At 47.7% G+C, this 65,216-nt stretch overlaps 1 protein-coding gene and 3 long non-coding RNA genes across 4 annotated transcripts; 2 read left to right on the top strand and 2 right to left on the bottom strand.

The window, feature by feature from the left end:
- Positions 1 to 17,320: 17,320 nt before the first annotated feature.
- LOC143289490 (uncharacterized) lies at positions 17,321 to 34,651 on the top strand. Its single transcript, XM_076598475.1, has 7 exons — positions 17,321 to 17,467; positions 23,482 to 23,581; positions 23,689 to 23,813; positions 27,230 to 27,349; positions 28,411 to 28,612; positions 32,882 to 33,011; positions 34,275 to 34,651. Exons 2-7 carry the CDS (start codon positions 23,524 to 23,526, stop codon positions 34,498 to 34,500), a joined length of 861 nt encoding a protein of 286 aa, XP_076454590.1. The 5' UTR covers positions 17,321 to 17,467; positions 23,482 to 23,523; the 3' UTR covers positions 34,501 to 34,651.
- A 116-nt stretch (positions 34,652 to 34,767) lies between these two features.
- Positions 34,768 to 35,283, bottom strand: LOC143289834 (uncharacterized). The gene is made up of 2 exons (XR_013056280.1): positions 35,174 to 35,283; positions 34,768 to 35,105 (listed from the first exon to the last, which is right to left on the bottom strand). It is a non-coding gene; the product is annotated as an uncharacterized LOC143289834 (long non-coding RNA).
- A 730-nt stretch (positions 35,284 to 36,013) lies between these two features.
- Positions 36,014 to 38,070, top strand: LOC143289832 (uncharacterized). Its single transcript, XR_013056278.1, has 2 exons — positions 36,014 to 36,517; positions 36,555 to 38,070. It is a non-coding gene; the product is annotated as an uncharacterized LOC143289832 (long non-coding RNA).
- On the bottom strand, positions 36,311 to 36,705 carry LOC143289833 (uncharacterized). Its single transcript, XR_013056279.1, has 2 exons — positions 36,599 to 36,705; positions 36,311 to 36,563 (listed from the first exon to the last, which is right to left on the bottom strand). It is a non-coding gene; the product is annotated as an uncharacterized LOC143289833 (long non-coding RNA).
- Positions 38,071 to 65,216: the final 27,146 nt, after the last annotated feature.

Raw genomic sequence — 65,216 nt, 5'->3', positions numbered from 1 at the left:
TCATGTTCACACCTGGATGATCTCAATAATCCACAGCAAAGCTGTCGCACTGCGGGGTATTCCAGTCAGTCTAGGTGTCCATAGAGCACAGGTGGAATAAAGGGACCGTGCTATCTCCACGTGCTGTGTGGCGTTGAACAGACCTCAGACACCAATGATACAACAACAACAACAACAACAATAATAATAATAATGTACATTTATATAGCGCCCTTTCTCTCTAAGAGCTCAGGGCGCTTTACATGAACGAAACATACTACAAGCTACATAAATAGTTCATGACTACTCTTTCTCCAGGAAGAAGGTTCGAGTCCCCGATTGGGCATGGTGTGTCCTTGGGAAAGGCAGCATGTTTGATTGATTGATTGATATGGATACTTATATAGCGCCTATCCTCGGTCGGATGCCAAGCTCTAAGCGCTTTACAAACACGGGGTCATTTCCACAACAGACTGCCTACCTGGGTAGAGCCGACTGACGGCTGCCACTGGGCGCTCATCATTCGTTTCCTGTGTTGTTCAGTCATATTTCAGGCACGCACACATACACACTCAAACATGTAACATTTAACATTTTACGTGTATGACCGTGCATGTTCCCTCACTCCAGTCAGCTGTGCTGGGGAGGTTCAAACAGTGACAGGAAAAGATCCGACCCTGGAGCCAGTTGCATCGCTCGGACAGAAGAGCCCAGTATGGTCGTAACCCGCTACTAACTGTGTGTAGTATGGAACTGACCAATGGCGTAGTTCGGTCAACGTAGGCATTTAGTCACGTGTAACTGTCAAAAAGTTAGAACCAAGCAATGCAACTGGCTTTTGCCCTTCCTCTGTTACCTTTTGAACCTTCCTCGTGTCAATACAAGAACCTATGGTGAACGTTCTTTCTTCTTTGCTGCTCCTCACATCTGGAACAACCTTCCTCATTATATCCGTGCATCTGTTTTTATCTCTACTTTTCGCTCATCACTAAAACTTCATCCTTTTAAAACCTATCTATTAGCATTTCTCAGCTTCCTTGTTCTCCAACAGCACCCATGTCAGCTCACTTTGTATGTGTGGTTCGTCCGTCGGGATCGACGAGGACCATCTAGTCATCCTGGGGGTGGGTGGGTTGGGCTCTGTGGGTGCGCAGATGACTGGTCAGGCCAATCCGCGCCTGGAAGGTTCTGACGCAGTGTGGACAGGGGATGGTGGCGGCTGTCGGGGACTTGCTGGCACTGCTTTTCCTGGCCTGTCTGCATTGCTATGCTGCAGCGATTCTGTTGGCCTCACAGGATTTGGCACCTTTGTGGACAGCTGAACGCCACTTAGGTCTGTCCATTGCATTCAGCTCCCATGTGTCATGGCTGATGTTGAAGGCCTTCAGAGAAGCTTTCAGAGTGTCTTTGAAGCGCTTCTTTTGGCCTCCATGGGAGCGCTTGCCATGTTGGAGTTCGCCGTACAGCAGTTTCTTGGGGAGCCGGTGGTCTGGCATGCGAACTACATGGCATGCCCAGCGCAGCTGGGCCTGCATCAAGATGGTGTAGATGCTGGGCAAGTTTGCACGAGTGAGCACCTCTGTGTCAGGGATCTTCTCTTGCCACTTTATGCCGAGAAGTTTTCTAAGGCTGGTGGTGTGGAAGTGGTTCAGCTTTTTGGCGTGGCGTTTGTAGACCGTCCATGATTCACATCCATAGAGCAGTGTGGTGAGAACTATGGCCTTGTATACTTTGAGCTTCGTCTCCAGGGTGATGCCTCTCCTGTTCCAAACGTTCTTATGGAGTCTGCTGAAGGCAGCGCTGACTTTGGCGAGTCTGGCATTCACCTCGTCGTCGATGACAACTGTGTGAGAGAGTGTACTGCCCAGGTATGTGAACTTGTCCACCGCGTTCAGTCGTTGCCCGTTGATGAAGATGTTTGGTTCAACGTAAGGCTTTCCTGGAGCTGGCTGGTGCATCACCTCAGTCTTCTTTGTGCTGATTGTGAGGCCAAAGTTGTCACAGGCAGCAGAGAACTTGTCGACGCTGTGTTGCATGTCAGCTTCGGAGGCAGCGTTGAGAGCGCAGTCATCAGCAAACAGGAAGTCGTTGACGGTGTCTGTCCTCACCTTGGTTTTTGCTTGATGCCTCCTGAGGTTAAAGAGTGAGCCATCTGTGCGGTACCTGATGCCAATGCATACGTCAGCGTTTCTGAAGGCATCTGTCAGCATGGCTGAAAACATGAGACTGAACAGGGTGGGGGCAAGAACACACCCTTGCTTGACTCCGTTGGAGACAGGGAATGGTTTTGAAGTCTCTCTGTTGTCTTGGACTCGGGCCAGCATCCCATCGTGTAGTTGCCGTATGATGGTGATGAACTTTCTGGGACATCCGTACTTCGCCATGATTCTCCAAAGGCCATCTCTGCTAACAGCATCGAAGGCCTTGGTCAGATCGACATAGGTGCAGTAAAGGTCGGCGTTCTGTTCCTGACACTTCTCCTGGAGCTGCCTGGCAGCAAACACCATGTCAATAGTCCCGCATTCTTTCCGGAAGCCACACTGGCTCTCTGGTAGGAGACCTTGCTCAAGGTGCGCTATGAGACGGTTGAGTAGCACTCTAGCCAGAGTCTTGCCTGCGACGGACAGTAGGGATATTCCACGATGGTTGTCATAGGCCTGACGATTTCCTTTGCGCTTGTACAGGTGTATGATGGAAGCGTCTTTGAAGTTCTGTGGAACTGCCTCATGCTGCCAGATGAGCTGGAACAGCTGATGAAGCTTCTCATTCAGCGCCATACCACCTTCTTTGTAGACCTCAGCTGGAATGGAGTCTGAGCCAAGGGCTTTGCCATTGGATAGCAGACAGATAGCTTTCTGGGTCTCCTCCAAAGTTGGAATGGCATCCAACGACTCACTGACTGGCACCTGGGGGAGTCGGTCGATGGCTTCATCATTGATGGTGGAGGGGCGGTTCAGTACGCTGTCAAAGTGTTCAGCCCATCTCTCAAGGATCCCGTCCTTGTCAGTGATCAGGGTAGAACCATCAGCACTGAGGAGTGGAGCAGATCTGGAGGTGGTGGGAGCGTAGACTTCTTTCAGGCCGTTATAGAAGTTCTTCATGTCGTTCCTGTCTGCAAAGCCCTGGATCTCATCAGCTTTGTTGCTCAACCAGGAATCCTGCATCTGCCGCAGCTTCAGCTGGATGGTGCTGCGTGCGCTCTTCAGTGTGTCTTTCTTTGACTGGCCATTGCTGTTACAGTTACCAACCCCATGCTTCCCAATCACGCCTTCCCAGGAGGTGCTGTCACAACCAACTCTCGCGTTAAAGTCACCAAGAATGATGAGCTTGTCTGCGTTGGGAACAGTGGTGATGACAGCTTTCAGGTCCTCGTAGAACTTGTCCTTGATCTCATCCAGGTTGGTCATGGTGGGCGCGTAGGCGCTGACAATGGTGGTAAACTTCTTCCCGTTGCATATAGGGAGTTTCATCGTCATCACTCCTTTCGGGGGGCCAGCCAGCTTGCCAACGAGGGTTGTCTTCACTGCAAAGCCAACTCCAGCCTCACGTCTCTCTTCAGGTCCGCGACCACTCCAAAAGAAGAGTTCTCCTTCTTCTGCCAGTCTGGTCTCACTTAAGGCAGCGATGTCGATGTTGTACCTGGCTAGTTCACTCGCAATGAGTGCTGTGCGTCTCTGTGGTCTGGCTGAGTCGCCTCTGTCCAGAAGCGTACGCACGTTCCATGTGGCAATGGTCAGTGGGGTGCTCCTTGTTTTCTTCTTTCTTTCCTTTGTGTGTCGAGTAGGGTCCCCGTCAGCCGCGGTATGCTGACTAGGGTGGTGTGGAGCAGGCAATGTTTAGGGCACCTTTTCTAGCCCCTTCCTCATGCCATGGAGATGAGCAGTGCTGTCCTGAAGAGGGCTGCTCAGTCGCTCAGGGAGCTGCCGATCTCCACTGCTGCTCCAGTCTGTGAAAAACGACCTTATGGCCTGAGCCGCCTGTGTGCAGATCCGCGGCTGCCAGTGTACCCACACCTGTCGCTTCGTCGCTCGCCTGTCGCCACAGGGCTTGGGGAAAATGATGGTATGGGATGAAGGATGACTGATGACTTGCACGATGACTTTGTTTATAGTGAGGAGGAGTTGCACACCGTCGACCTCACTCTCTTGTCCGAGACCGTCTGTATCCAGTGGCAAGACAAGGTCAAGACGACTGGAGATGGAAACGGATGCAGTGGATGACCAGGATGTCCTATGTGCCTCATCCTGCCCTCAGCACTCCACAGTGCTCTGCCGCAACCGCCTTCCTCTCCATTGAACCATGAAGGTTTCTTCCTCAGAGTCCGCCGGATCCAGTCTTCACATGCTTGGGTAGACAAGTCCTAACTCACCGAGGGTTTAAGACCCGTCGGCTACCCTCACCTAGTTTAGCCAACCTGTCAAAGCCGTTGCCCGGGGGTTGGGCGCTGCCGCATGCTAGCAGCTTCTAGGACCCATAGGTGAGAGCTGGGTGCCGGTGGGGACCAACAGAGGACGAACCACTCCCGGAAGAGCGTGAAAAGCCCCCCCTCTAGAGGTACTACCCCCCACTTTGGATGTATGTAGAGTGGGAAAGGGAGAGTGTGTGTGTGGAGGGGTTTTGAGAAAGAGTGGTCATGAATGTTTTGTAATTTGTAATATTTCTTATTACACGTAAAGCGCCCTGAGCTCTTGGAGAGAAAGGGCGCTATATAAATGTTCATTATTATCATTTTCACGAGATGAGCACAATTTTTTTCTTTGCTTTTTTCCAGTGCACAAAATAGAGGGGAGGGGATCTCCAGGTATCTGGAAGTCCCTTGGTAAACTCTTCAGGGGCATACAGCATGCAACAGAAAAATAGAATGCCTTGTTGTTTTCAGCCAAGACTGCGCGTCCCCGAAAACGAAGCACGGCCGCCTAAATGGTGGAGTAAAAAAGAGACATACATGTCAAAACCCACTGGCACTCAGCTGTTAGGAGTGACTGTGGGAGCTGATAGTCATAATTTTATGTCCATAATTATTTATCCGTCCATCTGTCTGTCCGTCTGCCTGTCTGTCAGTGTCTGTGTATCCGTCTTTCTGTTTATCAGTCTGCCTGCCTGACTGTCTGTCTGCTGTACACGCCTATTACTGGAGTGATGGCCTAGAGGTAACGCGTCCGCTTAGGAAACGAGAGAATCTGAGCGCGCTGGTTCAAATCACGGCTCAGCCGCCGATATTTTCTCCCCCTCCAGTAGACCTTGAGCGGTGGTCTGGAGGCTAGTCATTCGGATGAGACTATAAACCGAGGTCCCGTGTGCAGCATGTACTTAGCGCACGTAAAAGAACCCATGGCAACAAAAGAGTTGTTCCTGGCAAAATTCTGTAGAAAAATCCACTTCGATAGGAAAAACAAATAATTTTTTTTTAAACTGCACGCAGGAAAAAATACAAAAAATGGATGGCGCTGTAGTGCAGCGACGCGCTCTCCCTGGGGAGAGCAGCCCTAATTTCACACAGAGAAATGTGTTGTGATAAAAAGAAATACAAATACAAATACTATGAAACCCACATCTCTTGATTCAAAGCGCACTGTTACTAGTGAATTTTTTTGTTTTTGTTTTTTGTTGTTGTTGTTTTACACTGACAAGATATGTACCTCAAGAAGCTGTAAAAATGATATATTTCTCCTTCACTAACACGCACACACACACACGCACGCACGCTCGCGCGCGCACGCGCGTACGTGAAAATGTGTTCTCACACACACACACACACACACACACACACACACACATACACACACACATAAAAACGCGGCAATAAAAATTAATAAATGCATAATTAACGACCAGCATCAGGCGACACATGATCTGTGTGCGTGCTCAGAGAATTCCTCACACATGTGCTCAGTCCTTAATGCTCCACCATCACACCTAGTGCAATCAAGTGTGTGGAAAGTGTCACAATACGAGTTTAGTGAACCAAAAACCCTGCCATGCCAGTCGAGAAAATATACATAATCGATGGAAACAACGTCACGCTATAATGACTTGGATGTCGCATGTGGCTGCAATGGAGTCTATGTCAATTCGTGTTGTGTTAATGTGTGCATCCATGCTTGCGCCATTAAAACCAAATTCTAGTGGGCCACTTACGTCCCTCAGTCTCTGTCTCTCTGTCTCTGTCTCTGCCAGCTTCACCCCTTCTGCAGACCCAGCTGACTGTTCCCAATGCATGTTTTGACTGGAACGTTTCACAAGTGTCTCTGCCGATTCAGGCAGCCTCGTTTCCCTGGGCCGATATTAAATACATTTCACTGCAGTTCTAGGGAAGAGAAAATGTCTGCCTGTCTCCTCATGCAAAGACTTATTTGAGGAGTGCATTGGCACATTCAGAAATTGTTTAATCGATGATGTAAGCACCTTTCAACCTGGGTAATGTGTCATGGTTCTAAACCCCTAATTTTAGAAGCATACATAAGTGAGGTTTCAATTGAACTGTCAAAGTGAGGGTTCTATTGAACTGTCAAATTATCTGTGGAGGAGCGCAGTATTCATAGAACCGAAGCATTTCATAGCGATCAGGATTTCCATTACTGCTCTTTTACCATTTCTGCATGGCCCACTGAAGCAGGCACTGAGGCAAAGGTCGTCCCAGAATACTGTGATTGTAATCGTCACTTCTGATCACCACTTTTCACTCGTCGACAAACATCAACCAATGCGAAACACAACATCCACTTTATCAAAACTAGCATGACCGACCAGCTTCATGTGTGGAAACACTCAACTGAGTCTGCAGTCAGGCAGGGGTTCGGACACCGATATAGCATCATCTGCAGACAGGCAGGGGTTCGGACACCGATATAGCATCATCTGCAGACAGGCAGGGGTTCGGACACCGATATAGCATCATCTGCAGACAGGCAGGGGTTCGGACACCGATATAGCATCATCTGCAGACAGGCAGGGGTTCGGACACCGATATAGCATCATCTGCAGACAGGCAGGGGTTCGGACACCGATACAGCATCATCTGCAGACAGGCAGGGGTTCGGACACCGATATAGCATCATCTGCAGACAGGCAGGGGTTCGGACACCGATACAGCATCATCTGCAGACAGGCAGGGGTTCGGACACCGATATAGCATCATCTGCAGACAGGCAGGGGTTCGGACACCGATACAGCATCATCTGCAGACAGGCAGGGGTTCGGACACCGATATAGCATCATCTGCAGACAGGCAGGGGTTCGGACACCGATATAGCATCATCTGCAGACAGGCAGGGGTTCGGACACCGATATAGCATCATCTGCAGACAGGCAGGGGTTCGGACACCGATATAGCATCATCTGCAGACAGGCAGGGGTTCGGACACCGATATAGCATCATCTGCAGACAGGCAGGGGTTCGGACACCGATACAGCATCATCTGCAGACAGGCAGGGGTTCGGACACCGATATAGCATCATCTGCAGACAGGCAGGGGTTCGGACACCGATACAGCATCATCTGCAGACAGGCAGGGGTTCGGACACCGATACAGCATCATCTGCAGACAGGCAGGGGTTCGGACACCGATACAGCATCATCTGCAGACAGGCAGGGGTTCGGACACCGATATAGCATCATCTGCAGACAGGCAGGGGTTCGGACACCGATACAGCATCATCTGCAGACAGGCAGGGGTTCGGACACCGATACAGCATCATCTGCAGACAGGCAGGGGTTCGGACACCGATACAGCATCATCTGCAGACAGGCAGGGGTTCGGACACCGATACAGCATCATCTGCAGACAGGCAGGGGTTCGGACACCGATATAGCATCATCTGCAGACAGGCAGGGGTTCGGACACCGATATAGCATCATCTGCAGACAGGCAGGGGTTCGGACACCGATATAGCATCATCTGCAGACAGGCAGGGGTTCGGACACCGATATAGCATCATCTGCAAAAAGTCAGGAGAAAATTTCAGTTTGTATCCCTGTTTGCCGGTTGCTTTTTTCTTTCTTTCTTTTCTTGTTGTTTTTGTTGTTGTTGTTCTTGTCTTTTTTCAAATATTAAAACACTGCCATTTCAATTTAATCGTAAGAAAAGAAAATAGCATGCCACTTTGTAAGACTATGTGTGACTTCTTGTGGACAAGAATACAAACATCTCTCTCTCGTTCGCACACACACACACACACACACACACACACACACACACACACACACACACACATGCATGCTAGTACAGATGCATGCATTCCTTTCACAGCCCTATTCTGATTTCCTTTTATATATGATATCCTCAAAACATCACACAATATATTTCTGTCTACCGAATCAAAAGCCTTTTTGAAGTCAACAAATTGAACCTGACGCTTAGTATTCTTTTGAAGATATTTCTGTACAATTCTATATACTGTGAGGCCTAGCAGTCAATGGGACCTAGCAGTCAATGGGACCTAGCAGTCCATACAGTGTGGGACACACACACACACACACACACACACACACACACACACACACACACACACACACACACAACACACACATATAACACACACACAAACACACACACACATACACACACACATATATATATATGTATCACACACACACACACACACACACACACACACACACACACACATATATATATATATATATATATATATCACACACACACACACACACACACACACACACATATATATATATATATTTATATATATATGTGGGGGGGGCGGGGGGGGGGGGGTGTGTGTGTGTGTGTATGTGTGTTGTGTGTGTGTGTGTGTGTGTGTGTGTGTGTGTGTGTGTGTGTGTGTGTGTGAAGCGACTCGTCAAAAAGTCGTAAGAAACAAGAAAAGAAGAGAGATCACAGAGAGAAGTAAAAAGAGAACAGAGATCACAGAGACAGGCACAGAGAGAAAAACATACGTATGTCCACGACTTAAGGACGTACGCACGGATGCACACAACAACACCTCACACGAAAACACACAGACCTAGTTACAACCTTGTGCGTCATGGAAGTTAATTTGGCGTGATGTTTTCGTCAACTGTGTCGGGTTATATTTTCTGAACTGATCTCAGACCAGCGATGTTGTCCCAAGGCAGATATTAAGTTCGTAATATTTTACATGTCGGGCAAACATTGTTTTCTGCTTACTTATGTTTGTTTTTGACAAGGTTTATCAGATCACATGCAGAATGGAAGTTATGATAAGAACCCCTCTATCAATAATGTATAGTTTTTCAATCATTTTAGCTATAGTCAGGAATTGATGATTACCTTAACAGACGTGATTATTTCAATATCTTAGAAAAATGATTCAATTAATTTTTTGCAAGATAGCCTACCCATTTTGCAAATCAACAAGAGAGACGGATAAGAGAGGAATGATAATATCAATATTTCTTTAAGTCATATATGGGGTGTCCCAAAAAAGTGAACCGCTTTTTGACAAGTATTTTCTCAGTGATAGATGAATCGAATTCACTGACTATTTTCACACAGTAACCTTAGGGTATCATCAACAAGTCTGCAAAATATCTAAACGTTCAGACGCAAATTATTTGAGTATTGTCAAATTCAAAACAGCATGTCAAAAGAAAAAAAATCAGAGGAAAACTTACTTATTTCAGTTTATGCTCAATGTGGCCTCCATCTTCCTCCACGACTAAACGAAGCCGTTTCTTCCAAGCAGAAATGCTTTTACGTATTTCTTCCACCAATATCTCCTCCCATGAAATAATTATCCTGTCCTTTAACGCCTGCTCGGTCAATTTGTCTCTCACTCCCCGGTAAACTTTCTCCTTCAGAGAGTCCCTATGGCATAATCCATTGGGTTACAGTCAGGACTTTGTGGAGGCCATTCATCCTTATTGATGAATTCTGGTATAGTCTCCTCCAGATGGGCCAGGGTTACCCTACTTGTGTGTGAAGGAGCCCCATCTTACTGAACACGTAATTGTTTCTGGGATAAAGACGCCTACAATCCAGGAGAAGATTGTCATCCAATAACTGAATGTAGCTTTCACTATTAACCTTAGCTCTATCAGTGTCAATAAAATGAATGTATGTTTTCCTTTCCAGGATGCTCCAGCTGAAAACATTATCTTTTTTGAAAATCTAGAAGTCTCATGATAGAGGCGAGATGGAGATGAATTTCTCGTTTCCGTTTCCCATAAACGCGATCGTTTTGGCGATTTTAGCTATCTCTATCGTAAAGTCTTCCTCGTCTGTGAAAATGATCCTTTTCACATCAGCGGCCAAGTAGCGGTCATTCAAGTTACGGCAGCGAGTTTTTCTTTTCCCTCCAACATTTTGGTTCCTCTTTGATACCCGTTTCCTCTTGAAGGGCTTCAGCTCCAGTTCTTTCGCCATTCTTTGCACAGAAGACTTGCTCACTTGTAAATCGCTTGCAGTTTCTCTAAGAGGTTTGTGGTTCCCTGGGTTCTCCTCCTGGGATTGAATCAGTTCCTCAACACGGTCCTTGTTCTCCTCCTGGGATTGAATCAGTTCCTCAACACGGTCCTTGTTCTCCTCCTGGGATTGAATCAGTTCCTCAACACGGTCCTTGTTCTCCTCCTGGGATTGAATCAGTTCCTCAACACGGTCCTTGTTCTCCTCCTGGGATTGAATCAGTTCCTCAACACGGTCCTTGTTCTCCTCCTGGGATTGAATCAGTTCCTCAAAACGGTCCTTGTTCTCCTCCGAACATAAGTCTTGTGTCTCCCACTGCCAATTTTATGTGCTACTGACCCTGGAGTGCGTATTTTAGCGATAAGTCTATTCACAGTGACATGACTCCACCCCTTGCCTGGAAATTCCTTTACGATCCTTCTTCCACCCCATGGGCCCAGCCTCTCTCCTTGAAACAGTTTTCAATGGTAACCTTATCACTTTCACTCAAAGGCATGGTTTATCCTTCCAAACTGAAACTTTGGACAGAACTGATTTTGGATACAGACGAAAAAAAAACACCAACAAAAAAACAAAAACAACAACAACAAAAAAAACACCAATAGACTTGACACCCAGACAGGCTATTTTTAGACTGACACTGATTGACAGATGCCAACACCTGGCAGCTGGCATCAACATGATAAGGTCACATTGCACAGCTCTGATATTGGATTTTTTGACATGTTGTTTTCAATTTGACAATACTCACATAATTTGCGTCCGAACTTTTAGATATTTTGCTGACTTGTTGATGATACCCTAAGGTTACTGTGTGAAAATTTTCCATGAATTTGGTTTCTGTATCACTGAGAATGTACTGGTCAAAAAGCGGTTCACTTTTTGGGGACACCCGATACATCCTCATCAAAATGTGTGTGTGTGGCAATTTTGTTTTACAATAATTTCAGTTTTGAATTTAAAAACGCAATTAAGGACTGTCATGGAAACTAATCAACGCAATTAAGGACTGTCATGGAAACTAATCAACGCAATTAAGGACTGTCATGGAAACTAATCAACGCAATTAAGGACTGTCATGGAAACTAATGACATTAATTCAAACCATAGAGAACTGTACAGCACTGACAAAGATAATCAAAGGTTGTCTGCCCATGCATACAGAATGCTGTGTAATTCAGATTGTACAGGTAAACGAACATGGCGCGCACATGTGTGTGTGTGTGTGTGTGTGTCCGTCCGTCTGTCTGTCTGTCTCTGTGTGTCTGTGTCTGTGAGTGTGTCAGCGCGCGCGCGCGCGCGCGCGCGTGTGTGTGTGTGTGTGTGTGTGTGTGTATGTGTGTGTGTCCTTCTCACTCCATCTCACTCACACACAGACACAGACACACACACACACACACACACACACACACACACACACACACATACACACACGCAAACACACACACACACGCACGCACGCATGCACGCGCGCGCGCACACACACACACACACACACACACACACACACACACAAAATGAAAATCTGCAGCAAAATATTAGCAGAGGAGAGAGAACCCCCCCATAAAATAAAAATAAAAGTATTAGTCATAAGGTGTCGACAGATGTTCAAGGCATTTGAGCATGGATTTTTCATTATATTTTTCTGAACGTTTCATCAATTTTCCATAAAAATTTTTTTTAAAAACAAACAAACCTGTCTGCTAAAAATGAATTACCTGTGTGAAAATTCACTGTTTTGTAGTGTCGTGAAAGTCTGTGAGCAACAAAAATGGTCCGTTGTTATCAGTGGTGTACTATTTGACAAAGATTAAACATTACTTACCCTTCTGCTGTCAGACTGACATGTTCAAAGGTACCCGATCATCACAGACTTTCTTTTACTGACCCAAACTCCAGACTTTTCAAGTATTGCTTCCCGTGATTTACAGCATTTCATTTGGTAACCAAAACCTCTTCAAAAACGATTCATGCATCCATACATCCTACTTGCATCAGCAGCGGGTTTTTTCACTATATCTGCTATATAGTTTGGTCAGCGTTTCTGTCCATAATTACCTGTTTATCATTATCTGTTCATAATTACCTGTTATCATTATCTGTTCATAATTACCTGTTTATCATTATCTGTCCTACACAACATCAGGTGCGACTTGATGATTCCAGACAATATTACGAAAGAGAAGGCCGCCCCCACCCCCTCCCCCTTCCTCCCCCATCCTACGCATATGCGAAAGGTGTGGCCAACACAAATAGCACGTGTGTGCTGTCTTCTTCTTCTTCTACCCGGCAGCGGTCTCCGTCCAGGGGGTGGAGGCACCACTGATGACCTGGCAGCAGTCTCCGTCAGACCACTGATGACCTGGCAGCTGTCTCCGTCAGGGGGCACCACTGATGACCTGGCAGCTGTCTCCGTCAGGGGGCACCACTGATGGCCTGGCAGCTGTCTCCGTCAGGGGGCACCACTGATGACCTGGCAGCAGTCTCCGTCAGGGGGCACCACTGATGACCTGGCAGCAGTCTCCGTCAGGGGGCACCACTGATGGCCTGGCAGCTGTCTCCGTCAGGGGGCACCACTGATGGCCTGGCAGCAGTCTCCGTCAGGGGGCACCACTGATGACCTGGCAGCAGTCTCCGTCAGGGGGCACCACTGATGGCCTGGCAGCTGTCTCCGTCAGGGGGCACCACTGATGACCTGGCAGCTGTCTCCGTCAGGGGGCACCACTGATGGCCTGGCAGCTGTCTCCGTCAGGGGGCACCACTGATGACCTGGCAGCTGTCTCCGTCAGACCACTGATGACCTGGCAGCTGTCTCCGTCAGGGGGCACCACTGATGGCCTGGCAGCAGTCTCCGTCAGGGGGCACCACTGATGACCTGGCAGTCAGTTCTCTCCCTCTCTTCCTGGTCCTCCACTCTCTCAGGGCGTGGCTCAGTCTGAGGCCTGGACAATGTTGTGTCCACACCCATGGAAGGCTGGCGAGGCCTGACCGGTGGGCCACGTTGGCTTTATGCGTAGGTCAGACATAGGTCTGCTCCCCCCCCCTTCCTCCACCGTCCCCCCCCCCCCTTTTTTTTTAAACGCCCCCCGCACCCCCCCCCCTTTTTTTAACAGATGTGTTGAAGTGAATATCAATTATGGACCAGTCCACAAGCTGACACCATCTTGAAACAAACATTGAATCTCTCTCTCTCCCCTCGTCTCTCTCTCGAAAGACTCATTCGACCTAAATACTACCAACAACCCATGAGGCCCAGTGTTTTTAAGTTAAGTTTATTGTTGTTAAGCACTGGTGTCACTGTTGTTCGTAATTTATCTCTGTACCTGTACAAGGCTTTTAAGTTTTGAGAAATAGCTAGACCTACTTACTAATCTGTTCTGTTACTGTTAATTAATGCTTAGTTTTGGTTCTTGGTTTGATTATCATATGTTGTGAAAATTATTAATTGTTCGCACACCCCTTCATTAGGGGCCATGGCCTGTACAAGAAATTAGAAAAGAATTTATACTCAAAATTCAAAGATATATTCCAAATACTATTAAACCCAGTCAGCAGATACTGGAAGACAAATTTGTAGGAATGTTTTGAAAATATGTCTGTAACTGCTGCCAAAAACACCATAACATGGAGAACTAACTCAATTTCTTGTTTAATGTTTCATTTCATCTTGCATGCGTATATTATAAACCTTGTTTAGGATTAATTGACAATTAGAATTGCTCCTGCTTCTGCTTCACACACACACACACACATGCACACACACACACACACACACACACACACACACACACACACACACACACACACACACACACACCCCTATTTCGTGGAATAGCCGTACGCTGACCTTGTTGTTGAGCATATCATTGTGGACCCACTGACATAGTTCATTAGATTTGACAACCTTTCAGTGTATGGTTTGTAGTCAAAAGCCTGCTTGTACTCACATTTAACTATACTTATCCTTCTACGTCAGATACGAGCGAGACATTCCCAAACAGATCTCAGCCATTCCCCCCACCGCACCTCACCATCACTCTCCACAAGTCCCATGACATTTTCTACAACCTATATAAGCCTACAGTTCAACGTTGAAAACACGCTTTTGTGTGTGCAACTGAAGACGCATACACGTACACTCCGGCGCACAGTTTGCTGGGAGAGGGGACATGAATGTCACAGCTGCGCCCAAAGGCTACAAGACCTGAAGCGCCGAAAAGGGAAAAGGGCTTTGTGACGAATGGACAGACTTGTGAGGTCTTCATTGTCAGGACTGAATGCCAGACAGTAGGCGGTCCCCGAGGCTGGTTGTGTTTAAAAGATCATTGATCAAGTCAAGTCAAGTCAACTTTATTATCTCTCAAGAGAAACCAACATGTGGTGGCGGAGCTCACCAAATTACCATACACATATACACTTCACAGACATGTACGTGCTTAGTTTTCGTGGTCACAAAAAATGCATTGACACGCCTAAGAATATTTCACATACGATCAATCAATATGTAAAAACAAAACTCCTAAAAACAGTTAGATTAAACTGTATTAAAATAATCCTCTCTGTCACGGTTTCTCTGCTTTTGTCTGTCTCCCTATCTCTGTGTCTGTCTGTCTCTGTCTCTCTCTTTCTGTGTCTGTCTGTCTCTGTCTCCCTGTCTCTGTGTCTGTCTGTCTGTCTGTCTGTCTCTCTCTCTCTCCCTCTCTCTCTGTCTCGATCTCCCCTCTTTCCATCTTCAGTCAGATTTCCATATTTCCTTCTCACATCTTCAATTGTTCCACCTTGAGTTGAGGACAAAGCTCTTTCCATTCCTGGCGGCTTTCTGTTTGAATGTAGCATCTTCCAGAAAGACAAAGCTCACGTGATTTCCAAGGGCATGAGTTCCTTCACACACAGTCCTCCTGCCCTGACACACAGCACGGCTGACATGACGGCATGCTCCTGACACTGCTCTACAACATCAGTGCTGTCTTGAGGATTGGTCCTGTCCATGGTGTCTGGAAAGACTCTACCTTTTTCCAACCCCCCAAAAAAACACGCAGGTACACTAATGAATACCGACATGTCGCCTGGACTTTGGATGTAATGAAATGCTTCTTTGTGTGTGAGAGTGTGTGCGTGTACTCACACCCGTGTGTGTGTGTGTGTGTGTGTGTGTGTGTGTGTGTGTGTGTGTGTGTGTGTGTGTGTGTGTGTGTGTGAGCGCACTCTCGGTTGCCTGGTTCCATTGTTTTAATGTGTTGCCTTTTATGTACTATATTGTGTACATGTTTACGATGTGGATGTCTCATTTTTGTGATCTTGTATGCGTATGCATAGCGTGTACACACACGCACACACACACGTACAGACACACACACGCACACACACACACGCACACAGACACACACACACACACACACACACGCACACACACACAGACACGCACACACACACACACACACACACACACACACACACACACCACAAAAGAAAAATACGCATATATATATATATATATATACATATATACGTGTGTGTGTGTGTGATATGTGTGTGTGTGCGTGTGCGTGCGTGTGCGTGTGTGTGCACGCGCACGTCTGTTGGTGCGGGTGCACGTAGTTGGCGTGCAGTGGACAGGCATTCAGGATGTGTTGTGTTGTCCTTCTCTGACCGCCCACCCCTCCACCCACCCCCCCCACACACAGCGCTGGCGGTGAGAACAAGTTCAGGTGGTTTGGACATCGGATTCGGTCTTCTCTCGTTTTGTCCCAGTGGTCCAGGGCCAGCTGCACTGCTCGGACGGAAGAGCCAAGTATGGTTGTAACCCTCTACTGTATGGAAACAATGGCTTAGTTCGGTCAACGTAGGCATTTAGTCACGTGTAACTGTCAAAAAGTTAGAAGCAAGCGACTGGCACCTGGCAGACTGCACAGTGCTGAGTGACGGGAGTTGGCCCCGTGTGGACCTCTTTTCACCGTCATCAGCGTCTGCTTCTGTCCAGACTGTCAACTCTAAATGGTGCATTTTGTCTTGCCCAATAAATTAGTAAACCAACAAAATAAATAAAGGAATAAATAACAAAATAAATAAACAAATCAATCACTCAATAAATAAATATATAAACAAGAGTTTATATCAAAACTGTCAAAACACGACGAAACCGTATAGGAAACAGCTGTCCATGATCAATACAGTCCACACACACACACACACACACACACACACACACACACACACACACACACACACACACACACACACACACATTTCATTTCTTTTCTTTTCTTTTGCGGGGTGGGGGAGGGCTAGGGGTGGGAGGGGTAGTGGTGGTGGGCACTGAGAAAAAAGAAGGGGTGGGGGTGGGGCTACACTGGTTGGGTGTGTCTCGAAATGAGAGGCACAGCTTCAGGTCACCATGTTGGACGAAACTGATTGGTGCATTCGGTGAGAGGTGTGCTGATTGGTGCATTCGGTGAGGAGAGGTGTGCTGATTGGTGTATTCATTCGGTGAGGAGAGGTGTGCCGATTGGTGTATTCATTCGGTGAGAGGTGTGCTGATTGGTGCATTCATTCGGTGAGAGGTGTGCTGATTGGTGTATTCATTCGGTGAGAGGTGTGCTGATTGGTGTATTCATTCGGTGAGAGGTGTGCTGATTGGTGCATTCATTCGGTGAGAGGTGTGCTGATTGGTGCATTCATTCGGTGAGAGGTGTGCCGATTGGTGCATTCATTCGGTGAGAGGTGTGCCGATTGGTGCATTCATTCGGTGAGAGGTGTGCTGATTGGTGCATTCGGTGAGAGGTGTGCTGATTGGTGCATTCGGTGAGGAGAGGTGTGCTGATTGGTGCATTCATTCGGTGAGGAGAGGTGTGCCGATTGGTGTATTCATTCGGTGAGAGGTGTGCTGATTGGTGCATTCATTCGGTGAGAGGTGTGGCGTCACAGCTGACACATGGTTATCGCCTTCAGGGAACAGCTATAAAACCTGGGCCCCTCTCTCTCTCTGGCAGGAGTCACTCCACCCGAGGACGTGTGACGGAAGAGACCAGCGGCCCACTGCCTGCCTTTGCTTGCCAACAGCACCGTGTACACCTTGTTCACCGGTCAGTACCTCCACACTATTCTGTTCTGTTCTGTTCTTGTGTCAGGCGAAGGTTTCCAAAGCAGCTGTGTTGAGGTTTGATATGTTTCGTTCTGTCTGGTTCTGTTCCAGAGTTAGTTCTATCTAAACTAGTGACTGGCTTGTATTTAACAGTCCCCACTCATCTGCAGAATCGTAAACGTGTTAGATGCGTTTCGTTTTGCTCTGCCATGATGTGTTGTTTCAGGACTACCGCTCGTGACATGATATGCTGGTAATATAATTGTGTCGATGTGCATGTCAGTGTGTGTGTGTGTGTGTGTGTGTGTGTGTGTGTGTGTGTGCGTGTGTGTGTGTGTGTGTGTGTGTGTGTGAACCAGTTCTTTTTTTTAGGATGGTGTGATGACATCAATGTCTTGCTGGAAACATTAATATATAAAAATTGTGTTGGTTCATGGCAAGTTATTCATGTACTTTCTCAATCCATCCATCCTTCACCTCCAAACCCCTCTCTCCAACACACACACACACACACACACACACACACACACACACACACACACACACACACACATTGTCAGGTGCTTCACATCAGTTTGGTCACTGTTTCATCAATGAGATTTTCTTTGTGTCTGTTGAGAGACCGGAAGCACACAATAAATCTCTGGATGAAAGACTGCAGTCCTCACTTCCATGTCGACACAGGCTGACAGGTTCACAGAAGTGGGGGAAGGATCTGTGTACATCTCTCATACCTACTGTTCGCCTTTATCCACATAAAATTTTTGATTGGAAGGATGTCTCTTCTTGTTAACCACTGTTTGCTTTTATCCATAGATATGTAGGTGAGGATACTCGTCTCCTTGTTATCCACCATTCGCCTTCTTCCACAGCTGTCTCAAATTGACTGTGCAACCAAAATTGTCTTTTTGTTGATGATGTTATTCAACAGTGTCCACACTTATGTGTCGTTAAGATGACTAAAATGCTGACTGCTAATAGTTCAACAAATTTTTCTTACTCAGTCCTTTTCGTTGCTTGTGTCAGTCAAACTTTGTCCTTTTTCTTTCTTCTTTGTCTGACAAAGAAAACATTGTCACCATTGCTTACCGGTATGATGGAGGCAAATCCCGTCCAAAATAGGGGGTCGACAAAAAACCGAATTTGATCAAATTTGTTCATGTATCTTTTTTGAGAAAAAGTTTGTCCTATGCCATCCCCTCACTGTGCCCTGCCACCACCCATCCACCATTTTCCCCCCTCCTCCCTTCCCCCCTCTCCTCCCCCCACTCTCCCCCCCCCCTTCTCCCCCCTTCCCCCTCCCCATCCTCTCCCTCTCTCCTCTGTCTCCCTCTCCCTTCCCCCTCTCCCTTCCCCCTCTCCCTTCCCCCTCTCTCCTCCCCCCTCTCCCTTCCCCCTCTCTCCTCCCCCCTCTCTCCTCCCCCCTCTCCCTTCCCCCCTCTCTCCTCCCCCCTCTCCCTTCCCCCTCTCCCTTCCCCCCTCTCTCCTACCCCCTCTCCCTTCCCCCCCTCTCTCCTCCCCCCTCTCTCCTCCCCCCTCTCCCTCCCCCCTCTCTCCTTCCCCCTCTCCCTTCCCCCTCTCCCTTCCCCCCTCTCTCCTCCCCCCTCTCCCGCCCCCCTCTCTCCTCCCCCCTCTCACTTCCCCCCTCTCTCCTCCACCCTCTCCCTTCCCCCCCTCTCTCCTCCACCCTCTCCCTTCCCCCCTCTCTCCTCCCCCCTCTCCCTTCCCCCTCTCCCTCCCCCCCCTCTCTCCTCCCCCTCTCTCCTCCCCCCTCTCCCTTCTCCCTCTCCCTTCCCCCCTCTCACTCCCCCCCTCTCCCTTCTCCCCTCTCTCCTCCCCCCTCTCCCTTCCCCCTCTCCCTTCCCCCCTCTCCCTTCCCCTCTCCTCCCCCCTCTCCCTTCCCCCTCTCCCTTCCCCCCTCTCTCCTCCCCCCTCTCCCTTCCCCCTCTCTCCTCCCCCCTCTCCCTTCCCCCTCTCCCTTCCCCCCCTCTCTCCTCCCCCCTCTTTCCTACCCCCTCTCCCTTCCCCCCTCTCCCTTCCCCTCTCCTCCCCCCTCTCTCCTCCACCCTCTCCCTTCCCCCCTCTCTCCTTCCCCCTCTCCCTTCCCCCCTCTCCCTTCCCCCCTCTCTCCTCCCCCTCTCTCCTCCCCCCTCTCCCTTCCCCTCTCTCCTCCCCCTCTCCCTTCCCCCTCTCCCTTCCCCCCTCTCTCCTCCACCCTCTCTCCTCCACCCTCTCTCCTCCCCCCTCTCCCCCTCTCTCCTCCCCCTCTCCCTTCTTCCTCTCCCTTCCCCCTCTCCCTTCCCCCCTCTCTCCTCCACCCTCTCTCCTCCCCCCTCTCTCCTCCCCCCTCTCCCTTCCCCTCTCTCCTCCCCCTCTCTCCTCCCCCTCTCCCTTCCCCCTCTCTCCTCCCCCCTCTCTCCTCCCCCCTCTCCCTTCCCCCCTCTCTCCTCCCTTTCTCCCTTCCCCCTCTCCCTTCCCCCCTCTCACTTCCCCCTCTCTCCTCCCCCCTCTCCCTTCCCCTCTCTCCTCCCCCTCTCCCTTCCCCCTCTCCCTTCCCCCCTCTCTCCTCCCCCCTCTCCCTCCCCCTCTCTCCTCCCCCCTCTCCCTTCCCCCTCTCCCCTTCCCCCCTCTCCTTCCCCCTCTCCCTTCCCCCCTCTCTCCTCCCCCCTCTCCCTTCCCCCTCTCCCTTCCCCCTCTCCCTTCCCCCCTCTCTCCCCCCCCTCTCCCTTCCCCCTCTCCCTTCCCCCCTCTCCCTTCCCCCCTCTCCCTTCTCCCCTCTCTCCTCCCCCCTCTCTCCTCCCCCCTCTCCCTTCCCCTCTCTCCTCCCCCTCTCCCTTCCCCCTCTCCCTTCCCCCCTCTCACTTCCCCCTCACTTCCTCCCCCCTCTCCCTTCCCCCTCTCTCCTCCACCCTCTCTCCTCCCCCCTCTCTCCTCCCCCCTCTCCCTTCCCTCTCTCCTCCCCCTCTCCCTTCCCCCTCTCCCTTCCCCCCTCTCTCCTCCACCCTCTCTCCTCCCCCCTCTCTCCTCCCCCCTCTCCCTTCCCCTCTCTCCTCCCCCTCTCCCTTCCTCCTCTCCCTTCCCCCCTCTCCCTTCCCCCCTCTCTCCTCCCCCCTCTCTCCCTCCCCCTCTCACTTCCCCCCTCTCTCTTCCCCCCTCTCTCCTCCCCACTCTCTCCTCCCCCTCTCCCTTCCCCCTCTCCCTTCCCCCCCTCTCTACTCCCCCCCTCTCTCCTCCCCCCTCTTTCCTCCCCCCCTCTCCCTTCCCCCCTCTCTCCTCCCCCCTCTCCCCTCTCTCCTCCCCATTCTCTCCTCCCCCCTCTATCCTCCCCCCTCTCTCCTCCCCCCTCTCCCTGCCCCCTCTCCCTTCCCCCCTCTCTCCTCCCCCCTCTCTCCTCCCCCCTCTCCCTTCCCCTCTCTCCTCCCCCCTCTCCCTCCCCCCTCTCTCCCTTCCTCCCTCTCTACTCCCCCCCCTCTCCTCCCCCCTCTCTCCTCCCCCCATCTCCCTCCCTTTTTCTCCCTCTCCCCCCTCTCTCCTCCCCCTTCTCCCCCTCTCTCCTCCCCCCATCTCCCTCCCTTTTCCCCCCTCTCTCCTCCTTTCCCCCTCTCCCCCTTTCTCCTCCCCCCATCTCCCACCCTTTTTCCCCCTCTCCCCCCTCACTACTCCCCCCATCTCCCTCCCTTTTTCCCCCTCTCCCCCTCTCTCCTCCCCCCATCTCCCTCCCTTTTTCCCCCTCTCCCCCTCTCTCCTCCCCCCATCTCCCTCCCTTTTTCCCCCTCTCCCTCTCTCCTCCTTTCCCCCTCTCCCCCTCTCTCCTCCCCCCATCTCCCCCTCTCTCCTCCCCCCATCTCCCACCCTTTTTCCCCCCTCTCCCTCTCTCCTCCCCCCATCTCCCACCCTTTTTCCCCCTCTCCCTCTCTACTCCCCCCATCTCCCACCCTTTTTCCCCCTCTCCCTCTCTACTTCCCCCATCTCCCACCCTTTTTCCCCCTCTCCCTCTCTACTCCCCCCATCTCCCTCCCTTTTTCCCCCTCTCCCCCTCTCTCCTCCCCCCATCTCCCTCCCTTTTTCCCCCTCTCCCCCCTCTCTACTCCCCCCATCTCCCTCCCTTTTTCCCCCTCTCCCCCCTCTCTCCTCCCCCCATCTCCCTCCCTTTTTCCCCCTCTCCCCCCTCTCTACTCCCCCCATCTCCCTCCCTTTTTCCCCCTCTCCCCCCTCTCTACTCCCCCATCTCCCTCCCTTTTTCCCCCTCTCCCCCTCTCCCCCCTTCTGCCTCCTCCGCCCCCCCTCCTCCTCGCCTTCCCCCTCTCTTCCCCCTTCTCCCCCCCCTCTTTCCCCCCTCCCTCCTTCCCTTCACTCACACCCTCTCTATCTCCCCCTCTCCAATTGCTTTTCCTTCCTACTCACCCTTCTGTTTCTTGTGTCGTCTCTTGTGACTTCTTACATTGATAATATAATAAAAAGGACATTTGATACGCCCAAACTAATGAAACAAAATCCCTCGGCGTTTACTATGAAAAAAACAACAACAGATGTATGCATACTAAACACACACATTAACCCGCACGCACAAATCGTTCCGCTCCAACTGTAACCCACAAACCCACACCCACTCCACACATGATGGAGACACACACACGCGCACGCGTATGAACATGTGTACGTTTAAAATAGTAAAAAGTAGAAGTAAAAATTTGGTTAAAACATAGAAGTGAAGACGAGTTATTTACTTATTTAAATGGCTGGAAATAAATGAGCTTTCCAAGAGGTTTTGAAAGAGGGGCAAGAAACAGCAGGACGGACAGGAAACGGGAGTGAGGTCCATGCGGAGGAAGCCTGGAAAGAGAAAGTGGAAAGAAACTTCTTCTCCTTCCTTTGTTGTCCTCAACTGCACTCTGTATCTTTGTCAGACACTCCATCGTTTTATTTACCTCAACAACCTGTGGCTCGATACATCGCTTCTAAGTCGACTTTTACCAAAAATTCTTTTTGTCTACCACTTACTAAGATAGGCACAGAACTCATGGTTCATGTGTGATTCCTGCGGATTTAACAGGACTGAAAACGCTTCACAATTAAAAAGGAAATTAAACTGCGTATCATGTTTCAATCCCAATCATAAATGTCTGTCCACCATCACGTGAAAACGACCGCAGAACTGAGCAGGCTAGGAAACATTGCCACCTATATCAGCCCGCGTCGATCAGAATTTCATTGTTTTACGATCATATCTACACAGCTTCAAACTTTACTTGTCTTCAGTACAACGTTCTGGCTTGGACAAATGATAAATTCCAAAAACTGTGTATAATTACACACAAAAGCCGACATGCAGGGGAGACGGCCACCAAAGAGCCAGATATCGTTTCACTTATACATTACAAACCTTACACGATGTGTTACTAAGCTGCGGGAGAACGTTCCACACATCAGGCCTACTGGCAGATGGAGCAAAAGGTTTGCATGTTGCGGTCCTGGGTTTAAACGAAATCCGTTGAGAAAAGGGGCTATCGGTCATTGTCTCAATCACACAACGCAATGCACACATTGCACAACCCAAAGCAATCTGGGCCATAGTTCGGACAGTCGGTGGTCTGACGGATTCCTGTCTCTTCCATCTGACAGGGGGTGTAGAATGATCAGGGGGTGTAGAATGACCAGTTATCACAATACACCCATCACGTGATCATGTATCTTCGTCGCTGCTGGCGTTCTGTCACGAGCTGCACATTTTCTGCAGTGCATGGCGGAAACAGGACGTGGCGGTCACGTGCCGTCATCTCGTGGAGCGTTCTCTGTCTCTCTCTGTCTGTCTGTCTCTCTTTCCCTGTAACACACACACACACACACACACACACACACACACACACACACACACACTGACAATAGCTCAAGAGATGCCGTTTGTTCCGGAAATGTTGAAAAGCAAAAGCCGAGGTATCGTCGTCGTCCAATGAAAATGTTTATTTGCAGACCCACCTTTCAGTGCCCAATGACAATCGTGTTTTCCATTTCCAGATCCAATCCAAAGCGAAGTGGTTTCATTCAGTCTCAGACAAGATGTCGATCCCCGTGTCTGCATTTCTGCTCGTCTTCTTGGCGGCCCTCACCCCTGCAGGTGAGTAGATGATGAGGGTGATGAGGATGACTGCATGAAGTTTATAACATCAGGTGGAGTCCACCGTTGTTACGTGTCCAACTGAAGCGAATCCTGTATGTTGGCAGACTCCTCCACGTGTAAAATCCTGAGGTACGGAAAGTTGACCATGTTCAGCGCTGAGGAACAGAACGTGCAGCTGCCGTGCAAGTACCGCTTGGCTGACTTCACCTGTGGCGGCTACAAGATCACGGTCAGATTGTGTGTGTGTGTGTGTGTGTGTGTGTGTGTGTGGAAGGGGGAGAGGAGCGGGGAGGGGGGAGGGGCTCGATCGATTGTTAGCCGAAAGAGGCCGTTCAGGGATGTTCAGTCATCACGCACAGTTCGAAGTCCACGGTGTGGACAAACAGGCACAACCACAGGTCGAACAGGACAGACGTAACAACTGTCATATTCTTTTTGTAATAGAAATTCCAACATTGAAAACTGGACGCCAAGCACAAACCACCAACCAAAAGGGCTGACTGGATTATGCAGGACCTGGAGTAACAGACTCCCATAACCTGATGTCCCGGTTGAATGAACGCTATGGGAGAGGGGAGATGTTAACCTGAAAGGCTGATGAACACTATGGGAGAGGGGAGATGTTAACCTGAAAGGCTGATGAACGCTATGGGAGAGGGGAGATGTTAACCTGAAAGGCTGATGAACACTATGGGAGAGGGAGAATGTTCACTGAAAGGCTGATGAACACTATGGGAGAGGGGAGATGTTAACCTGAAAGGCTGAACACTATGGGAGAGGGGTGATGTTAACCTGAAAGGCTGATGAACACTATGGGAGAGGGGAGATGTTAACCTGAAAGGCTGATGAACACTATGGGAGAGGGGAGATGTTAACCTGAAAGGCTTATGAACACTATGGGAGAGGGGAGATGTTAACCTGAAAGGCTGATGAACGCTATGGGAGAGGGGAGATGTTAACCTGAAAGGCTGATGAACGCTATGGGAGAGGGGAGATGTTAACCTGAAAGGCTGATGAACGCTATGGGAGAGGGGAGATGTTAACCTGAAAGGCTGATGAACACTATGGGAGAGGGGAGATGTTAACCTGAAAGGCTGATGAACGCTATGGGAGAGGGGAGATGTTAACCTGAAAGGCTGATGAACGCTATGGGAGAGGGGAGATGTTAACCTGAAAGGCTGATGAACACTATGGGAGAGGGGAGGTGTTAACCTGAAAGGCTGATGAACGCTATGGGAGAGGGGAGGTGTTAACCTGAAAGGCTGATGAACGCTATGGGAGAGGGGAGATGTTAACCTGAAAGGCTGATGAACGCTATTGGAGAGGGGAGATGTTAACCTGAAAGGCTGATGAACGCTATGGGAGAGGGGAGATGTTAACCTGAAAGGCTGATGAACGCTATGGGAGAGGGGAGGTGTTAACCTGAAAGGCTGATGAACGCTATGGGAGAGGGGAGGTGTTAACCTGAAAGGCTGATGAACACTATGGGAGAGGGGAGATGTTCACTTGAAAGGCTGATGAACACTATGGGAGAGGGGAGATGTTCACTTGAAAGGCTGATGAACGCTATGGGAGAGGGGAGATGTTAACCTGAAAGGCTGATGAACACTATGGGAGAGGGGAGATGTTAACCTGAAAGGCTGATGAACGCTATGGGAGAGGGGAGGTGTTAACCTGAAAGGCTGATGAACACTATGGGAGAGGGGAGATGTTCACTTGAAAGGCTGATGAACACTATGGGAGAGGGGAGATGTTCACTTGAAAGGCTGATGAACACTATGGGAGAGGGGAGATGTTCACCTGAAAGGCTTATGAACACTATGGGAGAGGGGAGATGTTAACCTGAAAGGCTGATGAACACTATGGGAGAGGGGAGGTGTTAACCTGAAAGGCTAATGAACACTATGGGAGAGGGGAGATGTTAACCTGAAAGGCTTATGAACACTATGGGAGAGGGGAGATGTTAACCTGAAAGGCTGATGAACACTATGGGAGAGGGGAGATGTTCACTTGAAAGGCTGATGAACACTATGGGAGAGGGGAGATGTTAACCTGAAAGGCTGAACACTATGGGAGAGGGGAGATGTTAACCTGAAAGGCTTATGAACACTATGGGAGAGGGGAGATGTTAACCTGAAAGGCTTATGAACACTATGGGAGAGGGGAGATGTTAACCTGAAAGGCTTATGAACACTATGGGAGAGGGGTGATGTTAACCTGAAAGGCTGATGAACACTATGTGAGAGGGGGGATAAATGGGGGAAGTGCCACCTGTTCCTCCAAAAGGAAGGTCAGTATTTCATCTGTGGAATCACTGGGGGTTCTTTTTCAAGTAGGGGAGTTTCACTTCAGTCGACAGCCGGGGCAAGTGCTCAGTCCAAAGAGTTCACCTTCTGCGTTCGTTCACTCGTGTGCACGAGGTGGAATTTACGAGTATGGCCGTTTTTTCCCCGCCACGTAGGCAGCCATACTTAGTTTTCAGGGTTGTGCATACTGTGTTTGTTCTTGTTTCCATAATCCACCCAACGCTGACAGCGCAGAACAGGATCTTTAACCTGTGTATTTGATCGCCAGTGTGCGTATACACATGAAGGAGTTGATGCATTGGCAAGTCGCACATATGTTGACCAGGGACGTCGGAAAAAAAGTTCCACCCTTGACCCACAAGGTGCGCAGAAACCAGGGACCGACCTCATGGAAACCAGGGACCGACCTCATGGAAACCAGGGACCGACCTCATGGAAACCAGGGACCGACCTCATGGAAACCAGGCACCGACCTCATGGAAACCAGGGACCGACCTCATGGAAACCAGGGACCGACCTCATGGAAACCAGGGACCGACCTCATGGAAACCAGGGACCGACCTCATGGAAACCAGGGACCGACCTCAAGGAAACCAGGGACCGACCTCAAGGAAACCAGGGACCGACCTCAAGGAAACCAGGCACCGACCTCAAGGAAACCAGGGACCGACCTCAAGGAAACCAGGGACCGACCTCATGGAAACCAGGGACCGACCTCATGGAAACCAGGCACTGACCTCATGGAAACCAGGGACCGACCTCATGGAAACCAGGGACCGACCTCAAGGAAACAGGGACCGACCTCATGGAAACCAGGGACCGACCTCAAGGAAACCAGGGACCGACCTCAAGGAAACAGGGACCGACCTCAAGGAAACCAGGGAGGAAACCAGGGACCGACCTCATGGAAACCAGGGACCGACCTCATGGAAACCAGGGACCGACCTCAAGGAAACAGGGACCGACCTCATGGAAACCAGGGACCGACCTCAAGGAAACCAGGCACTGACCTCATGGAAACCATGGACCGACATTATGGAAACCAGGCACCGACCTCATGGAAACCAGGGACCGACCTCAAGGAAACAGGGACCGACCTCAAGGAAACTTGATCGAGAATCCCACGTTCATACAGTCGTAGCCGTCAAGAGCTCTTCAAAAAGGGAAACAGCTCTCGCATGTTGTGCGATCTTCCATTTGGAGGAACAAATGGCTAACAGTATTGATAAGCAAGCAAGCAAGCGTTTGTTCGTTTGTATATGTCAGTAACTGCGCGCGTGTGTGTATGCGTGTGCGTGCGTGCGTGTGTGTGTGTGTGTGTGTGTGTGATGTTGTTCAGGTGACTGCAGGGAGCTCGCTGGATGGAAAAAACCGCTTCTCCCCGTCGTCAGTGCGGGTCAAACTGATCAAAGACTCCACCAAGTGGATCGGCTTCACCAACACCAATCGCCTGCAGGAGGTAAACGCCGCCGAACAGTTTTGGGTTTACCTGTCCGTCTGAAGTGGACAGGTCTCTGGCGGTGGTCAGAAGTGAACTGCTGGTTTGTGTTGTGTGCTTCAGGGCTTGCCGTTGTCGGGTTGTCAATGGCGTTCAAGTTCTGAACCTCATGGCGCATGTCCTAGCCAGTTTTTTGTTGTTTTTAAATAATACAATAAAAAAAACAAAAACAATTCTAGTTTCCTTCAGGGTGGAAGTGTTCAGAGTCCATGAATGTGGTCCTTCTGAAAGAACTGGGATGGGGCAGACAAGACAAGCACAAGACGAATTCTTTATCAACGATGGTAATAGGAACGTGCATGTGATCTAACAGGCAGAGGGATATCGAGGGTTCCGTTGAAATAATGAAATCCCAACAGGTATGATTGGCATAACTGATTAAATCTTTCGGCTAATACATGATCGATCAATTGATTCATGGATTGATAAATGGATTGATTGATCGGTAATGACTGGTTAAACCACTGCATCTTGTACGCGTGTGGTCTTCTATTTGACGTCATTCCACTTGGACGTGACTGGGCGAGGAACAGGACCAGGGTGTGTGGAAGACGGAAGGGGTGAAGGACCAGATGCATATCAAACCACGTGTGTGCGTGCCCAAAACTACATGCATCACAATATAGTATGCTGGTAATAAAAAAGATAGTAAAAACTACACATACCACAATTGTACAATGTTGGAGAGAGAGAGTTCAGCAAAAACGTTTGTAATTAAAAATGTCCTCCATTTACATTTCTTAAAAGTTCACTTCAATACATATTTGACAATTTTAAGGTGATACCTGATACTGCAGAAGGTTTATTGCACTTTTTTTTTTTTTTAACTCGTTTACTTTGATGTTAGGTGTATGTTTTTCTTCCCCGTCATTTTGTCACTTTGTTTCCACACGTAAGTACATGCGTGTCTGTGTCTGTGTGTGAGCTGGTGTGGTTGTGTGTGTGTGTGTGTGTGTGTGTGTGTGTGTGTGCGCGTGCGTGCGTGCGTGCGTGCGTGTGTGTGTGTGTGCCTGCGTGCACAGGAAACAGGATGGGATATTCAAACGAACGACCTGCCCGTTGACTCCGCGGGCCATGATAGCGCCACCCAATCAGTGGTGCTGGAGAAGACGGGTGTCTTCAAGATCACCTTTTCCAACGGCGACGACGACGACGGCGTGACTGTCACGTGCTCGGACGCCACCCAAGATTTCTCGGCGGGCGCTTATCCCAGCTCCCTGTGCGGTATGTGGGGAACTTGGGGTTTGTTGGACATCTTACAGGTGTAGCTGAACACGTCAGTCAGTCAGGGACTTCAGGCCCAGGTTCGTGTATGATGAGCTGCGAACAGAAAAAGTTGCATGTTGAGTTACGAAGGTCATTTACTTTTCATTTTGATTTCACGTGTTGCAGGGAACGATTAGAAATGTCTGTCGATCAAGGGTCCAAATTCAGAAAAGTAGTGTGTGTATGATGAGGCAGTAGAGATCAGTTGGTTCCTTTATGGAAAGACTCAATCCATAGAAGTGATGTTCTGTAAGCATTGTGTATCCACTGTATAGGTTACTGGCTTCAGCAGTGATGTTTTTTAGGATACTGTTTTGGGAAGACTGCTTACAGGACACTTCTTTGGGGGTTGCGGGTTTGGATTTTTTGTTTGTTTTTCTTCCCTTAAAGAATATTGCTCTTTTCAGTGGACAGACTGAATTAGGTTCTTCAATACCGGTTTGTTGTTGTTGTTGTTGTTATCGTTGTTGTTGATGTCGTTGTTGTTTTATAAAGGATGATTGTGGGGGTCCTGAATGTATGTTTGGAGCAATGTGAGGATGGTGTTGGGTCTGTGCTGTGGAGCAGTGCTGTGTGTGCTGTGAGCTGTGGTGCAGTGCTGTGTGTGATGTGGAGCAGTGCTGTGTGATGTGGAGCAGTGCTGTGTGTTGTGGAGCAGTGCTGTGTGATGTGGAGCAGTGCTGTGTGTTGTGGAGCAGTGCTGTGTGTTGTGGAGCAGTGCTGTGTGATGTGGAGCAGTGCTGTGTGTTGTGGAGCAGTGCTGTGTGTTGTGGAGCAGTGCTGTTTGTGATATGGAGCAGTGCTGTGTGTTGTGGAGCAGTGCTGTGTGATGTGGAGCAGTGCTGTGTGCTGTGTGCTGTGGAGCAGTGCTGTGTGCTGTGGAGCAGTGCTGTGTGTGATATGGAGCAGTGCTGTGTGATGTGGAGCAGTGCTGTGTGATGTGGAGCAGTGCTGTGTGCTGTGTGATGTGGAGCAGTGCTGTGTGTTGTGGAGCAGTGCTGTGTGCTGTGTGTTGTGGAGCAGTGCTGTGTGTTGTGGAGCAGTGCTGTGTGTGATATGGAGCAGTGCTGTGTGTTGTGGAGCAGTGCTGTGTGTTGTGGAGCAGTGCTGTGTGATATGGAGCAGTGCTGTGTGTTGTGGAGCAGTGCTGTGTGATGTGGTGCAGTGCTGTGTGTGATGTGGAGCAGTGCTGTGTGCTGTGTGTTGTGGAGCAGTGCTGTGTGATGTGGAGCAGTGCTGTGTGTGATATGGAGCAGTGCTGTGTGTTGTGGAGCAGTGCTGTGTGATGTGGAGCAGTGCTGTGTGCTGTGTGATGTGGAGCAGTGCTGTGTGATGTGGAGCAGTGCTGTGTGTTGTGGAGCAGTGCTGTGTGTTGTGGAGCAGTGCTGTTTGTGATATGGAGCAGTGCTGTGTGTTGTGGAGCAGTGCTGTGTGATGTGGAGCAGTGCTGTGTGCTGTGTGATGTGGAGCAGTGCTGTTTGTGATATGGAGCAGTGCTGTGTGTTGTGGAGCAGTGCTGTGTGATGTGGAGCAGTGCTGTGTGCTGTGTGATGTGGAGCAGTGCTGTGTGTGATATGGAGCAGTGCTGTGTGTGATATGGAGCAGTGCTGTGTGATGTGGAGCAGTGCTGTGTGCTGTGTGATGTGGAGCAGTGCTGTGTGTTGTGGAGCAGTGCTGTGTGCTGTGTGTTGTGGAGCAGTGCTGTGTGATGTGGAGCAGTGCTGTGTGTGATATGGAGCAGTGCTGTGTGTTGTGGAGCAGTGCCGTGTGCTGTGTGTTGTGGAGCAGTGCTGTGTGCTGTGTGTTGTGGAGCAGTGCTGTGTGTTGTGTGATGTGGAGCAGTGCTGTGTGTTGTGTGATGTGGAGTAGTGCTGTGTGTTGTGGAGCAGTGCTGTGTGTTGTGGAGCAGTGCTGTGTGATGTGGAGCAGTGCTGTGTGCTGTGTGATGTGGAGCAGTGCTGTGTGTTGTGGAGCAGTGCTGTGTGCTGTGAGTTGTGGAGCAGTGCTGTGTGCTGTGTGTTGTGGAGCAGTGCTGTGTGATGTGGAGCAGTGCTGTGTGCTGTGTGTTGTGGAGTAGTGCTGTGTGTTGTGGAGCAGTGCTGTGTGATGTGGAGCAGTGCTGTGTGTTGTGGAGCAGTGCTGTGTGATGTGGAGCAGTGCTGTGTGCTGTGTGTTGTGGAGCAGTGCTGTGTGTTGTGGAGCAGTGCTGTGTGCTGTGTGTTGTGGAGCAGTGCTGTGTGATGTGGAGCAGTGCTGTGTGTTGTGTGTTGTGGAGCAGTGCTGTGTGATGTGGAGCAGTGCTGTGTGCTGTGTGTTGTGGAGTAGTGCTGTGTGTTGTGGAGCAGTGCTGTGTGATGTGGAGCAGTGCTGTGTGTTGTGGAGCAGTGCTGTGTGATGTGGAGCAGTGCTGTGTGCTGTGTGTTGTGGAGCAGTGCTGTGTGATGTGGAGCAGTGCTGTGTGCTGTGTGTTGTGGAGCAGTGCTGTGTGATGTGGAGCAGTGCTGTGTGTTGTGTGATGTGGAGTAGTGCTGTGTGCTGTGTGTTGTGGAGCAGTGCTGTGTGCTGTGTGTTGTGGAGCAGTGCTGTGTGATGTGGAGTAGTGCTGTGTGCTGTGTGTTGTGGAGCAGTGCTGTGTGATGTGGAGTTGTGCTGTGTGCTGTGTGTTGTGGAGCAGTGCTGTGTGTTGTGTGTTGTGGAGCAGTGCTGTGTGATGTGGAGCAGTGCTGTGTGCTGTGGAGCAGTTCTGTGTGCTGTGTGTTGTGGAGTAGTGCTGTGTGATGTGGAGCAGTGTGTTATGCTGTGTGTTGTGGAGCAGTGCTGTGTATTGTGGAGCAGTGCTGTGTGTTGTGGAGCAGTGCTGTGTGCTGTGTTGTGGAGCAGTGCTGTGTGTTGTGGAGCAGTGCTGTGTGTGCTTTGTTGTAGAGCAGTGCTGTGTTTTGGAGCAGTACTGTGTGATGTGGAGCAGTGCTGTGTTTTGGAGCAGTACTGTGTGTTGTGGAGCAGTGCTGTGTGCTGTGTTGTGGAGCAGTGCTGTGTGTGCTGTGATGTGGAGCAGTGCTCTGTGTGCTGTGTTGTGGAGCAGTGCTGTGTGTTGTGGAGCAGTGCTGTGTGCTGTGTTGTGGAGCAGTGCTGTGTGTGCTGTGATGTGGAGCAGTGCTCTGTGTGCTGTGTTGTGGAGCAGTGCTGTGTGTTGTGGAGCAGTGCTGTGTGTTGTGGAGCAGTGCTGTGTATGCTGTGTTGTGGAGCAGTGCTGTGTTGTGGAGCAGTGCTGTGTGATGTGGAGCAGTGCTGTGTGCTGTGTGTTGTGGAGTAGTGCTGTGTGATGTGGAGCAGTGCTGTGTGCTGTGTGTTGTGGAGCAGTGCTCTGTGTGCTGTGTGTTGTGGAATAGTGGTGTGTGATGTGGAGCAGTGCTGTGTGCTGTGTGTTGTGGAGCAGTGCTGTGTGTTGTGGAGCAGTGCTGTGTGCTGTGGAGCAGTGCTGTGTGCTGTGTGTTGTGGAATAGTGGTGTGTGATGTGGAGCAGTGCTGTGTGCTGTGTGTTGTGGAGTAGTGCTGTGTGATGTGGAGCAGTGCTGTGTGCTGTGTGTTGTGGAGCAGTGCTGTGTGTTGTGGAGCAGTGCTGTGTGCTGTGGAGCAGTGCTGTGTGCTGTGTGTTGTGGAGCAGTGCTGTGTGTTGTGGAGCAGTGCTGTGTGCTGTGGAGCAGTGCTGTGTGCTGTGTGTTGTGGAATAGTGCTGTGTGATGTGGAGCAGTGCTGTGTGCTGTGTGTTGTGGAGCAGTGCTGTGTGCTGTGTGATGTGGAGCAGTGCTGTGTGTTGTGGAGCAGTGCTGTGTGTTGTGGAGCAGTGCTGTGTGCTGTGTTGTGGAGCAGTGCTGTGTGTGCCTTTTTGTAGAGTAGTGCTGTGTTTTGGAGCAGTACTGTGTGATGTGGAGCAGTGCTGTGTGCTGTGTTGTGGAGCAGTGCTGTGTGTGCTGTGATGTGGAGCAGTGCTGTGTGTGCTGTGTTGTGGAGCAGTGCTCTGTGTGCTGTGTTGTGGAGCAGTGCTGTGTGTGCTGTGTTGTGGAGCAGTGCTGTGTTGTGGAGCAGTGCTGTGTGTGCTGTGTTGTGGAGCAGTGCTGTGTGTTGTGTAGCAGTGCTGTGTGTGCTGTGTTGTGAAGCAGTGCTGTGTGTGCTGTGTTGTGGAGCAGTGCTGTGTGTTGTGGAGCAGTGCTGTGTGCTGTGTGACAGGAAGCCTCACCACTGGCGTCGTGGCAGCTCGCAAGAATGAGCTTTTCACTGATGACGACCCTCAGACCGATGGCGACCGTGACCGAGCCATCCTGCATGACATCCTCAACGACAACCTCATCGTTCAGAGGTGTGCCCTCAACAGTCCTATCAAAAGGCTTCATACAGTCCAGTCTTTCACCTCCTCCAATATAACATTACTCCACTGTCTTCAATGAATTTTGTTAATCCTCGAAAACAACTTACAACATGGCTTTAACCAATTGAATGTTTAAAATCTTTGGATTTTACTGAATACCATTGCATAGCATCGTGCATATATTTTGTATTCCGCAGAAAAAACGGGGGCTTAGGTATAAAATATCCATACAAATAATATTTGTGCGCGCGCTTATGTGTGTGTGTGTGTGTGTGTGTGTGTGTGTGTGTGTGTGTGATTTATGTGATGGGCAACATCACCAAATGTCAAGAAAAAAGCTCAATGTGCAGCAGTCGCAGTCAGTCATTTAATGATATTCCGCTCTGAATGATGTTCCACGGGGAAAGCGGAGCTGAGAGGGCGAGGGGGGAAAGGGTGACTGCGTGCACATGCATATCTGTGTGTGTGTGTGTGTGTGTGTGTGTGTGTGTGTGTGTGTGTGTGTTATGTGTACGTGCGTGAGAGAGAGAAATTGAAAGAGAGAGAGTGTGTTTATAGGTGCGTGTTCGTGTGTGTATGCTCTCGCATGCGCCGTCCTTTTCTTTGGATGGTTAGGTGAATGGGCCTGGTCAGGTGTGCTTGGCTATAGAAAATATGATGATAATAACAATCATGATAATAGTAATAATAATGTATATAGTGCCTTTCCATGTGAAACGTGCTCAATTTCGCCGTACATTGCAAATACCCATGAATAAAACTTGCATTTAAACACTAAAAAAACACACACACGAAAAAAAAAAACTTGCTTGCACAGCCCATTACAGTCAGCCAACCAGCCACTCGAGCACAAATTAATGCACACACAACACACACACACGCACACGCACACGCACACACAATCATCTCACTCATACATATCACATAAAAAAGCCAACGAAATACAATATCGTATCACAATACTGAAAAAAAAAAATCCCTGTCACAATACTTAGAATAATTCCTGGTATCACAATAAACTAAACCCATATCACACTATCTGAAAATTCACTTCCATATCTTAGCACCGGTCACACATGTCACAGTGCAGTAAAATTCTACATTAGAAAACCGAAAAAGAAGGGAAAAGGTTTGACTGCTACACTGTGTGAGCAATGAAGAAAACCGCGGATTTCCAGAATAACGCACGTTGCTGCACTCACCTGACGTGCCTGTTGTTTCTGTTGCCTCCCCCCACCCCCTCTCCTCCCCCAGCCCCCAGTGCCAGGCCGAGGCCAGTGACTTCCAGGCGTGTCCTGGGGGGAAGAAAGCAGAGGCTGCCCGACTGTGCGGCCCCATCTTCACGGCCCGGGCCCTGGCCGGCTGTCTGAACGGCGCTCACTTCCGCACCTGCCTGTCGGCTGTCTGCAGCGATGACGTGGCCAGCAGCCGTGCTCTCATCGAGGCCTTGATGGAGTGCCAAATACCCATTGCTGTTTGATTCCAACACATGAAAAAGAAAAAGGAAAAAATGGGAGATTAAAGCTTAACGGTTCTTGCTCATTGTCGCTTTCTCTCTCTCTCTCTCTCTCTCTCTCTCTCTCTTGCAAACTGGAACAAGAAGGCGAAGATTAGTGGAGAGGATGAGTTGGATGGGGATAGAGGATGGGGAGGGACGGGGGGTTCGGGGGAGGGGGGGGGGGGGTGGGGGTGGCGGTGGCAGTGGATGATTTGTGGGAGAAAGGTTTTGTCTGGAACGTCCCGTCCTCCTTCCCCTGCCTCTTGTTAGTCCTTTCTCTGCCTTTTTTCCCTTCCCCTGCCTCTTGTTAGTCCTATCTCTGCCTTTTTTCCCTTCCCCTGCCTCTTGTTAGACCTTTCTCTGCCTTTTTTCCCTTCCCCTGCCTCTTGTTAGTCCTATCTCTGCCTTTTTTCCCTTCCCCTGCCTCTTGTTAGACCTATCTCTGCCTTTTTTCCCTTCCCCTGCCTCTTGTTAGACCTATCTCTGCCTTTTTTCCCTTCCCCTGCCTCTTGTTAGTCCTATCTCTTCCCCTGCCTCTTGTTAGACCTATCTCTGCCTTTTTTCCCTTCCCCTGCCTCTTGTTAGTCCTATCTCTTCCCCTGCCTCTTGTTAGACCTATCTCTGCCTTTTTCCCTTCCCCTGCCTCTTGTTAGACCTATCTCTGCCTTTTTTCCCTTCCCCTGCCTCTTGTTAGTCCTATCTCTTCCCCTGCCTCTTGTTAGACCTATCTCTGCCTTTTTTCCCTTCCCCTGCCTCTTGTTAGTCCTATCTCTTCCCCTGCCTCTTGTTAGACCTATCTCTGCCTTTTTCCCTTCCCCTGCCTCTTGTTAGACCTATCTCTGCCTTTTTTCCCTTCCCCTGCCTCTTGTTAGACCTATCTCTGCCTTTTTTCCCTTCCCCTGCCTCTTGTTAGACCTATCTCTGCCTTTTTTCCCTTCCCCTGCCTCTTGTTAGTCCTATCTCTTCCCCTGCCTCTTGTTAGTCCTATCTCTGCCTTTTTTCCCTTTCCCTGCCTCTTGTTAGTCCTATCTCTTCCCCTGCCTCTTGTTAGTCCTATCTCTGCCTTTTTTCCCTTCCCCTGCCTCTTGTTAGTCCTATCTCTGCCTTTTTCCCTTCCCCTGCCTCTTGTTAGACCTATCTCTGCCTTTTTCCCTTCCCCTGCCTCTTGTTAGTCCTTTCTCTGCCTTTTTCCCTTCCCCTGCCTCTTGTTAGTCCTATCTCTGCCTTTTTCCCTTCCCCTGCCTCTTGTTAGACCTATCTCTGCCTTTTTTTTTCTTCTTCTTTCATTCCCTCGTTTATTTTCCAGTTCCCTTTCCGTTCGTCTTTTATTTGCTTTCCATTGTGTTCTTGCCCTATTTCCTTCATTGCTTCCTTCTTTCTTTCCGCTTTGTTTCTTTTTGGTTGGAAATAATGTTCTCCTTTCCCTTCTTCCTCTCCTCCTCCTCTCGGCCTTTCTTCTCTCCTCTTCTTTCTGTTCATCCTGTTTCTTTCTGTTCATCCTCGTTTCTATCCTCGTTTCTTTCTGTCTTTCTGTTCATCCTGTTTCTTTCTGTTCATCCGGTTTCTTTCTGTTCTTTCTGGTTTCTTTCTGTTCATCCTGTTTCTTTCTGTTCTTTTAACTAGGGTGCAAGTTGCCTCCAGATTCAATGTACAGGACAATAGCCGTGCATGTTACTTTCAAGGGAACGGAATTTCAATTGCTTTCATGATAGTGATGAAATGGAAGATAAAAGAAGGTATATTTTTCAAATTGAAAGAGACAGCAATAGCTTTTCTTTTCTTTTTTTAATTATTTTATTTTATTGTTTTTTAGATTACGACGACAGCATTTTTGTTTTCAAAAAATAGAAATATTTCATGAGCTGGATTAAAAACCACCACCACGACGACGACAAGAAGAAGGAACATTCAATGCATGATTCCAGTGATGTATTCAGAATTGTATGTGCGAGGATGCACCCTCCCTTTCACACTGTCATTACTGATTAGCAGGCTGTAGGTGGTCACCACTGTCATTACTGATTAGCAGGCTGTAGGTGGTCACACTGTCATTACTGATTAGCAGGCTGTAGGTGGTCACACTGTCATTACTGATTAGCAGGCTGTAGGTGGTCACCACTGTCTTTGCAATGCACATGCTGATTTCTGTATTCGCTTCGTTATTTCATTGTTTTGTAGCATGTTTTGTTTTGACTTTAATGCGTTGTTCAATATTGAATAGATACAAACACCACCAGCAACTGTTGTTTGTACTTGGGACTGCATGCTGTGTTCTGGATCAGTGGTAGCCCGAGTGTGGAATTTGGATTGAACGTTGATGTGGTGATCAAGTGATCTTGAAAACGGTCAAGGCCATAGTGAGATCCTGGCATAACCTTTTTCGCAGAATTTCCTCCACCACCACTTTCAGCAGAACCGGTGCCAGTAAGGGGTGTCAGCAGAATTTAAAATTCGATCCAAAAAGAATGCTCAGTATGATGATTTGATCGGCTGGAGGTAAACAAATCAGCGAAAAGCGTCTGTAACGTTTGAGGTCATGCTAGTTCGGTTGTTTCACTGTCTTTTATCAAACTGGATAAACAGATGAAGTACTCAGCTGAGTTCTCGGAAACTTCTAACTTCCTGGGCGACCTTGACCGAAGTCAAAAAGGTTCATGTGACCTTGACCCTTAACATCAGGGTCAGAGCAGGGGAACCGTCTCTGACACAGTTTTCAAGATGGATCCAAAACCGACTTAGAATTATTCAAATCCATGTAAGCTATACTATAACGGTATATTTGGTTTTACCATAGTCGCTTCTGTGTTTTTCTTTTTGTCGTATTGGCCTTTATTTTCTAAATATGCGCTTTCATGTATTGGTGAAGCGGTACAGCTGTTTGTATTCAATGAGCTGGATGTATTGACCCTTTTTTTGTTATATATTATGCTCTGTCGGTGTTGTGATGCAACAATTTTTGTTCAGTGTTCTAATCTTTACGTTCGGCAGTTTGACTTTTTGTTCAACATAGCAACTGTCAGCAGAGCAGCAGTGACAAGTATGAAGAAGAGGACTGACAGAAGCAGTTTTGAAAACAAGTGATGTCAGACTGTGTTTGACTCAACAGAACGGAATTTTCAGGATTTTTAATTTTTATTGTAGAACCAATTGTTTTCCTTTGAAATCGGGGGACATTGGTTTACTTTCTGCTATTATAAAAGGGCATTTTTCTGTTGATATGCCAACAAGGCTTAACGTCTTTGCAAGGCGTACGTTTCTGGTGAAAATGGCTGCTATCCTTGTGGACGAATACAACAGTAAGTTCCACAGTACATGTCGCAGGAAATCCTATGTCGGTGATAAATTCCAGAAGAAACGTGACCACTGGTCAACACACGAAATCACTGAAGTGTTGAGGGTGTTGATCACTTTCCTGAAGCTGCATGGCAGAAGTTCAATTCAAAAGTAATGAAACATTGTATCAAAACCAACAACAATTCACAGTCCTTTATTTACTTATCTCTTGTCTGGGGTGATGCTTCTCACAATAAAATGTTTGGTTTGAAAACTGGTGACTGAGTGTGGTGTTTGTTGGGAAAACCAGACCGATGTTTACGAGATGTGCTGAAGAGGATGTGAAAACTGGTGACTGAGTGTGGTGTTTGTTGGGAAAACCAGACCGATGTTTACGAGATGTGCTGAAGAAGATGTGAAAGAAAAGGGAGGGAGAGGGGGGGCTGGCCACCTGGGCGAATAGGAAAAGCATTATAGATGATCATTCTTATGTATCTATTTCTTCTCATGATTATCATTATTAATATTGTTATAATTATGATTATCACTATCATTGTTATTGTTATTATTATCATTCCATCAACAGGTAAATTCTAAAGCCCCAAAATTAGTCAACATCGAAAGCCCCGAAGGGAATTTTCATTCATAAAATTGAGAAAACAAAAGACCCATTAAAATCATGTACGGCTGTGGATGAATAACAACAGGGACAGTAGGGACGGGGCGTGGTGGAGAGCAGAGGGAAGAATGGACAGGGGGTGGGGGGAGGGGGTGGGAAAGGTAGGGGAGGCTGACTGAACAGACATATCGGGACAGTGACAGTGGAGACAGAGAGAGACTGACGGGAGGAGAGAGGCGTGTGGATATTGACGATCTGTACATGTTTGTTGTTGATAATTGATACGTGTCACATAATCACGTGTTTTTCAATAAATGTGCACGATGTATGTTTTTAAAGATAGGGATGCTTTTTACCGTGGTTACATTGAGAACGGATAATATTTCATTCCTTAAACACGGAGTGAGAGAGAGAGAGAGAGAGAGAGAGAGAGAGAGAGAATTACTAGCAAGAAGTGAATGCTGTTACTTGAGCTAAAACCAAAGCACACAGTTGCCCTTTATCCTACAGTGAGCAGGTTAGTAGGTAAACAACAGGTACCGAGAAAAACGTGACACAACTCATTTTTTCCTTAGTTTAGCAGTCACGTCGTACATATGATCTATGTGTCCGCGCATGCTCTCTCTCTCTCTCTCTCTCTCTCTCTCTCTCTCTCACGACGGTTTAAGTTTTGGAAGGGAACTAACTCTTGAACAAGTACAGTGGTATAGATTTTCTTTGGTTTCCTCCCTTAAAGCCTCGGCCAAAACATTTTTTCCAGCTGACAGAAGAGCAGTTTCACAACACAAAATATTACATTGCTGACTTCATTTTTCCTTCACTGTTTGACTAGTGCCACTTCAGTCAACAGTCTGTCTCTGGCGGTCACACACACACACACACACACACACACAGACAGACACACACCACACACACACACACACACACACACACACACCACACACACACACACACACACACACACACACACACACACACACACACACACACACACACACACACACACACACACACACACAAAAGTTATCCTCCATCCTTCCCTCACTCTCTCCCTCCACCTCCTTCCATCCTCTGTCCACCCACCCCCGCCTTCTCCCTCCCCCTCCCGCCTCTCTCGTGTCCCTTTTCAGTATATGACTGAACTGAATTTCTTCTTCATTGTAATTCTGCGTTGATTTTCTGGTCTGTATTTTTGGGGGATTGATATGAATACTTTTATAGCGCCTATCCTCGGTCGGGGACCAAGTTCTAGCGCTTTACAAACACGGTTGCCATCGGGCGCTCATCATTCGTTTCCTGTGTCATTCAATCAGATTTCAGGCACGCACACATACACACTCAAACATGTAACATTTAACATTTTACGTGTATGACCGTTTTGTTTATTTACCCCGCCATGTAGGCAGCCATACTCCGTTTTCGGGGTGGGGTGGGGTGCATGCTGGGTATGTCCTTGTTTCCATAACCCACCGAACGCTGACTTGGATCACAGGATCTTTCACGTGCGTATTTGATCTTCTGTTTGCGTACACACACGAAGGGGGTTCAGGCACTGGCAGGTCTGCGCATATGCTGACCTGGGAGATCGGGACAATCTCCACCCTTTACGCACCAGGCTCCCCGAGATTTCAGTGTAATATCATCATCTTAGATGAACAGACTATAAATAAATAAACGAAACGAACGCCGCGCTGCACCGAGATTCGAACCCTGGACCCTCAGATTGAAAGTCCAACGCTTTAACCACTCGGCTATTGCGCCCGTCATCATCTCTCTTCATCAACTGCAGGATCATGATCAGTAGACAGATCGCAACTTTTACCGTTGTAAAGGTATGCTCTCTCTCTCTCTCTCTCTCTCTCTCTCTCTCTCTCTCTCTCTCTCTCTCTCTCTCTCTCTCTCTCTCTCTCTCTATCTCTCTCTCTCAATTGCAAAGAAGAAAAAACAGCATGCGAAAAACATCTTTATGGATACATGATTTTAGCATTTCAAACAGCTGCTCGAGAAAAATAGACTGGTAAATGATCTGCGATGCTGATCTTACTATTGCTGATAATGACAGTAATCATAGTTTGAAACGTCCTATTTTTGTTGAAAAAAATTGCTTTGAAAAAACTTCAGTGTCAGACAGAAATAAAGAAAACGTCTGTCTTCATTGGAAACCATTGTCAGACTGCTTTCTGCAGACGGCACATTATTTCTTTGATCTGTAGATGGAAGCTTAACTATTTTAAGATCAATTATGTCATGGAATGTTTCTGGTTATGTGGTGCTCACATGAGAGTGGATCACATTCTGACTCGCCATATGTTAGGGTCCGACATCCCTGACCTGACATCATCTCCAGTGTCGACAGTTCACAGCAGTCCATTGCTAATATACAATTTTTCTTTTCAAATCCTTGTTGAACAGTTCAGTTGGTTTACTATTGTTCGTAACTCGTTCTGAGGATATTAGATTGGCATTTCATGATAACGCCATTTTATTTTGTTTAGATATCAGAAACATTCATCCTGTTTTTGTTATTAGCTAATAGCAGTCTTCATAATAGTAATTTTTGAAAAATGGAAAACACACAAATACACACGTACACACACACATACACATGTACTGACACACACACGCACGCACGCACGCACGTACACACATACATCGTACATTCATACATATATATTTACAGACTGAGAGGCAGAGAAAGAGAGGCAGACAGACAGACAGACAGAGGGAGAGAGATGGAGGGAGAGACAGACAGACAGACAGACAGAAAGAGGGAGGGAGGGAGAGGGAGGGAGGGCAGCGCGAACTGCAGGCTGTTTGACGACTGTACATCTGTAGAGCGGCGCCTGAGAATCGTAGAGGTGAACGTCTGGAAGTTGACCAGGAAAAACAGTACTGTCGACACGTTGCGATGGCAAACACCAGGCTGCACACACACACACACACACACACACACACACACACACACACGCATACACACACACACACACACACACACACACACACACACACACACACACACACACACACACACACACACACACACACACACACATAAAAATAACAACCAACACCACCCCCCTTCCCCCCAAAAAAACCCAGCGCTATCGACACGTAGTGCTATTGACACGTAGTGCTATCGACACGTAGTGCTATTGACACGTAGTGCTATTGACACGTAGTGCTATCGACACGTAGTTCTGTCGACACGTAGCACTATCGACACGTAGTGTTGTCGACACGTAGCACTATTGACACGTAGCACTATCGACACGTAGTGCTATTGACACGTAGTTCTGTCGACAAGTAGTGCTATTGACACGTAGTGCTATTGACACGTAGTTCTGTCGACACGTAGTGCTGTCGACACGTAGCACTATCGACACGTAGTGCTATTGACACGTAGTTCTGTCGACACGTAGTGCTATTGACACGTAGTGCTGTCGACACGTAGTGCTATTGACACACAGCACTATTGACACATAGTGCTGTCGACACGTAGTGCTATTGACACGTAGTGCTATTGACACACAGCACTATTGACACGTAGTGCTGTCGACACGTAGTGCTATTGACACGTAGTGCTGTCGACACGTAGTGCTACTGACACGTAGTGCTGTCGACACGCAGCACTATTGACACGTAGTGCTGTCGACACGTAGTGCTATTGACACGTAGTGCTGTCGACACGTAGTGCTATTGACACGTAGTGCTGTCGACATGTAGCGCTATTGACAGGTGGTGCTATTGACACGTAGTGCTATTGACACGTAGTTCTGTCGACACGTAGTGTTGTCGACACGTAGTGTTGTCGACACGTAGCACTATTGACACGTAGCACTATCGACACGTAATGCTATTGACACGTAGTTCTGTCGACACGTAGTGCTATTGACACGCAGCACTATTGACACGTAGTGCTGTCGACACGCAGCACTATTGACACGTAGTGCTGTCGACACGTAGTGCTATTGACACGCAGCACTATTGACACGTAGTGCTGTCGACACGCAGCACTATTGACACGTAGTGCTGTCGACACGTAGTGCTATTGACACGTAGTGCTGTCGACACGTAGTGCTATTAACACGTAGTGCTATTGACACGTAGTGCTGTCGACACGTAGTGCTACTGACACGTAGTGCTGTCGACACGTAGTGCTATTAACACGTAGTGCTGTCGACACGTAGTGCTATTAACACGTAGTGCTATTGACACGTAGTGCTGTCGACACGTAGCACTATTGACACGTAGCACTATCGACACGTAGTGCTATTGACACGTAGTTCTGTCGACACGTAGTGCTATTGACACGTAGTGCTATTGACACGTAGTTCTGTCGACACGTAGTGCTGTCGACACGTAGCACTATCGACACGTAGTGCTATTGACACGTAGTTCTGTCGACACGTAGTGCTATTGACACGTAGTGCTGTCGACACGTAGTGCTATTGACACACAGCACTATTGACACATAGTGCTGTCGACACGTAGTGCTATTGACACGTAGTGCTATTGACACACAGCACTATTGACACGTAGTGCTGTCGACACGTAGTGCTATTGACACACAGCACTATTGACACGTAGCGCTGTCGACACGTAGTGCTATTGACACGCAGCACTATTGACACGTAGTGCTGTCGACACGTAGTGCTATTGACACGTAGTGCTGTCGACACGTAGTGCTATTGACACGTAGTGCTATTGATACGTAGTGCTGTCGACACGTAGTGCTATTGACACGTAGTGCTGTCGACACGTAGTGCTATTGACACGTAGCACTATTGACACGTAGTGCTGTCGACACGTAGTGCTATTGACACGTAGTGCTATCGACACGTTGTGCTATTGACACGTAGTGCTGTCGACACGTAGCGCTATTGACAGGTGGTGCTATTGACACGTAGTGCTATTGACACGTAGTTCTGTCGACACGTAGCACTATCGACACGTAGTGTTGTCGACACGTAGCACTATTGACACGTACGTAGCACTATCGACACGTAATGCTATTGACACGTAGTTCTGTCGACACGTAGTGCTATTGACACGCAGCACTATTGACACGTAGTGCTGTCGACACGCAGCACTATTGACACGTAGTGCTGTCGACAAGCGGCACTATTGACACGTAGTGCTATTGACACGTAGTGCTGTCGACACGTAGTGCTGTCGACACGTAGTGCTATTGACACGTAGTGCTGTCGACACGTAGTGCTATTGACACGCAGCACTATTGACACGTAGTGCTGTCGACACGTAGTGCTATTGACACGTAGTGCTGTCGACACGTAGTGCTATTGAAACGTAGTGCTGTCGACACGTAGTGCTGTCGACACGCAGCACTATTGACACGTAGTGCTGTCGACACGTAGTGCTATTGACACGTAGTTCTGTCGACACGTAGTGCTATTGACACGCAGCACTATTGACACGCAGTGCTGTCGACACGCAGCACTATTGACACGTAGTGCTATTGACACGTAGTGCTATCTACACGTAGTGCTGTCGACACGTAGTGCTATTGACACGTAGTGCTGTCGACACGTAGTGCTATTGACACGCAGCACTATTGACACGTAGTGCTGTCGACACGTAGTGCTATTGACACGTTGTGCTGTCGACACGTAGTGCTATTGAAACGTAGTGCTGTCGACACGTAGTGCTATTGACACGTAGTGCTGTCGACATGTAGTGCTATTGACACGTAGTGCTGTCGACACGTAGTGCTATTAACACGTAGTGCTATTGACACGTAGTGCTATTAACACGTAGTGCTATTGACACGTAGTGCTGTCGACACGTAGTGCTATTAACACGTAGTGCTATTGACACGTTGTGCTATTGACACGTATTGCTATTGACATGTAGTGCTATTGACACGTAGTGCTATTGACACGTAGTGCTGTCGACACGTAGTGCTATTAACACGTAGTGCTATTGACACATAGTGCTATTGACATGTAGTGCTATTGACATGTAGTGACAATGACAGTTCAGTTCATCTGCTCAAAGAGGCGTCATTGCGTTCGGAAAAAAAAAATCCATATACGCTACACCATATGTACATGAAGCAGATGCCTGACCAACATTGTGACCCAACGTGCTGTGTCAGACCTTGAGGGGATAAACTGAACAAATAGATAAATAAATGAATACATAAATGAACAAATAAATCAATGTATAAATTAATAATCAAATAGATGATAATAATAATAATAATAATAATAATAATAATAATAATAATAATAATAATAATAATAATAATAATAATAATAATAATTAATAATAATAATAATAATAATAATAATAATAATAATAATAATAATAATAATAATAATAATAATAATAATAATAATAATAATAATAATAATTCATAAGATATCATAAGATGTCAGTCAGCACTTCAACACTACCACACATGAAGGAAGCAATGTCAGCACTTCAACACTACCACACATGAAGGAAGCAATGTCAGCACTTCAACACTACCAGACATGAAGGAAGCAATGTCAGCACTTCAACACTACCACACATGAAGGAAGCAATGTCAGCACTTCAACACTACCACACATGAAGGAAGCCATGTCAGTCAGCACTTCAACACTACCACACATGAAGGAAGCAATGTCAGTCAGCACTACCACACATGAAGGGAGCAATGTCAGTCAGCACTTCAACACTACCACACATGAATGAAGCAATGACAGCACTTCAACACTACCACACATGAAGGAAGCAATGTCAGCACTTCAACACTACCACACATGAAGGAAGCAATGTCAGTCAGCACTTCAACACTACCACACATGAAGGAAGCAATGTCAGTCAGCACTTCAACACTACCACACATGAATGAAGCCATGTCAGTCAGCACTTCAACACTACCACACATGAATGAAGCAATGTCAGTCAGCACTTCAACACTACCACACATGAAGGAAGCAATGTCAGCACTTCAACACTACCACACATGAAGGAAGCAATGTCAGTCAGCACTTCAACACTACCACACATGAATGAAGCAATGTCAGTCAGCACTTCAACACTACCACACATGAAGGAAGCAATGTCAGCACTTCAACACTACCACACATGAAGGAAGCAATGTCAGTCAGCACTTCAACACTACCACACATGAAGGAAGCGAATGTCAGCACTTCAACACTACCACACATGAAGGAAGCAATGTCAGTCAGCACTTCAACACTACCACACATGAAAAAAGCAATGTCAGCACTTCAACACTACCACACATGAAGGAAGCAATGTCATCACTTCAACACTACCACACATGAAGGAAGCAATGTCAGCACTTCAACACTACCACACATGAAGAAAGCAATGTCAGCACTTCAACACCACCACACATGAAGGAAGCCATGTCAGTCAGCACTTCAACACTACCACACATGAAGGAAGCAATGTCAGTCAGCACTTCAACACTACCACACATGAAGGAAGCAATGTCAGCACTTCAACACTACCACACATGAAGGAAGCAATGTCAGTCAGCACTTCAACACTACCACACATGAAGGAAGCAATGTCAGTCAGCACTTCAACACTACCACACATGAATGAAGCAATGTCAGTCAGCACTTCAACACTACCACACATGAATGAAGCAATGTCAGTCAGCACTTCAACACCACCACACATGAAGGAAGCAATGCCAGCACTTCAACACTACCACACATGAAGGAAGCAATGTCAGCACTTCAACACTACCACACATGAAGGAAGCAATGTCAGTCAGCACTTCAACACTACCACACATGAAGGAAGCAATGTCAGTCAGCACTTCAACACTACCACACATGAAGAAAGCAATGTCAGCACTTCAACACCACCACACATGAATGAAGCCATGTCAGTCAGCACTTCAACACTACCACACATGAAGGAAGCAATGTCAGTCAGCACTTCAACACTACCACACATGAAAAAAGCAATGTCAGCACTTCAACACTACCACACATGAAGGAAGCAATGTCATCACTTCAACACTACCACACATGAAGGAAGCAATGTCAGTCACCACTTCAACACTACCACACATGAAGGAAGCAATGTCAGCACTTCAACACTACCACACATGAAGGAAGCAATGTCAGTCAGCACTTCAACACTACCACACATGAAAAAAGCAATGTCAGCACTTCAACACTACCACACATGAAGGAAGCAATGTCATCACTTCAACACTACCACACATGAAGAAAGCAATGTCAGCATTTCAACACCACCACACATGAAGGAAGCCATGTCAGTCAGCACTTCAACACTACCACACATGAAGGAAGCAATGTCAGTCAGCACTTCAACACTACCACACATGAAGGAAGCAATGACAGCACTTCAACACTACCACACAATAAGGAAGCAATGTCAGCACTTCAACACTACCACACATGAAGGAAGCAATGTCATCACTTCAACACTACCACACATGAAGGAAGCAATGTCAGTCACCACTTCAACACTACCACACATGAAGGAAGCAATGTCAGCACTTCAACACTACCACACATGAAGGAAGCAATGTCAGTCAGCACTTCAACACTACCACACATGAAAAAAGCAATGTCAGCACTTCAACACTACCACACATGAAGGAAGCAATGTCATCACTTCAACACTACCACACATGAAGAAAGCAATGTCAGCATTTCAACACCACCACACATGAAGGAAGCCATGTCAGTCAGCACTTCAACACTACCACACATGAAGGAAGCAATGTCAGTCAGCACTTCAACAATACCACACATGAAGGAAGCAATGTCAGCACTTCAACACTACCACACATGAAGGAAGCAATGTCAGCACTTCAACACTACCACACATGAAGGAAGCAATGTCAGTCAGCACTTCAACACTACCACACATGAATGAAGCAATGTCAGTCAGCACTTCAACACTATCACACATGAAGGAAGCAATGCCGGCACTTCAACACTACCACACATGAAGGAAGCAATGTCAGCACTTCAACACCACCACACATGAAGGAAGCAATGTCAGCTCTTCAACACTACCAGACATGAAAGAAGCAATGTCAGCACTTCAACACTACCACACATGAAGGAAGCAATGTCAGTCAGCACTTCAACACCACCACACATGAAGGAAGCAATGTCAGCACTTCAACACTACCACACATGAAGGAAGCAATGTCAGTCAGCACTTCAACACTACCACACATGAAGGAAGCAATGTCAGCACTTCAACACTACCACACATGAAGGAAGCAATGTCAGCACTTCAACACTACCACACATGAAGGAAGCAATGTCAGTCAGCACTTCAACACTACCACACATGGATGAAGCAATGTCAGTCAGCACTTCAACACTACCACACATGAAGGAAGCAATGTCAGCACTTCAACACTACCACACATGAAGGAAGCCATGTCAGTCAGCACTTCAATATTACCACACATGAAGGAAGCAATGTCAGTTAGCACTTCAACACTACCACACATGAAGGAAGCAATGTCAGTTAGCACTTCAACACTACCACACATGAAGGAAGCAATGTCAGTCAGCACTTCAACACTACCACACATGAAGGAAGCAATGTCAGCACTTCAACACCACCACACATGAAGGAAGCAATGTCAGCACTTCAACACTACCACACATGAAGGAAGCAATGTCAGCACTTCAACACTACCACACATGAAGGAAGCAATGTCAGCACTTCAACACTACCACACATGAAGGAAGCAATGTCAGTCAGCACTTCAACACCATCACACATGAAGGAAGCAATGTCAGTCAGCACTTCAACACCATCACACATGAAGGAAGCAATGTCAGTCAGCACTTCAACACCATCACACATGAAGGAAGCAATGCCAGTTAGCACTTCAACACTACCACACATGAAGGAAGCAATGCCAGTTAGCACTTCAACACCATCACACATGAAGGAAGCAATGTCAGTCAGCACTTCAACACCATCACACATGAAGGAAGCAATGTCAGTCAGCACTTCAACACCATCACACATGAAGGAAGCAATGTCAGTCAGCACTTCAACACCATCACACATGAAGGAAGCAATGTCAGTCAGCACTTCAACACCATCACACATGAAGGAAGCAATGTCAGTCAGCACTTCAACACCATCACACATGAAGGAAGCAATGTCAGTCAGCACTTCAACACTACCACACATGAAGGAAGCAATGTCAGTCAGCACTTCAACACCATCACACATGAAGGAAGCAATGTCAGTCAGCACTTCAACACTACCACACATGAAGGAAGCAATGTCAGTCAGCACTTCAACACCATCACACATGAAGGAAGCAATGTCAGTCAGCACTTCAACACCATCACACATGAAGGAAGCAATGTCAGTCAGCACTTCAACACCATCACACATGAAGGAAGCAATGTCAGTCAGCACTTCAACACTACCACACATGAAGGAAGCAATGTCAGCACTTCAACACTACCACACATGAAGGAAGCAATGTCAGTCAGCACTTCAACACTATCACACATGAAGGAAGCAATGTCAGTCAGCACTTCAACACCATCACACATGAAGGAAGCAATGTCAGTCAGCACTTCAACACTACCACACATGAAGGAAGCAATGACAGCACTTCAACACTACCACACAATAAGGAAGCAATGTCAGCACTTCAACACTACCACACATGAAGGAAGCAATGTCAGCACTTCAACACCACCACACATGAAGGAAGCCATGTCAGTCAGCACTTCAACACCATCACACATGAAGGAAGCAATGTCAGTCAGCACTTCAACACCATCACACATGAAGGAAGCAATGTCAGTCAGCACTTCAACACCATCACACATGAAGGAAGCAATGTCAGTCAGCACTTCAACACTACCACACATGAAGGAAGCAATGTCAGTCAGCACTTCAACACTACCACACATGAAGGAAGCAATGTCAGTCAGCACTTCAACACTACCACACATGAAGGAAGCAATGTCAGTCAGCACTTCAACACTACCACACATGAAGGAAGCAATGTCAGTCAGCACTTCAACACTACCACACATGAAGGAAGCAATGTCAGTCAGCACTTCAACACTACCACACATGAAGGAAGCAATGTCAGTCAGCACTTCAACACCATCACACATGAAGGAAGCAATGTCAGTCAGCACTTCAACACTACCACACATGAAGGAAGCAATGTCAGTCAGCACTTCAACACTACCACACATGAAGGAAGCAATGTCAGTCAGCACTTCAACACTACCACACATGAAGGAAGCAATGTCAGTCAGCACTTCAACACTACCACACATGAAGGAAGCAATGTCAGTCAGCACTTCAACACCATCACACATGAAGGAAGCAATGTCAGTCAGCACTTCAACACTACCACACATGAAGGAAGCAATGTCAGTCAGCACTTCAACACTACCACACATGAAGGAAGCAATGTCAGTCAGCACTTCAACACTACCACACATGAAGGAAGGAATGTCAGTCAGCACTTCAACACTACCACACATGAAGGAAGCAATGTCAGTCAGCACTTCAACACCATCACACATGAAGGAAGCAATGTCAGTCAGCACTTCAACACTACCACACATGAAGGAAGCAATGTCAGTCAGCACTTCAACACTACCACACATGAAGGAAGCAATGTCAGTCAGCACTTCAACACTACCACACATGAAGGAAGGAATGTCAGTCAGCACTTCAACACTACCACACATGAAGGAAGCAATGTCAGTCAGCACTTCAACACCATCACACATGAAGGAAGCAATGTCAGTCAGCACTTCAACACCATCACACATGAAGGAAGCAATGTCAGTCAGCACTTCAACACTACCACACATGAAGGAAGCAATGTCAGTCAGCACTTCAACACTACCACACATGAAGGAAGCAATGTCAGTCAGCACTTCAACACTACCACACATGAAGGAAGCAATGTCAGCACTTCAACACCATCACACATGAAGGAAGCAATGTCAGTCAGCACTTCAACACTACCACACATGAAGGAAGCAATGTCAGCACTTCAACACCATCACACATGAAGGAAGCAATGTCAGTCAGCACTTCAACACTACCACACATGAAGGAAGCAATGTCAGTCAGCACTTCAACACTACCACACATGAAGGAAGCAATGTCAGTCAGCACTTCAACACTACCACACATGAAGGAAGCAATGTCAGCACTTCAACACCATCACACATGAAGGAAGCAATGTCAGTCAGCACTTCAACACCATCACACATGAAGGAAGCAATGTCAGCACTTCAACACCATCACACATGAAGGAAGCAATGTCAGCAATTCAACACCATCACACATGAAGGAAGCAATGTCAGCACTTCAACACCATCACACATGAAGGAAGCAATGTCAGCACTTCAACACCATCACACATGAAGGAAGCAATGTCAGTCAGCACTTCAACACCATCACACATGAAGGAAGCAATGTCAGTCAGCACTTCAACACTACCACACATGAAGGAAGCAATGTCAGTCAGCACTTCAACACCATCACACATGAAGGAAGCAATGTCAGTCAGCACTTCAACACCATCACACATGAAGGAAGCAATGTCAGTCAGCACTTCAACACCATCACACATGAAGGAAGCAATGTCAGTCAGCACTTCAACACCATCACACATGAAGGAAGCAATGTCAGTCAGCACTTCAACACCATCACACATGAAGGAAGCAATGTCAGTCAGCACTTCAACACCATCACACATGAAGGAAGCAATGTCAGTCAGCACTTCAACACTACCACACATGAAGGAAGCAATGTCAGTCAGCACTTCAACACCATCACACATGAAGGAAGCAATGTCAGTCAGCACTTCAACACCATCACACATGAAGGAAGCAATGTCAGTCAGCACTTCAACACCATCACACATGAAGGAAGCAATGTCAGTCAGCACTTCAACACCATCACACATGAAGGAAGCAATGTCAGTCAGCACTTCAACACCATCACACATGAAGGAAGCAATGTCAGTCAGCACTTCAACACTACCACACATGAAGGAAGCAATGTCAGCACTTCAACACTACCACACATGAAGGAAGCAATGTCAGTCAGCACTTCAACACTATCACACATGAAGGAAGCAATGTCAGTCAGCACTTCAACACCATCACACATGAAGGAAGCAATGTCAGTCAGCACTTCAACACTACCACACATGAAGGAAGCAATGACAGCACTTCAACACTACCACACAATAAGGAAGCAATGTCAGCACTTCAACACTACCACACATGAAGGAAGCAATGTCAGCACTTCAACACCACCACACATGAAGGAAGCCATGTCAGTCAGCACTTCAACACCATCACACATGAAGGAAGCAATGTCAGTCAGCACTTCAACACCATCACACATGAAGGAAGCAATGTCAGTCAGCACTTCAACACCATCACACATGAAGGAAGCAATGTCACTCAGCACTTCAACACTACCACACATGAAGGAAGCAATGTCAGTCAGCACTTCAACACTACCACACATGAAGGAAGCAATGTCAGTCAGCACTTCAACACTACCACACATGAAGGAAGCAATGTCAGTCAGCACTTCAACACTACCACACATGAAGGAAGCAATGTCAGTCAGCACTTCAACACTACCACACATGAAGGAAGCAATGTCAGTCAGCACTTCAACACTACCACACATGAAGGAAGCAATGTCAGTCAGCACTTCAACACCATCACACATGAAGGAAGCAATGTCAGTCAGCACTTCAACACTACCACACATGAAGGAAGCAATGTCAGTCAGCACTTCAACACTACCACACATGAAGGAAGCAATGTCAGTCAGCACTTCAACACTACCACACATGAAGGAAGCAATGTCAGTCAGCACTTCAACACTACCACACATGAAGGAAGCAATGTCAGTCAGCACTTCAACACCATCACACATGAAGGAAGCAATGTCAGTCAGCACTTCAACACTACCACACATGAAGGAAGCAATGTCAGTCAGCACTTCAACACTACCACACATGAAGGAAGCAATGTCAGTCAGCACTTCAACACTACCACACATGAAGGAAGGAATGTCAGTCAGCACTTCAACACTACCACACATGAAGGAAGCAATGTCAGTCAGCACTTCAACACCATCACACATGAAGGAAGCAATGTCAGTCAGCACTTCAACACTACCACACATGAAGGAAGCAATGTCAGTCAGCACTTCAACACTACCACACATGAAGGAAGCAATGTCAGTCAGCACTTCAACACTACCACACATGAAGGAAGGAATGTCAGTCAGCACTTCAACACTACCACACATGAAGGAAGCAATGTCAGTCAGCACTTCAACACCATCACACATGAAGGAAGCAATGTCAGTCAGCACTTCAACACCATCACACATGAAGGAAGCAATGTCAGTCAGCACTTCAACACTACCACACATGAAGGAAGCAATGTCAGTCAGCACTTCAACACTACCACACATGAAGGAAGCAATGTCAGTCAGCACTTCAACACTACCACACATGAAGGAAGCAATGTCAGCACTTCAACACCATCACACATGAAGGAAGCAATGTCAGTCAGCACTTCAACACTACCACACATGAAGGAAGCAATGTCAGCACTTCAACACCATCACACATGAAGGAAGCAATGTCAGTCAGCACTTCAACACTACCACACATGAAGGAAGCAATGTCAGTCAGCACTTCAACACTACCACACATGAAGGAAGCAATGTCAGTCAGCACTTCAACACTACCACACATGAAGGAAGCAATGTCAGCACTTCAACACCATCACACATGAAGGAAGCAATGTCAGTCAGCACTTCAACACCATCACACATGAAGGAAGCAATGTCAGCACTTCAACACCATCACACATGAAGGAAGCAATGTCAGCAATTCAACACCATCACACATGAAGGAAGCAATGTCAGCACTTCAACACCATCACACATGAAGGAAGCAATGTCAGCACTTCAACACCATCACACATGAAGGAAGCAATGTCAGCACTTCAACGCCATCACACATGAAGGAAGCAATGTCAGCACTTCAACACCATCACACATGAAGGAAGCAATGTCAGCACTTCAACACCATCACACATGAAGGAAGCAATGTCAGCACTTCAACACCATCACACATGAAGGAAGCAATGTCAGCACTTCAACACTACCACACATGAAGGAAGCAATGTCAGCACTTCAACACCATCACACATGAAGGAAGCAATGTCAGCACTTCAACACCATCACACATGAAGGAAGCAATGTCAGCACTTCAACACCATCACACATGAAGGAAGCAATGTCAGCTATTCAACACCATCACACATGAAGGAAGCAATGTCAGCACTTCAACACCACCACACATGAAGGAAGCAATGTCAGCACTTCAACACCACCACACATGAAGGAAGCAATGTCAGCACTTCAACACCACCACACATGAAGGAAGCAATGTCAGCACTTCAACACCATCACACATGAAGGAAGCAATGTCAGCACTTCAACACCACCACACATGAAGGAAGCAATGTCAGCACTTCAACACCACCACACATGAAGGAAGCAATGTCAGCACTTCAACACCACCACACATGAAGGAAGCAATGTCAGCACTTCAACACCACCACACATGAAGGAAGCAATGTCAGCACTTCAACACCACCACACATGAAGGAAGCAATGTCAGTCAGCACTTCAACACCATCACACATGAAGGAAGCAATGTCAGCACTTCAACACCACCACACATGAAGGAAGCAATGTCAGCACTTCAACACCATCACACATGAAGGAAGCAATGTCAGCACTTCAACACCACCACACATGAAGGAAGCAATGTCAGTCAGCACTTCAACACCATCACACATGAAGGAAGCAATGTCAGCACTTCAACACCATCACACATGAAGGAAGCAATGTCAGCACTTCAACACCACCACACATGAAGGAAGCAATGTCAGCACTTCAACACCATCACACATGAAGGAAGCAATGTCAGCACTTCAACACCACCACACATGAAGGAAGCAATGTCAGCACTTCAACACCATCACACATGAAGGAAGCAATGTCAGAACTCCAACACCACCACACATGAAGGAAGCAATGTCAGAACTCCAACACCACCACACATGAAGGAAGCAATGTCAGAACTCCAACACCACCACACATGAAGGAAGCAATGTCAGAACTCCAACACCACCACACATGAAGGAAGCAATGTCAGAACTCCAACACCACCACACATGAAGGAAGCAATGTCAGAACTCCAACACCACCACACATGAAGGAAGCAATGTCAGCACTTCAACACCACCACACATGAAGGAAGCAATGTCAGCACTTCAACACCACCACACATGAAGGAATCAGAAGAGGAAGGAAGAAGGAGAGGCACAGGTGCAGACATTGATTGATTGATTAATTGATTGATTGACTGACTGATTGATTGATTGATCGATATGGATACTTACACAGCGCCTGTCCTCAGTCGGAGACCAAGCTCTTTCCACTTTACAAACACGGGGTCATTTGCACAGCAGGCTGCCTAGAGGCGACTGTCGGCTTCCATTGCGCGCTCATCATTTGGTTTCCAGATTCCAGGCATGCACACACACACACACACACACACACACACACACACACACACACACACACACACACACACATGTCACATTTTACGTGTATGACCGTTTTGTTTATTTACCCGGCCATGTAAGCAGCCATACTCGGGAGGGGGAGGGGGGAGGGGTTCATGCTTGGTATGTTCTTGTTTCTATAGCCCACCGAACGTTGTGATGGATTACAGGATCAGACAGTGGCAGGTCTGCACAGTGCCGGTATCCACGTGGACCTGTACAGCCACACCTGAAGCAGTGTGTACACCTGGCTGTTTACAGCGGGCTGTTTGACCTTGAGGGTCTGACGGGGTACACTGACACGGCGTCAACACGGGGGGTTGGAGGGGGGGGGAGGGGACACCCGTCACGACTCTTCCCCTGCACCTCCCCCCACCACCACCCCCACCACACCCCTGAGGTCATTGCCCTCACACGTGGCCCTCACCAACGGGGAGGGTGGAGGGGGCGGGGGGCCAGGAGCGGGAGGGGGAGGGGCAGCTAGAGGAACAGAGTTCAAGCGGTAGCCGTCATCAGCAACAAAATACCTTTGGCTGGCATACTGTTGAAAACAGGCACAATTCAATGCAAATGGTATGGTACGGTATTGTATGGCAGGGTACGTTTTGTTATGTTGTGGCACAGTAAAGTGTGTGTGTGTGTGTGTGTGTGTGTGTGTGTGTGTGTGTGTGTGTGTGTGTGTGTGTGTGTGTGTGTGTGTGTGTGTGTGTGTGTCTGTGTGTGACTCTGTGTGTGTGTGTGTGTGTGTGTGTGTGTGTCTGTGTCTGTGTGTGTGTGTGACTGTGTGTGTCTGTGTGTGTGTTCAGTGCAGTTCCATCCACTTGAAACCAAATTAATGGTGCTGTAAACACGCACTAAGTTCCTTTGACTAATTCACTGTTTTTAAACAGTTACAAAAAGTATTGCTAAGCAAGCTGCACAGTTTAAACAGTTACAAAAAGTATTGCTAAGCAAGCTGCACAGTTTAAACAGTTACAGAAAGTAATGCTAAGCAAGCTGCACAGTTTAAACAGTTACAGAAAGTATTGCTAAGCAAAGCAAGCTGCACAATCTAAACAGTTATAGAAAGTATTGCTAAGTAAAGCATGCTGCACAGTTTAAACAGTTACAGAAACTATTGATAAAAACGTATTGCTAATCAAAGCAAACTGCACAGTTTAAACAGTTATAGAAAGTATTGCTAAGCAAAGCATGCTGCACAGTTTAAACAGTTACAGAAAGTATTGCTGAGCAAACTGCACAGTTTAAACAGTTACAGAAGTATTGCTAAGTAAAGCGAGCTGCATACTTTAAACAGTTACAGAAAGTATTGCTAAGCAAGGCAAACTGCACAGTTTAAACAGTTACAAAAAGTATTGCTAAGCAAGCTGCACAGTGTGAACAGTTATAGAAAGTATTGCTAAGCAAACTGCACAGTTTAAACAGTTATAAAAAGTATTGCTAAGCAAAGCAAACTGCACAGTTTAAACAGTTAAGCAAAGCAAGCTGCACAGTTTAAAAAATTACAGAAAGTAATGCTAAGCAAGTTGCGCAGTTTAAACAGTTACAGAAAGTAATGCTAAGCAAGCTGCACAGTTTAAACAGTTACAGAAAGTAATGCTAAGCAAGCTGCACAGTTTAAACAGTTACAGAAAGTAATGCTAAGCAAGCTGCACAGTTTAAACAGTTACAGAAAGTATTGCTAAACAAGCTGCACAATTTAAACAGTTACAGAAAGTATTGCTAAGCAAGCTGCACAGTCTCAATGTCATGGCAGGTCATGAGCATTGCATGCTGGGTACCATCCACATGGATTCCCGCCCATATCGTTAGTTTTAATCATCGTTACATTAATAAAACTGGGTGAAGCATCAACAGCATCTGATATGGAAATCTGCTTCGAAAAGACCAAGTTAGTGACCCGCCATAAGACCACCATCACTGCTAATGTAACTGTCCAGGGACAAAAGCTAGGAAGTGTTGAACAGTTCACCTGCCTGGGACGTACCATCAGCAATGAAGGATCCAAACCAGAAATCCCCTCAAAGACAACATCAGCACTGACCACACTGAAAGCTGTATGGAACAACAGCAACATCTCCACGAAACACAAGAGTCTTGCGTGTCCTTGTGTATCGTGTTTTCTTGACCCAGTTGTATTGCTTGGTTCTAACTTTTTGATAGTCATTCGTGACTAAATGCCTACGTTGACCAAACTACGCCACTGGTCAGTTCCATGCTGCTCACAGTTAGTAGCGGGTTACGACCACACGAGACTCTTCCGTCCGAGCAATGTAAACTGGCTCCTTGTTGGTATACATGATCTGGACCCCATGTCAGCTTCGGAAAGAAGAATTGGAGCCATGGGAATGACGTGTTGTCACAAGACACTGAACATCACATATACTGATCCCATCTCCAGTGAACAAGGGCGTCAAACCATCAAGCAGCACACTGAACCTCGTGAAGATCTGTGACATCAGTGAAGAAAAGGAACGTCCGCTGGAATGGCCACGTCACATTATCCAGTGGTCTTGCTAAAACAGTCTTCCGTGGAATTGTTGAGGGAGAGAGACAGAGGTTAAGACAAGACAGAAAAAGCGATAGACTAACAATTTTGCTGAAAGAAAAAAAAAACATTAATTTTTGCAGAGACCCAGGCATTGACACACAACCGACAGATCTCTTGTGAACAGCTGTTGTGTGCGGCGTCTCTAATGACATCACACAGAAGGGGGGCGGAGGGGAGGGGGAGAGAAGAAGACATTCAAAGGGTTATCCACCTTTTTTTGCTAAACATGTTATGTCCGTCAAAGTCCTATGACATTTTTTAGGTATTTTGAACGATAGCTTCTACCTACATCATTGCTAAGTTTTCATCAAAACGTAAATACCGATGTGTCAAGCGGAAAATGGTTTACCATTCCCGTTCAAAATGAGGATGTAAACTGTGTATTGTATTGTATTGTATTGTATTGTATTGTATTGTACTGTAGTGTATTGTGTAGTGTAGTGTAGTGCAGTGCAGTGTAGTGAAGTGTAGTGTAGTGTAGTGTAGTGTATTGGATTGTAGTGTATTGTAGTGTAGTGTATTGTATTGTACTAGAGTGTAGTGTAGTGTATTTATTGTAGTGCAGTGTAGTGTAGTGTAGTGTTCTTTTGTCACAACAGATGAAATTCGGGCTGTGCATCATTACAAAGATAGCGCCACCCCTTTTTTTCCTGACTGCAACAGTATTTGCTTTCCTGTCAAAGTGGATTTTTCTACAAAATTTTGCCAGGGACAACCGTTTCGTTGCCGCGGGTTATTTTCCGTGCGCTAAGTGCATGCTGCACACGGGAACTCGGCTTGTCGTCTCATCCAAACGACTGTGAGCAAAATACCCAGTTTTTCAACAAGACACAACGCTGACCACAGAAAATAAGACGAGTTAACGTGTGTGTGTGTGTGTGTGTGTGTGTGTGTGTGTGTGTGTGTGTGTGTGTGAGAGAGAGAGAGAGAGAGAGAGAGAGAGAGGAGCCTGTGTGGAGGAAAGTTACCGGCCCGCCCCCTCTCAAGCAGCCTCCTGGTCCCCGTGGCAGGACGTCTCCCCCTCCCTCCAAGCACTGTGACTGCACACTGTCTGCACGGAACAAAGCACGGAGGCCTCACCTTCAGGGCCACTAACTCCTGTTCACAGCGCTCTCTTCAGGGGGGATTGGGGAGGAGGGGGGGGGGGGGGTGTCAGACCAAAGGGAGGATTGAAATGTCAGAGAGTGTCACAGCCACAGGAAGAAGACAGGCAGACAGACAGACAGACAGACCATCGCTGAGGAAACACACCATGCGCTTCCTGTATTGACACAGCTGAACGAGAAAAACAAACGTGATCGGCACCAAGATAAATTCGTCAGTTCCCCCCTCCCGCCGTCAGTGGGTCAAAGAGCGGCTCAACACGTGCTGCGCAGCTCGGCATTTCACAAGGGTTCTCCCCGGGATCTCAACAACGGCAGCATTTCCGCCGGGCCAGACATGGTTGACCTTTTTGGAGCAGTCAGCACCGGTCTGTTGGAGGGGAACAAAAGTCAAGTGGCGGCACCGAGCGGTATTTCTGGCACCGGAATGCCGGAGTCTGCAGTGTCTGCCAGTGTCAAGAGTGTCAGGTGTCCCTTGGAAGCACTGTGTGTGCCGCTCTCGTGTGTGGAGTCCCCCGCTGACAGTGCTTCTTGGAGACATGCTCATCTGCAGTGGCTGAACAGTGCCATCGTCATCGTCATCATCATTGTCATCATCATCGTCATCGTCATCATCATTGTCATCATCATCGTCATCGTCATCATCATCATCATATTTTGCTTAAAATTGTTAACTGTCACAAGCTGATATCAATCACTTATTATCATAATAGTGTGTGGGGGGGGGGGAGGGGGGAGGGGGGATGATGATTTGCTAGTTTGCAATTTAAAATTGACGTGTGTAGGGGGTGGGTGGTTAGTAAGGAAATCGTTTCCGATTTGGTCTAAACTGACCATTGTGCTCTCCATACACACACATACAAAATCAACAAAACACACAAAACCCATCACCAGGAATTGGGCACAGAACTGACAAACTAGAGACTGTCAATTTTCATTGTGACACAAGAGAACGGTGTGGAGAGATGTGTTGGGTCAGACGTGCAGGTTACTATGTCTGTCAGAAGGCAGCCTGCATTTGGCCTCATGTCCACATGTCTGGAATATCTTCCAAGGTCAACACTGAAGTCAGGTGCTCAAAGAATTGTTCCGGATTTCCACCCATGAAACCTTACTGAATTCTAGTGCACTTTTCAACGCCTCCGCCGAAATAAGACAAAGTCGCGATTGGCGGTAAACACAGAGAGAGAGAGACAGAGAGAGAAAGAGAGAGAGAGTCGGTGTGTCATTAAAGAAAATTGCTAAATGACGCCCCGTTTGGGCCAGAATGACCGAATTCCTGGTCAGCGACAGACACTGATACTCTAAACGAGAATTACGAACGCCACTGGTATAGTTGTCCCGCCCACCACTCTCCCTCTGCCAGCACAGCCCCGTGGGACCGCAACAAGACGTGCATCCCGGCTCTTTCTTCACAATGCACACACGCCCTTCCTTTGTGTGGGCAGTATGACGAATCAAGTGTGTGTGTGTGTGTGTGTGTGTGTGTGTGTGTGTGTGTGTGTGTGTGGCCAGTGATGCCCCTCATTACTGTGCGGGTAGATTGACAATCAGGTCTCCCCATAGCAGTGTAAAGAGAGACTGGTCTCCCCATAGCAGTGTAAAGAGAGACTGGTCTCCCCATAGCAGTGTAAAGAGAGACTGGTCTCCCCATAGCAGTGTAAAGAGAGACTGGTCTCCCCATAGCAGTGTAAAGAGAGACTGGTCTCCCCATAGCAGTGTAAAGAGAGACTGGTCTCCCCATAGCAGTGTGACAACAGACCGGTTTCCTCATAGCAGTGTAAGAACACAGACCGGTCTCCCCATAGCAGTGTGAGAACACAGACCGGTCTCCCCATAGCAGTGTAAAGAGAGACCGGTCCTCCCCATAGCAGTGTGAGAACAGACCGGTTTCCTCATAGCAGTGTAAGAACACAGACCGGTCTCCACATAACAGTGTGAGAACACAGACCGGTCTCCCCATAGCAGTGTAAAGAGAGACCGGTCTCCCCATAGCAGTGTGAGAACAGACCGGTTTCCTCATAGCAGTGTAAGAACACAGACCGGTCTCCACATAACAGTGTGAGAACACAGACCGGTCTCCCCATAGCAGTGTGAGAACACAGACCGGTCTCCCCATAGCAGTGTGAGAACACAGACCAGTCTCCCCAGAGCAGTGTGACAACAGACCAGTCTCCCCAGAGCAGTGTGACAACAGACCAGTCTCCCCAGAGCAGTGTGACGAACAGACCGGTCTCCCCATAGCAGACAACAGACCGGTCTCCTCATAGCAGTGTGATAACAGACCGGTCTCCCCATAGCAGTGTAAGAACACAGACCGGTCTCCAAATAGCAGTGTGATAACACAGACCGGTCTCCCCATAGCAGTGCGACAACAGACCAGTCTCCCCATAGCAGTGGAATGACAGACCGGTCTCACCATAGCAGTGTGATGACAGACCAGTCTCCCCATAGCAGTGTGAACACAGACCGGTCTCCCCATAGCAGTGTGTCAACAGACCGGTCTCCCCATAGCAGTGTGTAAACACAGACCGGTCTCCCCATAGCAGTGTGTCAACAGACCGGTCTCCCCATAGCAGTGTGTCAACAGACCGGTCTCTCCACATCAGTGTCACAACAGACCGGTCTCCCCATAGCAGTGTGTCAACAGACCGGTCTCTCCACATCAGTGTCACAACAGACCGGTCTCCCCATAGCAGTGTGTCAACACACAGAGCAGCGCCAGCCGTCCTTGACACCCACACTGGCTGAATAATCACCTCTGGTAAGTGCCACATTTGCCCTGATTATGAATTCTCCGGCTCTCTCTCGCGCTCGCTCGCTCTCTCCATATGTAATTTCTGCCACTAAATGTACCCATCATTAGCTGACATTGTTACAAATGGAAGACCATCTGATGCCTCATTAAACATGACATAAGACGTTAGGACAACTCAGCAAGCAAACTGTGCCCATGGTTATTTCCCTTTCGGCTGGGTTCAGTTTGGCTCAATGACGGTGTTGGAAACGATAGTCAATAATTTTCCTTCGCATTTTTCGCCATCAACTGATTGATGACAGACGGCGTGATTATGTGGTCAGATCACTTTCGGAACGGTCAACAGTTTGACTTTTATAGGAGGGTTTGTTCCGGCTGTGATATCAAACGCAATTAGTCACAGACTCTCCCTCTCTTATGTGAATTGTACAAGAGGAGTGAAACAAGGCGATGTGTGCAATCCTGTTTTATTTTCATTGTTTGTGAATGAGATTGCCCTCGAAATGATTGAAAATGGACGACATGGAGTAACTTTTTGCTGCTTTTTGCTGATGATATAATTTTGTTGTCAATATCAGTTGTAGGCTTGTAAAGACAGTTGAATAGTTTATATGATGCCGCAATGAAACTAGAATTAAAAGTTAATATGGAAAAAACAAATATCATTGTGTTTCGTAAGGGTGGTTATCTAAGTATACACGAACAATGGCCCTATGGAAATGAAACTGTAAGAGTGGTAAATGTACATAAATATCTTGGAATATTTTTTTTTAAACCAGACTTAGTTTTACGTATGCATGTCAAGACTTTGTAAACAGAGCAAAAAGAACTGTTCTATTTATACTTCGTGTTATGTATAGATTAGATTGTATCTCGTACACAATATTTGCAAAGTTTGTTTTTTTTTATTCTCAGGTGCACCCTATTTTACAATATGGTGCAGAAATATGGGCGTTTGAGAATGGTGTTGAAATTGAATAATTGCACTTGTTTGCAATGAAACGCTTCTTAAATGTTGATAGACGAACGCCTAACGATTTTATTTGTGGTGAACAAGGCAGATACCGAATATGTTTAAATTCATATGTAAAGTGTATAAATTACTAGCCAAAATGAACTAGAATGGGTTATAATAGATTACCATGTAAGGCTTACAGGATGTTGTATAATTTAGACATTAAGGGAAAAAAGAATTGGGCTACAGGTATACAAAAATGTTTGTGCTCTTATGAATGTTCTATTGTCTGGTATAATTAGGGTGTTGAAAATGTTTCATGGTTTATGAAATGTTTAAAACAAAGAAATGTTGATTGCAGATGGCAAGACTGGCACAATCACACTCAGAATAGTGACAGATTGGTTGAATATAGGATGTTTAAACTGACAAATAATATGGAGCCATACACTGAGATTGAAATGAACAGATATGGAGTGATGGCCTAGAGGTAACGCGTCCGCCTAGGAAGCGAGAGAATCTGAGTGCGCTGGTTCGAATCACGGCTCGACCTTGAGCGCCGTGGTCTGGACGCTAGTAATTCGGATGAGACGATAAACCGAGGTCCCGTGTGCAGCATGCACTTAGCGCACGTAAAAGAACCCACGGCAACAAAAGGGTTGTTCCTGGCAAAATTATGTAGAAAAATCCACTTGGATAGGTAAAACAAATGAAACTGCACGCAGGAAAAAATACAAAAAAATGGGTGGCGCTGTAGTGTAGCGACGCGCTCTCCCCGGGGAGAGCAGCCCAAATTTCACACACAGAAATCTGTTGTGATAAAGAGAAATACAAATACAAATACAAAATGTATAGTGTGCTTTGACCAAATTTAGGTTTGATGTGTCAGACATTACCTGTCATCGCTTTAGAGTTTGTGAAAGAAGAGATGGCAAAGTGTTGTGTCGTTTATGCCATCATAGAGGATGAAATTCATTTGATGTTTTGTTGTCCTTGTCTACATGACTTAAGGTTGAAATATATCCAGCCTAACTTTTATAATAACCCATGCCGCTTTAGATTCAACTTGCTCCTGTCATTCAGAAATGAAACTGTATTGTGCAGTGTGGCTTGATACATTTATAATGCCTTAAAAAGATTGTAATTTAGATTACAGCAATGATATGAATTGTCCATCATAATAATCAACTGAAGCTTGTATATTTAGCACTGTATTTTTTGGTAAACTCATTGTTTGATTGGTATACGACTTTCCCCTTCAGTTAGGGACTTAGGCCTAAATTTGAATAAACTATTTCGTTCTCTCTCTCTCTCTCTCTCTCTCTCTCTCTCTCTCTCTCTCTCTCTCTCTCTCAACTGATACAGTGAGGACGAAAGATTTATTTATTCATTTATTTGTTTATTTGTTTACCTGTCTGTTATTTATCTACTTATTTGTGTGCCTTGTGTAGGTTTCTTTATGTATATTATGTTTGCAACGGGTCACAGGCCTATACGCAATTAAAACATTTGTTCTTGTTTCTCTCTCTCTGTGCGATGATAATTTGCTAGTTTGTAATTTAAAATTCGCGCGCGCGCGCGCGCGCGCGTGTGTGTGTGTGTGTGTGTGTGTGTGTGTGTGTGTGTGTGTGTGTGTGTGTGTGTGTGTGTTCTGTGCATGTGTGTGTGTGTGTAAGTGCGTGCGTGTGTGTGTGTAAGTGCGTATGTATTTTGTGTGCGTGTGTGCGTGTGTGTGTGTGTGTGTGTGTGTGTGTGTGTGTGTGTGTGTATTCTGTGTGTGTGTGTGTGTGTGTGTGTGTGTGCTCCGTGTGTACTGTGTGTGTGTGTGTGTGTGTGTGTGCGCGCGCGCGCGCGCGCGTATGTATTTTGTGTGCGTGCGTGCGTGCGTGTGTGTGTGTGTGCATATTCTGTGTGTGTGTGTGTGCGTATGTATTTTGTGTGCGTGCGTGCGTGTGTGTGTGCGTATTCTCTGTGTGTGTGTGTGTGTGTGAGTGAAGCAAATCAGCGATGGCTGTGACGTCGTTGTCGTGGTGTAGCGGGGAAGCGGCGGCCCCAGCATGGTGACGACTGGTGTCTTCCTGCCCTGTGTCCGGGACACTTGACGGCCCACACGGCACCCCCCGACACAGCCCTCACCCTGTCCGGCCACCACTTGTCCGTGCTGTGGCGCTTTGGGCAGCACCTTCACACAATGTTTCCGAACATTCCTACAAGAAAATTCCTACATAATACGTGTGTGTGGGTATTCTTGGTTGGAGGTGGAACACGAAATGAATCCCTTTGCCTGCCGTGCCCTCCCCTGCCCTGTCCTCCCTGCCTTGCCCTCCCCTGCAGTGCCCTCCCCTGCCCTCCCTGCCCTCCCATGCCTTGCCCTCCCCTGCCGTGCCCTCCCCTGCCCTGTCCTCCCTGCCTTGCCCTCCCCTGCCTTGCCCTCCCCTGCCGTGCCCTCCCCTGCCCTCCCTGCCCTCCCATGCCTTGCCCTCCCCTGCCGTGCCCTCCCCTGCCGTGCCCTCCCTGCCGTGCCCTCCCCTGCCTTGCCTTCCCCTGCCGTGTCCTCCCCTGCCCTCCCTGCCCTCCCATGCCTTGCCCTCCCCTGCCGTGCCCTCCCCTGCCGTGCCCTCCCCTGCCGTGCCCTCCCCTGCCTTGCCTTCCCCTGCCGTGTCCTCCCCTGCCCTCCCTGCCCTCCCATGCCGTGCCCTCCCTCACATTCCCTCCCTGCCTTGCCCTCCCCTGCCTTGCCCTCCCTCCCATTCCCTCTCTGCCGTGCCCTCC

Source organism: Babylonia areolata, chromosome 14 (assembly GCF_041734735.1).
Source record: "Babylonia areolata isolate BAREFJ2019XMU chromosome 14, ASM4173473v1, whole genome shotgun sequence".
Lineage (NCBI taxonomy): Eukaryota > Metazoa > Mollusca > Gastropoda > Neogastropoda > Buccinidae > Babylonia > Babylonia areolata.
The sequence above is the reverse complement of the archived record's forward strand: the minus strand, read 5'-3'. Positions and strand labels throughout refer to the sequence as shown.

Excerpts from the sequence above, each read along its gene's own strand:
- LOC143289490 (XM_076598475.1), top strand. The coding sequence starts at position 23,524 with ATGTCGATCCCCGTGTCTGCATTTCTGCTCGTCTTCTTGGCGGCCCTC. Across the intron at positions 23,814-27,229 it reads GTGGCGGCTACAAGATCACG|GTGACTGCAGGGAGCTCGCT; the intron begins GTCAGATTGTGT and ends GATGTTGTTCAG. Across the intron at positions 27,350-28,410 it reads ACACCAATCGCCTGCAGGAG|GAAACAGGATGGGATATTCA; the intron begins GTAAACGCCGCC and ends CTGCGTGCACAG.